The sequence below is a fragment of the Mixophyes fleayi genome, chromosome 5 (assembly GCF_038048845.1).
Source record: "Mixophyes fleayi isolate aMixFle1 chromosome 5, aMixFle1.hap1, whole genome shotgun sequence".
Classification (NCBI taxonomy): domain Eukaryota; kingdom Metazoa; phylum Chordata; class Amphibia; order Anura; family Limnodynastidae; genus Mixophyes; species Mixophyes fleayi.
This window is the reverse complement of record NC_134406.1, coordinates 220,803,897-220,875,985: the sequence shown is the minus strand read 5'-3', so window position 1 is coordinate 220,875,985 and position 72,089 is coordinate 220,803,897. Positions and strand designations below refer to the sequence as shown.

The 72,089-nt window shown below is 39.7% G+C and overlaps 1 protein-coding gene and 1 long non-coding RNA gene across 2 annotated transcripts; one reads left to right on the top strand and one right to left on the bottom strand.

Moving 5' to 3' along the window:
* Nucleotides 1–29,765: 29,765 nt before the first annotated feature.
* Nucleotides 29,766–31,636, bottom strand: LOC142157825 (uncharacterized). Its single transcript, XR_012692650.1, has 3 exons — nt 31,610–31,636; nt 31,403–31,480; nt 29,766–29,954 (listed from the first exon to the last, which is right to left on the bottom strand). It is a non-coding gene; the product is annotated as an uncharacterized LOC142157825 (long non-coding RNA).
* A 404-nt stretch (nt 31,637–32,040) lies between these two features.
* Nucleotides 32,041–36,573, top strand: PPDPFL (pancreatic progenitor cell differentiation and proliferation factor like). Its single transcript, XM_075213501.1, has 5 exons — nt 32,041–32,196; nt 32,488–32,600; nt 32,730–32,810; nt 33,846–33,945; nt 35,105–36,573. The coding sequence occupies exons 2-5, from the start codon at nt 32,546–32,548 to the stop codon at nt 35,115–35,117; spliced, it is 249 nt and encodes an 82-aa protein (XP_075069602.1). The 5' UTR covers nt 32,041–32,196; nt 32,488–32,545; the 3' UTR covers nt 35,118–36,573.
* Nucleotides 36,574–72,089: the final 35,516 nt, after the last annotated feature.

The following is a 72,089-nucleotide window of genomic DNA, read 5'->3' as shown; positions in this document are numbered from 1 at the left end:
CTTCTAGAATGTATCATTTAACCATGTAACAGTATTCAGTTGTGCACAGAAGATGTAATACATCTCAATTGTCACCAAGAAATACTATCTGACCACAAGTCACAGCCAAACCCCAGCTTTGTCTCTTAATAGTACTTTTTCCATGACAAATTGGTACTTTGCATCAGTATATTTGGTTCTTTGGTTAACTCACTCTATTTGAGCGAGTATAAGTTGTTCTCTACAGTCTGTGTTGGTTATGTTTTGCGTTGACCCAAATTTGACCCAAGTTTTCCAATTGGAAAAAATGGAGGTGAAGTAACTGGCTGTATTCAAATAATAATAAAAAAAAAGATTGTGATTATGAGCTAATGGAACTGCTACATATTTGTGTAAAGAGGAGATGGAAATGATATGGTACAATAGAATGGTGAAAGTAAAATTAAGGAATAATATAAGTGAATACTGAGTGTCTGAAAGGTGGTGAATGATGAATGGGATGTGTAAAGGTTATAATGTAAGAAAAGGACAATTGGTGAAAATAGGAAGAAGTTTAAAGTAGAATCTTGATTATAAATAACAGTGTGTCACGGGCAACTATGATTCACGGACTCTGAACCTGCCAACCGGCAGTTACTCATCAGCGGTGTGGAGTCTAACACAGCAGCTGGTCTTCTCCAAGCACCCCCGCAAGAGGGTATGAGTTTAACGGCTTCCGCTACGCAGGTCGCAGCTCTCAGGAGAGTGTGGCAGGTTCAGCGGAATTCAGCAACACAGATGTGGTGGAGTGATGCCCTGCGGATGATGGAGGAGACACAAGGAAGGAGGTGCAATGGTCCGAGAACTGCAGCGTATTACCTCTGGAATGGTGGAGGATAGCAGCAGACAGCAGGATAGGACGCCAGGAGGTGGTAGCGATGATCTGCAGACTGCAGAATGTTACCACTGGAATGGTGGAGGATAGTAGCAGACAGTAGGACAGGACGCCAGGAGGCGATAGTGATGATCTGCGGACTGCAGAATGTTACCACTGGAATGTTGGAGGATAGCAGCAGGACAGGACGCCAGGAGGTCTATCCACAGGGAGATCCAAGGAGAAATAAGTACCAAGAACAGGCACTGGGATTAAGGGGAGGGAGCCTTAAATAGGGGCTGGTAGTCAGGGAACCAATAGGGAAGAAGATGAGGTGATAAGGCATAGGTCCGATCTGCGCATGCTAAGATGGCAACCGGCCACGGCAGAGTGAGGGCGCCGTCGGGGAGGTAAATGAGCCGGGTCTTGGTTTAGCCGAACCGAAGACCCGGTGAGTGACACAGTGTAGTGAAAAATAAATTAATAATTAAACAAATGAATGCATAAATGAATATATAAATATAATTAAATTAAAAAATACAATAAAAAAATTAAAATGGAAGGAAACTCATATAGAAAGAAATAATATGTGTTAAAACAGTAAATAACAATGAGAAATCAATTAATGAGATGAAATCAGTGAATAATATAAAACAAACTGGGTAGAACTTCTTCAGTTTGGCTCTATAGCTCTGTGTAAGTTATTGTCTTCAAATAAAGCAAGATTCTTTTTATTGAATGCCACTTTTCAACCATTATTTTTACCCAAATACCCGAGAGTGACGTTTGAACCTTTACTCTTCTATTCTGTGGGAAAATTCCCACAGAATTGTTATAGACTACTGTAGAATAATAATTGTTATAGACTACTGTAGAATAATGTAATTAGAACATTTCTCTTTCTTTCTTTCTTTCTTTCTTTCTTTCTTTCTTTCTTTCTTTCTTTTTTTCTTTCTTTCTTTCTTTCTTTCTTTCTTTCTGTGCACTTGCTCTGCTGTCTTTACTTATACTTTGGTTGCAGTGTCACGCTGTGTGGAGTGCCTTGATGTGCCTTAGATTTATGTCCAGAGTGGTGTTCCAGGGAGCAGAATGGGATCATGGAGGGGGTGGTATTGGATCAATACATTCACTAAAAATAAGCGTATAAGTAGTCACCTCCAATTTCTCTGACCTGTGACCTGTATAAAAGTATTCATCTTACAGACTTAAGCATTTATATGTTATGGACTCTTCAGTGACTTCTAATATCTATATAATTTACAAAATGATATCAGTATACAAGTATAAAAGTATATGAGTCCCTATATAAATAATTGCTATTTATTAGAGTGAGGCATGAGGTAGTTACTAAAACTTCAAAAATGGAAAGTAGTTAACCATAGCAACCAATAATATGCTAGATTTAGCAACCAATAATATTCTAGTTATTATCTAGAGTGTACTAGATAAATGATAGCTAAAATATGATTAAAAGAAATTTAAAACACTGCTTTCCTACCATGTGTTGTGTATAAAACTGTTTGATAACTGGGATTTATGTAATTGTTCTTATTATAAATAGGAAGAATATGAAAATAATATTGTGCAGAAAAAGCCACATATCTTAATTTCTTTTCATTGAGTGTCCTTGTGTGAATGCCTATAGTGTATATCAGTAAAACAGATATTTCTAAAGCATACTTACTGTGGATGCTTTCAAAGAGAAAATAAGTCAAGGCTACTCACAGAGATAAAGAATTACCAACTTGGTAACATAAATCTTCTATACGATATTACTCAGCATGGGCACCAGCCATGCCCTATTGTTAACCATGGGATGTGAAACGAATACTCTCATTACATAAAAGAAACTCAGACAGAAATAGTGCTGATATCCACTTAAAATCTGTTTATAAAAACAGCAAACAATTAATTATCGTCTTCATTTTCACACTATGTTTGTTCCATATTTTATTACAATATTAAATTACCTCTAAAACCATTTAAAATTATTCCAACTCAATATATATTTTACTGTTATGGATAAAATCAACATACAGAAATAGAATAAAATTGAAAGGTACTTAAAACAGCTGATTTCTAGAATTGTTTTTTAATTCATATTTTTATTTTGTTTGCTTTACTAAATGTTTAATTTAATTTAAAGTTGACTTGACTTAGGGGGATTTAGAGTTGGAAGCATAAATGTGCTTCTTGCATAATATTTGTCACACTACGCAAAACTTGCACCACTATTTTAAGCTTTATGTAGCTGACACTTGTGGTCCCATGTGCCTTGGGAAGCAGATCAGGAGTGTTCACATACAAGTGCTGGTATAGTAAAGGTATGCAGAGGCAAGCTAAGCATGGTCCTTAGAAATGCATCTTATTTTGAGCTAAAAGTAACTTTGAAGTACGGTCCTTACAAAGGGTAATGTCTGTGCCTACACAAAACAGGTGTAGCTTGAAATTGTTAGTGATTGACTACACAAATGGATACCTTTTACATTCAGCGCTAAATCACCCTCTGAATGGTCAGTTTTATAAGGTATACCTGTATTTCCAATGCCAACAGCTCATTCAATAAGTATCAAGCAGATCTGTAACTAGAAATGTTATCACCTGAATGAAATCTGACATCCACAAGATCTCAACTGTTTTTTCTCTGGCTCTGGATCCCTGGATAATCCATGGACTTGTTACTACCTAAAGCTGGGTACACACTACAGGGTTTTTGTCCAATATTCGGCTCAACCAGCCGACATACGACCGCTCGTTCGAAAGTCGGTTCAGTGTGTGTAGTGACACGATGGTCGAAAGTCTGCCCAAATGGACGATTGTCGTTTCATTTGGTTGGTTGTACTGGTCAATATTTTCGTTCCAGTCTCCTTTCCGCTGTGTAGTGTGTATAAATTTCCAGCCGATCCACGACAATCCTCCGATACTTCCTCGACCTTGGGGGCGTGTGTATGTAAATCTGTGATGCCTGTACCAGTCCCACATGGTGCGTTATTCACACATTACTGACTTGTGATTTTTATACATGTGAATTGCACCTGTCTGGTTGCAGACCATTACACTTGTGTAAAGCACATGTTTTTATTACCCTTTGCATATATTTTGAGAACCTATTCATATTTACCCTTTATATACTTATACCTTTATAAACTATTAAACTTGTAAAGTCATATTAACCTTAATTAATTAATATTTGTAAAATACCCAGAATAAACCACTGTGTTAATGCGACAGTTTTTTATTGCAGAATATGACAAGTGAAAAAAATATCATTACACTTTAAAAGTGCTAGTGGTTCCAAACAGCATACACATTTCAACAAAAATTTTCTCAAGGTTTTTAATTTTTTTCTTTATGTTGCTTGGATTTATATTCCCTTTGATTTCTTTACCTACGAAACAAGGAATTAAAAAATGTTTACCATTAAACTTCTATATCTGTAATCTACAGTACATCCAACACCAGAAATACTCTCATTTGCTCACCTTGCACACTGCTCGAGATCAGTTTATATTGTGGTCCGTTTGGCACAATCGCAATAATAGCGGTCTTAACCTTCATATATTCTGGAAAACAGGTGCCATTTTGGTTATTATAACAGTACATGTATGTGCCCAAAGCATTTATTTCTACACATGTTCACTGAAATACCTTTGTGTATAATTTCTTTGAAATCTTGGCATTCAACATAATTTTTTTCTTGTTTGATAACAGGTGTTACATTAGTGGTATCAGTTTTATCCAAACAGGCCTTCTCACCGTTAATTCTTTGTTCTGACAAAATAATATCTATGTTACAAATCAGGAGTTTGCATTGCTTCTTGTGAAACTAGAATGAAATAAATTCCTTTAAACAGGTACACTACATGTGCTACTCACTTTTGTTAATGTCGTAGTCGTACTGGTAAAGTACTTTTACCATCATCTCCATCTCTCTTGGGATCATTGGCTTTGCTTTTTGCTCTTCTGGAGCATCTCCATTCCCTTAACTTTTTCAACATTTTTTTGGCCGTTCCAGCACCATCTATGACTCTGTCTCCATAGCTGCAACCCCCACTGACACCTTCTCCTCACCTGCCATCTTCTCACGTTCCTGGGCGCCAGACAGGCTTCTGTCATTTTTTACACTCAGACATGGGCGTTTGTTTCTGCAGTGGACCAATCAGCGATGATGCCCGCAGAGAATGGAACATTGTGGGTGATACATATTCGTGTATAATAACCTCGTGCATGGAGATTTTGGGCTATTATTTTAACCCGTACAGGACCATTACATACGAAGGGATTTTATTATTTGGGAATAATTATTGCATTGCACTTTACAAGTTAAATGTTTTTTCTAAATTTTATGTATGGTAATAAACTTCTATTTTATAGGAATGAATGAAGAGACAGTGTTGTCTTCTCTTTTTATGCAGTTTTGGGTGTTAACTATAATAAAAGCTCTGCCCCTTTATGGTAATGTCTTGGTATATTGTTACATGCCCCGCAAATGTTGTTTCAGTGTGTGTACGTAATTAAAATCATTGCTCACGATAACATGGCTGTAAAAAGTCGCTAATGGGACGGCCGATCTTCCCTTTATCGTCTAAAACAAGGCTAGTGTGTATGCAGTCCATGGACTGAGCGATTGGACCATCGATCGGATGTAAAATTGATCAGCATAAAAAGTTGGTGGAAAATTCTGTAGTGTGTACCCAGCTTAAGTCCTTTACTGTGCTTAAAGTTACTGAACATCTTTTCACTAAAGACTATTCCTATATTTTCCTGCTTTTGGAATACAACTTTATATTTACAGACATAAATCCTTGAGACCTTACAGATAGCATCCATATGCAGACTGCATTGCTCACAGTATATAAGCAGATAATCCAGGTAAAAAAGAGTCCATATATCCAAGGACAAGCAGGTAGAGCACAGCTAAGAACAAGCCGGGTGTAAAGAGCAAAATAAGCAGCCTAGTCACAGAGCAAACTGGATTGATAATTATGAAAATAGCAAATTGCTGAGAGCTGAAATCACAGAGACACAGAGTCAAGGAGGGTTTTCTGAGCATGCTCAGGAAATTCTGAAGATATATCACCACTTGGTATGCTGAGAAGAAGGGGAGAGCCAGCCAGGATCCTGACACAGATAATGTGCCATTTAAGCTGTACCAATGGATTATGAATGACTTGAAGAATAAGTAAGGCAGAAGATTTAAGTGATCTTAAATACAGCAATATGTCATCAGCCAGATAACAACCTGCTTAATGGTCCTGTAATCAGAACCAAGCTGTTGAATGAACAACAACAGCTAACAACAGCTTTCATTAAGAGACAGTTTAGTCAATTAACAGATGTGTACAATAATGGTGTAGAACAGGCCTGGCCAACCTGTGGCTCTCCAGGTATTGTGAAACTACACATCCCAGCATACCTAGCCAGCTATCGGTGGCCTATCTACTGACAGTACAATATGGGACTTGTAGTTTCACAACACCTGGAGAGCCACAGATTGGTTAGGCCTGGTGTAGAAAGAGATATATCAAAGTAGATCACTTGTTATTTGTCATAGATAGAGTTTTACAGTCAAGCACTTTTACCAGCCAAACCAAGGAGCGATTGAAATGAACACAAATATTGGACACTTTATTTATACTCCTCCTCCTCCAGCACGATAATCATAATAATTGCATCAATAAATAAATATATATACCACTCCTTACTCTCTCCAGCACAGTTCTTAATAAGCAATACGAATATGGTTGCAAATATATCTCCTTTCTCCTCCTGCACAGTTGTTAATGTTATCTAGATGTAATATAACATAGTTCACATGTCTCTTGCACTCCAGTACTCCATACTTCACTGTAGTTCACCCCATCTCTGCAGGGGCAATCACATGGATGCAGTTCTGACACACGCTGTGAAACTCTCAACTGCAGCTCACCCCACCTCTGAGGGGATGATTTTGCCTTTGGGCTCTGACACTTCTCTCTGCGTACTCCCAGCCTCAGGCTCTGACAATGCAGCTACCATGCCTCTTGCAGCAACCCTCACTCCGGGGTCTCTCCCATGCAAAATGTCCCCCTCTTCTTGGGGTTCTCTTTAGTGACACTTGGATTAGGGACTCTTCCCATCTGTATATGCAACCACACTGCGGGTTTTATCACAGTACATACAAGGTTCTCCTGGTCACAGTAGTTCCACAGATGCTCCCAGTTCAGCCAGAATTACAGTGTAGCTTATCTCCAACACATATGCCGCTCCTACATGCAGCCACTTGCAGCAATTCCCCCCTTTTCTTCAGGGGTCTCTGCTCTGGGTACTCTCCCCCTATTCAGTACTTGCCCTAGCGCAGTCACCTTGCTCACACTCCCAGGCAATGCCGGGGGAGCCTGGGAGGAAGCTCCTAAGTCCCCAGCTATATCTCTTCTCTGTCTCTGTGTCTATCTCTCTTTTCCACCATTCTGACATCCCCTACTTCCTCTCACCTTTCTCACAGGCTGGGCTGGGTTATCACCATAGCAACCAGTTTGTCACTTTTCACAACACCTAGCTTGCCCTCTTAGGTGACCCCTCCTGTATTCACTGGGGTGCAGGGTTTACTAAAACACCACTAGGAGGCGTTACACTTATCAGGTGCATCCCTTCATAGTGTACAATTGGTGAATGCGTCATAATGCTCCACTCCACAGGGTTGGAAATGTCGTTGAAAAGTTCCAGGAATTTGACAGTGAATGCAGCTTAAAGCTGTGGCATCTTCCGTCACCAGATCCATCACCAGCTAACGTGTAGCACATAGGTGTCAACATTTACCAAGTTCTGGAAATCTAAAGAATTCTTCTTGATTCAACCACATATTATGAGAAAATTCAGACAAAAACTTCATAAAGTCTTGTTAACACTGCAGCTTTTTAGGCTTTCTTAAAATAAATGGTGCACAGATATAAATGCAATCTGTTCAGTCTCCAAAACCCTCTAATCACATTCCATGATAATCCCATTTTTATCATAACCAACCAAAATCATTATAGATTCAATCCCTACTCCAGGCTTGTGTTGTCATCACTCACCAAATCTATAAATTACTAAATCACAATTCTATGCTTTCCCTCACTTGCCATCACATTCTCATTCTTATCCTAAAACTTATTTAAAGGGGAAAATTGTGGCCCCACAGCACACATGCCATATTGTAGTTTTATACAGCTTTTTATGTGAATGTGCCCCTTTAAATAAGAAAATCATGGATTATCATGTCAAGATGTCTGCATATGAGCAGCATTCCTTGTTAAATGCAGGCAAGATACACTGATGAGCCATATTCTGCACCAATATGCAAAATCATGATTTTTAGTTGTGGGACCAGACAGTTAAAAGAGCTTCAGAGGTCAAAGAGTAAGGACTTAAGGGGGTATTTCTAAGTTAGAGAATGCCACAGTATTTCCCCCTTAAAAAAATTGACTACATCTTTGGACCTGGTAGAGATTAAATGTTAGGCAATACTTTCAGTGAAGCACCTTTTGCACATTTGAGGCACATGCTATGCAGGAAAATTCAAATATATGAATGTAAATGTAAAATGCAAACAATGAAATTAATTTACAGGGTGATCCTAAATTGATAGTAAGTACTTCCTACCTTTCGAACCACTTGTTTCTACCTCTGGCACATGCTCCCCTACACTCCCACTATCGGTTGGGGTCCCACAAGCCCTTTACTTTTTTTCATTGTACACCTCTTCTCTTGGGACACTAATTTGCTTATTCAGCCTCCATTACCACCTCTAAGCTGATGACACCCAAATCTATATCTCTTCCGCTGACCTCTCCTCTTTTGTACTATCTCGTGTAAGCAACTGTCTTTCAGCTATCTCCATATGGATGTCCCAACACTACCTAAAACTCAACATGTCAGGCCTGAGGATCTGCCTTTACTCAGACTGAGTTTTATCTCTGGAGCACAACTGGTGACTACATGCAAAAAGGTGGGTTTCTTGATTAGGTTCCTTTGCATGGAAGAGAAAGAACTGGTACAGATGGTGGTTGCTGTTAGTTCAGGAGACTAGAGAATATGAATGGCACTGGAGACTGGCAAGTAGTGAAGAATAGCAAGACGGTGGTCACATTTAGCAAAGGAGACCATGATGGAACCAGTTTGCTGGACCGGACTGGTACCAGAATGGAACTGGAATGCTAGAGCCGAATGGAATCATAATGCTGGATCTGATTGCTGGTCCAGATTGGAACTGGAATACTGGACTAGACTGGGATCGGATAGCAGACTACACTGTCTAAGCAGGAATATTCTGGGAAGACTGCAGACTGCTGGGAACTAGGTTGGCATCTGAAGAATCAAATTTGCACTGACATGAGGATAAGGTTCCAGGAAGTCCTTTTATAATAAGTGATATCCCCTGATTAGAATCTGCGATCAGCTGAGCTGGAGCAGTACTCTGAAATGTTGTAAGGGAGTACGTGACTGAATAAAAGATGGCAGCACCCATGTACTGGTTTTGGTGGGATCTCTGGAGTGGAGATAGAATGGGCAGCATCCTGCAGAGAGATCTGAGACCAATAGGGCCTGCGAACCACAGTGATAGCTTAGAAAGACAGCAAAGGGGTAAGTACCAGGACCTGAAAGCCTGGTGCATGACACAAAATATCAGAGCTTATTATCTATCCTCCTGCCAGAATCACCACTCGCCCTCAAATCTCCCTCACTGTTAATAACACCACCACTTCCTCAGTCTCCTCAGCCCATTGCCTTGGTATCACACTTGACTCCACCCTTTGCTTTATTCCTCGCATCCAGACCCTCTCCCAGTGCTGTTGATTCCACGTTAAAAGTATTGCCAGAATACACATTTTTCTTACTCAACATGCTACCAAAACTCTTATCCATTCTTTCATCATCTCCCATCTTGACTACTGCAACCTCCTGCTACACCATTTTGCAAATCCCTACACTGGCTCCCTATGTCCTCCAGAATCCAATTCAAATTACTCACTCTTGCTACAAAGCCCAAAATAAAACCACCCCTTGATACATCTCAAATCCCAAATCAAAATACTCTGCCCCCCGCCCTCTCAAATCTACATCCTGCGCCTTGTCTCTTCTCTGGTAACCATCCCTCACTCACGCCTACAGGTCTTCTCCCGTGCTGCTCCCTACTTATGGAATTCCCACGATGCCCAATGAGACTTTCCCACAGCCTTCAAATCTTTAGACGTTCTTTAAAAACCCATCTCTTTTTCTTTTACAAAGTATACCTTATCCTTGATGAAAGTATTCACACTAATACACCCTAACAGCTGTCCCATTCTCCACTCTAAGCCACACTCATTTCTTTTGTTTTAACAGTGCTCTCTTCCACTTAGAATGTAAGCTCTCTAATGAGCCGGGTCCTCTACCGTTTGTTTTTATGTTTTGCATTTATTTTGTCTGCCTTGTATGTCCTTGTTTTATGTATGTTCTTGTTTTTATGTATGTCCCTGTTTTATATATGTCCTGTTTTCCCTAATGTAGGGTGTTGTGGAGCACTGTGGTGCCTTGCAAACCGACAATAATAATAAAAATAGGAAGGACACTGAAGTGACATATTTATTTTTCCACAATGTACATTTCTATCTTGGTCCACACATGACCTCATTTGCATTGATGCATTCAGAAACTATTCAGTACCTTGTTGTCTGCAAGATGGGCAAATAGGCCTATTTGCGCAAAATGCAAAGCGCTGGATTCCCACATGCAGAGGCGGGCTGGCGAATCTCAGCCCGGGGGGCGCACAGGCGGCCGCATCACATGACAGGCGATGCGGCTGCGCCATCAATGACGCGGCCGCATCGCCTGTCATGTGATGCGGTCGCCTGTGCGCTGACGAGGCTGCATCGCGTGTTTTGCGATGCGGCCGCAGGGAAATTAAAAAAAAAGTGCATTCACATGGGGGGGGGAGTCCCGAACAGGGGTCAGACGGAGCGGCGAAGCCCTTCTTCCCCCCCGCCCCAGCCCGCCCCTGCCCATATGTTTATCATTTTAGAAATGAGCCTTACTGGGATTAAATGAAGGTTTGTGTTTGTAATGTCTCTTTAGCAGAGGGAACTCTGAGCATAGATTGAGCAGCTTCACTGTTTACATATTAGCAAGCTTGACAAATTTCTGCCTTTCCTCATTCCAAGTAACTTAAGGTACTCTGATGATCTCTTAGGAACATGTTAATGTTCCACTGCAGTCCTGCTATAAGTACAAGTATCTTTTTATCTTAAGTGTCATTGGGAATTGTTCAATTAACAACTACCATAGATGGTGGTATCAGTGATAGCATCTGCTGCTGTCACCAGTGTGACAAAATAAAATTATCCAGACAAACTATAACTCATTTCTCACAGTAATTGGGGGTGAGTTACTATTCTTTTTATCTCTGATCCCCTCATCACAGACTTCATTATAGTAGAACTATATGTTATAGCTAATGTCCCAGTCAAAAGGTACAAAAGTATTTCATATATTCAGTTATGTTCCAAATGTGCCTGCATTATATACAGCAATCTCTATATGTAATTATTGTGCAAAGTAAATTTATATTATGCAGTTTATCACAACCCAATGTTATACTATTTAGTGAAAGTAGTGCTGCATACACATATTTTTAAATAACACTTTCAGAGAGATCTTGTGGCACTGTAATACCCAGCTAACATTGTGCAGCTGAGCATTTAAATAGAATATCCACACAGTCGTTGTTGACAGAACCACACTTTTTATTAAGAGACCATTGTGTTCAAGATAGTTATTTAACATGTAGCAACATTTTTAATAACTAAATTAGCTGTGTGTATAATGCAGATATTTGTGTCTTTTACAATAATTATAAACCTGCTATCTCCAGAGCTGCTGTTATCCTGATCACACCCCATTGTGTGCTGGGAATTAGACATTTCATCCTCAGCCCTCTGCAGACTCTATGACACCCTCCATTTGGTCAAACTCTGAACAGGATTTGTGGATCCGCCAGTAAGGAAAGTCCTTGGCACAGGGCACTGTGTTAGCTGGTATCCCAGGCCGGGAGACACAGGACTGTTGTCACCGTTAACTTGCAATAGGACCACGTACCTTTGCAGCACATTATCGGTGCAAGCTACTGTAGTGGAGATGCTCAGGCTGGTGACTAAACCCCACGCAAAGTACCTACCAACCAGGGCTTAGCTAGCAGGTAATAGTGTGGCTGTAATTTGCTAATATTATTGTACTGCTCCTACTTTTATGCTGTTTCATGCATAGTTAAGCAAATAAACTGCACTTTTATATTTGTACCTAATTCTTTGCCTGAGAGTTTTGTATCCACGTGAGGACCACTTATGTCTCTATGCCAATATTTGTTAATGGTGTGCAAAACATAAAACATCCAGTTAGTGAAAGTTCTTTGTGTGAAAACACCTTATGAGAGAGGTTTGAGTCAGTAACTCAAATAACCATATGTTACAACAGAGGTATGCAGAACAGCATCTCTGAACACACAGCACATTGAACCTTGAAGTGGATGGGCTACAGCAGCAGAACACCACATTGGATTCCAATCCTGTCAGCAAAGAACAGGGAACTAAGACTACAATGGACACAGGCTCACCAAACCTCGACAGCTGAAGATCGGAAAAACGTCAGTTCTCCTGAGGAATTTGTGCTGCTGATGGGACGGTCATAATTTGGAATAAACAAAATGAATCCATGAATCCTGTCTGCTTTGTGTGCAGGCTAGTGGTCTTGTTATGTGGACCATGTGCATCCCTATATGGCCACAATCTACCAATGTTCTAGGGGCTACTTCCAGCAGGATATCGTGCCATGGGACAAAGAACAAACATGGTTTGTTCCGCAAACATGACAATGTGTGGAGTGTACTCCAATGGCCTCCAGAGTCAACAGATCTGAAACCAAAAGAGCATCTTTGGGATGTGGTGGAATGGGATATTCACAGCAAGAATGTTCAGTCAACAAATCTGCAGCAACTGAGTGATGTTATCATGTTAACATGGAACAGAATAGCTAAGTAATGTTTCCAGCACCTTTTCAAGACTTGACCAGTTCTCCCGAAATATGATACTGTAAGAAGATAATCACATTTCAATTAGGTCGACAAGATAGCTCTAGGAGGAGAAGCAGAGATTCTGGGGAGAAAAATGAAATCAATGAACTCTAATGTGATATCTGTATGCAGAATGCAGATGTATTGGCACCATCATAGAAAAAAGGTGAATTCCTATAACATGAAAATTCTTATACATTCATCCCTTAATATTTACAGGTAACACATATCCATGGCAGGTCATGTTTTGATCGCTTACCTCTGCAAAAGCAGAAGACTCAAATACTGATGCTGTCAGTCAAATAGGTTAACTGTGCACTCGTATATGACTAAACAGGAAGTTTTTATATTATTTTTATTATCAAAAATGCATTCACATAAGATTCTAATCATGTGTCTGACATATTGCATCCTGCATGAGCATTGCAATAAATATACCATATACATGGAATGACAGCTGCATCTCAACAGCATATTTTGCATCAGCTGCAGATTTTCCAACTAATAGTTAACCCTTAACTTGATTTTCCCTTGAAATGAAATTTTGGATAGATCTAGTAGTTGGAAAACCTAAGGTGGAAAGACATATAAACCTAAAAATTCCTACAAATGTGATATACCAACATTCTTCATATTGCTGCAATGGGGATCCAACCCATTTGGAATTTTGTGCCATTGAACAGACCACCATACTTTAGTGTTTGCCAAAGCCATTCCTCAGGAAACCCTAACAGTGCATGTTTTCCAGGTCACAAGTGTAATAATTAGTACCACATGTGCAGGGGAGGGCTGGCAAATTTTAGCACGGGTGGCAATACTCGCCTCAACAGCCTGTTAGGAACATAAATAAATGCAGGAGGCCCAGTGACCCAGCCCAAGGTAGCCCACTATGGGGCATATTCAATTAGCTTTCCGGTCCGCGGGATCGCGCCGGAACAGCCGCGAAACTTAATCCACGTTACCGCAATAACGTGGATTTTTGTTCGCAGCCCATAGGGTTGCGAACGAAAATCTGCGTTATTGCGGTACCGTAATACCAGCAATAACGCGCACTTTCTGCGGTAACGCGCATTACCGCGGACCGGAACCCTAATTGAATATGCCCCTATGAGTCAGGAAGAAATGAATGCTCCACCAAAATAGATTGTAAAACATACACTGATTGGGAATAGAGGAGGAGACTGTCCTGTCTCACTCAGAAAGAAAGAGTCTTAATAGATATATAAAGATAATTATCTGGTTCCTCGTGGTTTTAATGGTGTATTTTATTCTGTGTGTATGACTTTTATATTGCATATATAACTTTAAATCACGTGGATTAACATGGAGCTTTCCTATGTTAATTATATGTGATTTCCCTATTAGTATACCCTGAAGCATTGAATGTTCCCTCAGTGGGCTAAGGACTAAGTAAACCATAACATGTAGCAAGGGAATGTCAAGGGTTAACCCACTACATGCTCTAATGCTTGTAATTTTTGCAAGTACATTTCTTTATCCTGCTACCTTGCTAATACATTGTTGAATATACCTTATCTATGGAAGTTCTCCTGGGAGTAAATGTATCAAGCTCCGACTTTGAAAATCCAGCGATTTTCTCGCAGGTGTTTCATCTCGCAGATGTATTAAAGTGAGATTTTAGGTAAAATTGCCAGAGATGTGTTTCTATCAAAATCGCTATTTCCAAAATCGCTAGAGATCAGTCCCGACTGTTTGCCACTCTAGCTATACAAGTCTCAAATGTATGAAGCTGCAAATAAGCAAACTCTCCCGAGTTTTCTTTAAAATCTCCAGATGCAACACGCTGCATCCTAGCTGCAAGATTAGTAAACACATCACTGTTACACTGCCTGTCTATACAGCCGGAGGTCCAGCAGCTGTCAAAAGTTTAAAAATAGAGAAAGTCTAAAAAAAAGTGTGGGGTACCTCCGTGTGACCACTATTAATCCTAGTGTTGCCACTGCTGGTTGCGTGAAAATCCGGGAAAAATTTGCATGTGGTCCCCCCAAATTTTCACTCAACCAGCACTTGGCAAGCCAGCTGGGGTGGGTGGCACTATAGCAGGGGTACACGCGACAGGGGTTCCCATGCCATAATGACACACCAACCCCAGGCTGTTCTGTTCTGGGCTGGATTCCCTAGGGAGTGGGGTCCGCTGACAAAAAAGATCAGGCCCCCCTTTAGGAATAACCAGCCCGCTGGTTAAACACTAGGGCTCTTTCTACACCCCTGGGTAGTGGATGCAGGGTAATATCGGTGAAAATAATGTTTTACAAAACAGACGCCATTTTGTTTTGTGGAACTACAAGTCCCAGCCAGCCCGGGCACCATAAACAGTGTGGGAATGTTGTTGCTTGTATAATTACAAGCACCAGCATACCCATGGCAACCAGGGCATGCTGGTACTTGGAGATCCACAAGTGACAACATTCCCTGACACCCATGGCTGGCTTAGTACCACAAAATAAAATGTTAAATAAGACACAACTCCCTGTTTAAAACCACAACATTTTAATAAAAATAATAAAACCCCAATAAATATGCTAAACACCCTCATTCAGACCACATATATTTATTAAAAATAAGAAAACCCCAATATACTTACCAATCAGATTTCCTCTTCTTTTGTCGGCAGTTTTTAATCCAAAAATGATTGTAAACCATGTCCAAAATAAATTTGTAATTCCAAATGTCCCTGCTTGCAAATATCTTTTGTTCTTTTTGGCCAGGAGGGCCCCCTTGTTGCTTGCAATCTTCTGTTCTTCTTGGCCAGGAGGGCCCCCTTGTTGCTTGCAGTCTTCTGTTCTTTAGGCCAAGAGGGCCCCCTTGTTGCTTGCAGTCTTCTGTTCTTTTTGGCCAGGAGGGCCCCCTTGTTGCTTGCAGTCTTCTGTTCTTTAGGCCAGGAGGGCCCCCTTGCTGCTTGCAGTCTTCTGTTCTTCAGGCCAGGAGGGCACCCATATTTGTAATCCAAACCGGAAGATGCTTGGTTAAAATAAAATAAAAAAAATGACAAACGACACAGAAACAGCTTGTACACTGTACAAGCTGTGGTACGCAATGACTATAACAGAGCCACAAGCTCTATTTATAGTCTGTCATGGAGTTTTTAAAACATGTATGTCAGAAACCTGAAACATACCTGTCCAAAAATACTATTCCAGTGTTTTTGTCTATAGATAGATAGATAGATAGATAGAGATATGATGGTTTCAGTGTGGCAGCGAAAGGGTGGAAGCCCAGAGGCAGTAACCACAATAAGAAGCGTCATATTGTGGATTTATACAAGCATTTGAGGAACGCTCTGTTTATTTCCTATGTTGTACAGTGAAATATCAAAAAACTATACCTAGCAAAAGTTTAAGATTACATTTTCAAAATACAGGTTAGAAATTATAATCACAATAATAGAGAAACTTAAAGCAAAACCAAGGGGAGATTTATTATCTTTTTATATAGTATCTACTATTTAGCTATCTTTTATCTAGTACATTCTAGAAGATCATAGCTAGAATCTGGTTGGTTGCTATGAACAAAACTTCCACTTTCCCAAGCCACTACAGGAAGACAAGATACAGTATAATATCAATCACCATGTCCATGTTAAATTGTCCAGTGAGCCATCAGTCATGCTCAATGTAGTTGAAATTCTGTCTAAACCACAAAAGAATGACCTTGACTTCCAAGGGAATTACTGCACTCAAACCATGCAGGAACAGTGTGCCCCACTACCTTATGTAACCACCAGGTCGCACCACAAGCACACTCGTCAATTTGTCAAGAACATGGTGTAGGTGTGAAGAAGAATTCAACTGACCATATCAACTCCCTACATTGATTGGTAGTCCATAACATGAGCTCTTCACACCACTTGCAAATGTGCATTACAAGTTGTGATGAGCAGATTTATTCATTGCAAACCTACTATAACATCCTGTTCTGTGGAGTTCTCATCAGAGTGTTTTTGATTAAACTGGCTCCTTTTGCATAGGTTGAAATTTGCAGTCAATTCATCTGCAATTGTTCACCGGTTTGCCTCGTACTTCTAATTAATGCAAGAATATCACAATCTTGAAATACAGGCTTCTACACACTATTTCCTTTTCCTGATTATATTTTCCCTCATTTTTCCCTTGTTGCTAGTGAAACATTAGCAGGTTGTCACTCACAGAGGCGCCTTCTAAATATGCCCCAAGAAGCACTCCTTTTTCAAAGTCACTGTGGTCTCCAATTGCATCCACGCTGGTCAAGATTATAGGCAACCAGGGCATTATGTTAAAATCTGACCCTGTTTTATACAAGACCCTGACCATTATTATTATTTATATATTTTATACATACAGGAATGCAATTTACTTAACACATGCTCAGACATTTTTTATATTTACTATTTTCTTTTAGGTCTTTTCATATGTTATGTATTACACATTTGTTAGTTTTGAATTTGTGAATGTTTAGTGTAATAAATATAAGACGTATAATATTTGAAAAGACAATAAATTCCCCAGTTACCAGTTCAATAGATCATTTTAATGTGCAGAAAGTTTTATTACTCAGCTTTTTTCTACTATATAAAATTTTGTTCCTCAGCTATTCAACATTAAAAGATTTTATTACTGTGCTACATTGTCCTCCCCAGATCCCGAGCGTAATCATTTGACTTCCTGATCTCATGTAAATTAGTAAAATGCATTTGTAGGAAAAAGTGCTTGTGCATTCACATTACAGTCATAAATGTTGGATAAAAGAACCATTTTAGTTACTCTTTAAGATAATTGTGAATTCTGATCCCAGAATCAAATAGAAAACTTAGGTACTTTGTCAAAGGTTGATGTATCGACAAAAATAATGTTTTGACACATGTTTTTACAATTGTTTACAAATTGTTTAAGTGCATGTTGCGCTAACCTTAGCTGAAAGCTAAATAAATGTGCTCAGTTGTTTAAGATATGTGTTCTTAAAAGGGTTTACACTTTATGTCTACCGAATAGTAAACCATCCCAAATTTTATTTTAACTTCAACGTGTCCTTGCTTTTATTCTGAATTAACTGATAATACAATTATCATACACCCACCTGATATCTCTTAATGACTGAAATAAGAAGCAAAGCGGGGGTTTTCAAGGACATCACCTAGCTTTAGTGTACACAAATGCTCAAAAGGCTACTTAATGCAAAATATATAGGTAATTACTTATTTCTTAAATTTCACATCAGAAATTCACCCTTCAAAAGGGGTATTGCAGTTGTCAGATGGTATGAACCTGTTGCAAAAAATTAAGGTATGTCTGTTCTTTTTACAGTATGTACTTGGAATTCCAATTTCCAATATTGGCTTTATCCCTGTTTCTGCATCAGAGCATTCATTCAGTATAACAGAACACACATGGAAGAATTCTAACTCCCCTATGACTATTGACAGTTTCTAATGTGATCATTCAGAAATCCCTACTAACATTTAAAGGGAAAATATAGGGATAAAATTGGCCACACCCTTGGTCTGGCCAGGCTACACACTTATTCAGCTGACACAACCCTATATTTCAGAAGTCATGGATCAAACTGATTGTGACTTCTGAAAATCAGGACAATAAGAACAGTTGGGGTTTTTATGCATTAGGTCTAAATAAATATTAAATATTAAATGTAAGATAAATGATACGTCTTGTTGTATATTTGTTGTATATGTAGCCCCTTCATCGCTGGGTACCTTAATGCACCTGGGGTAGTAAATCGCACAGATAGGGTATTTCAATTTCAATTTCTTAAATGCAGTGCTTACACCCGAGTCATAATCTCTTTACGGGTATGTAAATCTTGGCATGGTCCAACAAGCACTGTAGTAACAGCAGATTCATAATGGCAGTACCTATAAATAACCATCTGTTATAAGCACAAACAGCTTCTAGACTTATCAATACCATGTAAAAAGTTACACTCTTTGCTAAGATCATGAGCTAACGTGGGTTTAAAGGAGGCATCACTCTTAATTATTAATTACCTGTCACATTCACTATGGTAATCAGATCCTTGTAGCCTGTCTGACTAGGTGCTACTAAGTCCAGAGGTGCAAAGTCTAACAAGGTAGATGGCTTTCGCCAGGGACCCCCAGGTATGGACTATGCGGCCTCTGCCCCACATGTCTTGGTCCTCTGAGTGCCAGACAAGACCAGTAGAGAGAACCCGGAGGCTGGGAAAAAGTGATGATCCAATAGAGACTGGGAAGGCCTGTTGGTATGCAGAGTTGCTGGAGACAAGGAGCGATAGTGTCACTCACCAGACTGTGAGTGCTTCTTCCCGTGTGTTTAGGAACCGTGGCCGTCCACCATCCTGAGGGTCTGCGCATGCGCAGCCCTTTCAAAACCTTCAGTACCTGTTCCTTTAACTTAATTGGCTGATCAGGCAACACTCCCTATTTAAAGCACCTGCTGTCCATACCTCGTTGCCTGATCTTGGAGTCTCATTCCCCATGAGCCTCTGAAGGTGTTCCTGTGTTTCCTCGTGTATTCAGCGCTGCTGATTCCTGTGGTTTCCAGACCACTTCTACTCCTGTGGTTTCCAGACCACTTCAACTCTCCTGTGTTTCATCGTGACTGTTAGCTGATTCCTATCCGCTGCCTCCGTGCACTACAGTCTCCAGACCACTTCAACTCTCCTGTGTTTCATCGTGACTGTTAGCTAATTCCTATCTGCTGCCTCCGTGCGCTACAGTCTTCAGCTCATCTCAACTCTCCCGTGTTTCCTCGAGACTGCTACAACTGATTCCTATCCGCTGCTCTCCGTGCTCAACAGTTCCAGCTCAGCTCTACTCTCCCGTGTTTCATCGTGGCTGCACCTGCTGGTTGCTATCCGCTACCTCCGTGTACCTGCAGAGTCCTGCTGGCTGCTACTCCTCAGTTCTACTCGTGTCTGCAGCAGCTGATCCGCTCTCCGTGCTTCTCAGTGTTCCTGCTGGTCTCTACTCGCCAGTCTGCATCGGATCTGCGCCTCACTGCTTTCATCTCGTCTAGACCATCGCTACTCTTCAGGGTTCTCCAGGAGTCCAGTTCTACATACTACTGCTTCCTGAGTATTTGTTCCTCTGCTGGTCTACCTACCTGTGCGCTGTACCTACTTGATTACCGCTTCACCCTCCAGGGACTTCGCATCCTGCCGGCCTCCAGCCGTTCAGGTATCTCTGCACTCCTGTCTGACAGCCTGCTCCTGAACCACGGTATGCATACTTCTCATTGACTGTGCTGGTGTATTGCATATCTTGCTGGACTGAGTTATTCTCCTCTGGAGCTTACTATCCGCTGAGACTTTTGCCATCATTGACTGTGTTATCTTTTGCCCGGATAGTTTCTATGACTTTGTATTATTGCAGTGCTGTTCAGTCATTACTATATTGTGCATGTCATTGTGGATCAAGTTTAAGGTGCCCGTGTATCCTCTGTATTGCAGTCTCTCCCCGTGCTCCTCCTCACATATATATTCAGTGGTACAACTTGCTAGAGGCAGACCACTGATTCCTGTTTCCAGTGTCACCTGTTCCAGTGTCCTCTCACATAGCAGTGGTACAACTTGCTAACGCAGACCACTGACTTCCCGGATACCTTCACCTGGATCCCATTCCTTCACCCAGACAGTGGTACAACTTGCTAAACGCAGACCGCTGACTCTCATCACCTCCTCGTTTCTGTTGGACATTCCTCCTCACTATAGCAGTGGTACAACTTGCTACCGCAGACCACTGACTACCCTCACGTGTCCTTTGTCCATTCAGTTCCTCGTGTATTACTACATATATATTACCAGTGCTGCTAGTCAAAGACTTTCCCGAGCATCTCTATCATCTGCTGTCTCCTGTTCCGTGATCACCCCGCTACCAGAGTACCATATTACCACCTATACTGCTCTGGTAAGCTTATCACCTGGTGATCCCTGGGTAAAGACTCCTAGTGCCCGTGACAGTAAGATCAGGCCATGACAGACCCAGATACGGAACCTACAGCCAAAGAGATGCTGCAGGATCTGGTCACCCGTGTGGAGCAACAGGATGCTCGCCAACAGCTGTTACTTCAATGCTACCAGTCGTTAGCCTCCCAAGGAACATCTGGACAGACCGTTACAGCTAATGTTGAAGCTCCTGTGCTTTCCTCCGTTTCCCCAGTGCCATCCCAGGTGTCTACAGCTCCCACGCTACACCTGCCTACTCCGTCAAAGTGCGATGGAGACCCCAAAACTTGTAGGGGTTTTCTCAACCAATGCTCAGTTCATTTTGAGCTCCAACCTCAAAATTTTTCTACCCATCGTTCCAGAGTGGCCTATCTTATCTCATTGTTTTCTGGACAAGCTCTGGCTTGGGCCTCACCTCTGTGGGAGAGAAACGATCCTGTATTACAAGATAGTGCCAAATTAATTTCTATGTTCCGAAGTGTGTTCGATGAACCAGGTCGTGTGACCTCCGCTGCTTCCAGCATTCTTCGTTTACGTCAGGGTTCTCATACAGTAGGCCAGTACGTCATTCAATTTAGGATATTAGCCTCTGAACTTCAGTGGAACACTGAAGCATTAATTGCCGCCTTCTGGCAGGGGCTCTCCGATAAAATTAAAGATGCACTGACTACCCAAGAGCTTCCTACATCATTAGAAGATTTGATCTCTCTTTGCCATCGTGTAGACATGAGGTTTCGTGAAAGAGAATCTGAGAAAACAACTTCAGTTAAAGCACCTCTTCGCTCAACCCCTCAATTTCGTCCAGCTTCACCTTCTGTGATTCCCATGGAGATAGGACGTTCCAAATTAACTTTAGAGGAGAGGAACCGAAGAGTAAAGAATAGACTTTGTATCTATTGTGCTGATTCCACACATATGCTCAGTTCTTGCCCTAAGAAATCGGGAAATGCCAGGCCCTAACTAGTTCTGGAGAGGTGAAGTTAGGGTCCCTGGAGTCCTCTCCATCTTCTACGAAATTAAAAGTCTGCGCTTTTGATGTTACGATTTCCTTTGCTACCAAATCCTTTGAGTCTCAAGCACTGATTGATTCTGGAGCAGCAGGAAATTTCATCTCTAAATCCCTAGTGAATCAATGGTCCCTACCAGTGATTACTTTGAAAACACCGATTACTGTGACTGCTATAGATGGATCACGTCTCATCAATGGTCTCATCACCCAGAGTACGTCTCCAGTAACGCTTCAGATTGGTGTGCTACACCATGAAGAGATTTCGTTTTTAATTCTTCCTGTTACGACAAGTCCGATTGTCTTAGGCCTTCCATGGCTTCAATGTCATTCTCCCCAGATTGACTGGCGCACTCCTCAAGTTACGTCTTGGGGAGCTGAATGTCATCATCATTGTCTTTCTCAAGTCATTCCTCTTAAAATACAGCAATCTTCCATCTCATCTTTCTCACCGGGACTCCCTCCTCAGTATGCTTCATTTGCCGATGTTTTTGATAAAGCTCAGTCTGAACGTCTTCCTCCTTATCGTTCATGGGATTGTCCGATCGATCTTCTACCTGGCAAGACTCCTCCTAGGGGTCGGGTCTATCCACTTTCGTTACCTGAAACTCAAGCTACATCTGATTACATCCAGGAGAATCTCCAGCGAGGGTTTATTCGACCTTCCACCTCTCCTGCTGGAGCCGGGTTCTTCTTCGTAAAAAAGAAGGATGGATCACTACGCCCCTGCATAGATTTTCGTGGACTCAATGCCATTACTATTAAAAATCGGTATCCCATTCCGTTGATCACTGAGTTATTTGATCGCATCAAGGGAGCTCGGATCTTAACCAAGTTGGATCTTCGTGGTGCCTATAATTTAATTAGAATCCGGCCCGGTGACGAATGGAAGACAGCGTTCAACACCAGAGATGGGCATTATGAATATCTAGTAATGCCTTTCGGGTTGTGTAATGCCCCCGCTGTTTTTCAGGGCTTCGTTAATGAGATCTTTCGGGACTTGTTATATGTATGTGTCGTTGTCTACCTGGACGACATATTGATCTTTTCACAGGACCTGCCTTCTCATCACCAACATGTGGCAGAGGTCCTTTCCAGACTCCGGAAAAATTCATTATTCTGCAAACTAGAAAAATGTTCATTCGAGTTGCCCCAGATTCCATTTTTGGGGTATATTGTTTCCGGAGTTGGACTGAAAATGGATCCAGAAAAGGTGAATGCTGTATTACATTGGCCCCAGCCAACTACTCTTCGTGCTATCCAGCGTTTTTTAGGTTTTGCCAATTACTATAGACGCTTCATTCAAGACTTCTCGTCCATTGCATCTCCTATTGTGGCCCTGACTCGTAAAGGGGCCAATACTAAGCAATGGTCATCCGAGGCCCTCCAAGCCTTTCAATTTCTTAAAGAGTCCTTCTCCTCTGCTCCCATTCTTCGACAGCCTGATGTGACACTTCCCTTCTTCCTAGAAGTAGATGCCTCTAATGTGGGCTTAGGAGCCATTCTCTCCTAACGCTCGGAGCAACAAAAATTCCATCCTTGTGCCTTTTACTCTCGGGGTCTCCTGCCTGCGGAGAAAAATTACACTATCGGGGACAAGGAGTTGCTGGCTATCAAAGTTGCATTAGAGGAGTGGAGATACTTATTGGAAGGAGCTCGTCACCCTGTGACGATTTTCACGGATCATAAGAACTTGTCATACCTACAGTCTGCCCAATGCTTGAATCCTCGTCAAGCAAGATGGTCTCTTTTCTTTTCCCGTTTCGAATTAATCATAACCTTCAAACCAGCTGCCAAGAACAAGAAAGCTGACGCTCTATCTCGAGCTTTTGTGACGTCCTCTGACGTTGAAGAGGTTTCCAACCATTCTATACTAGACCCCAAATGTATCTCGCTGGCTGCTTCTTCCACTAAAGTGCTACCATTTGGGAAGACCCTCGTGCCTCCTACTCTTAGGAGGAAAATCCTTTCGTGGTTCCATTCTTCTCGTTTTTCTGGACATGCTGGTGAACGCAAGACCTTTGAGATTCTCTCTCGAAGTTACTGGTGGCCCTCGATGAGGAGAGACGTCAAAGAGTTTGTTGCTTCTTGTGAATTGTGTTCTCAGTTTAAATCCTCCCGCAGAACTCCAGCGGGGTTGCTGCAACCACTACCCATTCCGTTCAAGCCCTGGACCCATATTAGTATGGACTTTGTTACTGATCTTCCATCTAGTAAAAATTGTAATACTATTTGGGTAGTGGTAGACAGATTTTCGAAGATGGCTCATTTTGTCCCTTTGTCTGGTTTGCCTTCCTCGTCTACTCTGGCTGAACATTTCGTTAAGGAAATCTTTCGTATTCATGGATGTCCGTCTGAGATTGTGTCAGATAGAGGAGTACAATTCGTTTCCAGATTCTGGCGGGCCCTTTGTAAAACCTTGGGCATACGATTAGCACTCTCATCTTCCTACCATCCGCAATCAAACGGACAAACTGAACGGGTCAATCAAGATCTCGAGACCTTTATAAGGATGTTCTCATCAGCCAATTAAGACAACTGGGTAGAATTGCTTCCTTGGGCTGAATTCGCTCATAACAACATGTACCATGAGTCATCGTCCAAAACTCCATTCTTTGTGGTTTACGGTCACCATCCGTCTTTTCCGGAATTTCCTGCCCTCCCTCCCACCCAAGTTCCTGCTGTAGAGACTGTTTGTCAGACCTTCAAAAATATTTGGTCTCAGGTCAAAACCTGTTTAAAGAAGACATCTGCCAAATATAAGTCTTTCGCAGATAAGAAGAGGCGGGCTATTCCACCACTGAAAATTGGAGATCGTGTCTGGTTATCTACCAAAAATATTCGTTTGAAGGTCCCATCTATGAAATTCGCTCCCCGTTTTATTGGTCCATATAGGATCATTCAAGTGATAAATCCAGTTTGTTTCAAACTTCTACTTCCTAAGAACCTTCGTATTTCCAATGCCTTCCATGTGTCCTTGCTCAAACCTCTCATCATCAACCGTTTCTCGGCTCCTCCTTCAGCACCTCAGCCAGTTCAAGTTCATCAGGAGGAAGATTTCGAGATTACTCATGTAATGGACGCAAAAATTTCGCGAGGAGTTCTCCGTTTCCTCGTTCATTGGAAGGGCTTTGGTCCTGAGGAGCGTTCATGGATCAAAGCTGAAGATCTCAACGCCCCAGCTCTTCTTAAGAAGTTTTATTCCAAAAATCCGGACAAGCCCGGTTCCAGGCGTTCTGTGCCCACCTTTAAAAGGGGGGGTACTGTCACTCACCAGACTGTGAGTGCTTCTTCCCGTGTGTTTAGGAACCATGGCCGTCCACCATCCTGAGGGTCTGCGCATGCGCAGCCCTTTCAAAACCTTCAGTACCTGTTCCTTTAACTTAATTGGCTGATCAGGCAACACTCCCTATTTAAAGCACCTGCTGTCCATACCTCGTTGCCTGATCTTGGAGTCTCATTCCCCATGAGCCTCTGAAGGTGTTCCTGTGTTTCCTCGTGTATTCAGCGCTGCTGATTCCTGTGGTTTCCAGACCACTTCTACTCCTGTGGTTTCCAGACCACTTCAACTCTCCTGTGTTTCATCGTGACTGTTAGCTGATTCCTATCCGCTGCCTCCGTGCACTACAGTCTCCAGACCACTTCAACTCTCCTGTGTTTCATCGTGACTGTTAGCTGATTCCTATCTGCTGCCTCCGTGCGCTACAGTCTTCAGCTCATCTCAACTCTCCCGTGTTTCCTCGAGACTGCTACAACTGATTCCTATCCGCTGCTCTCCGTGCTCAACAGTTCCAGCTCAGCTCTACGCTCCCGTGTTTCATCGTGGCTGCACCTGCTGGTTGCTATCCGCTACCTCCGTGTACCTGCAGAGTCCTGCTGGCTGCTACTCCTCAGTTCTACTCGTGTCTGCAGCAGCTGATCTCTGTGCTTCTCAGTGTTCCTGCTGGTCTCTACTCGCCAGTCTGCATCGGATCTGCGCCTCACTGCTTTCATCTCGTCTAGACCATCGCTACTCTTCAGGGTTCTCCAGGAGTCCAGTTCTACATACTACTGCTTCCTGAGTATTTGTTCCCCTGCTGGTCTACCTACCTGTGCGCTGCACCTACTTGATTACCGCTTCACCCTCCAGGGACTTCGCATCCTGCCGGCCTCCAGCCGTTCAGGTATCTCTGCACTCCTGTCTGACAGCCTGCTCCTGAACCACGGTATGCATACTTCTCATTGACTGTGCTGGTGTATTGCATATCTTGCTGGACTGAGTTGTTCTCCTCTGGAGCTTACTATCCGCTGAGACTTTTGCCATCATTGACTGTGTTATCTTTTGCCCGGATAGTTTCTATGACTTTGTATTATTGCAGTGCTGTTCAGTCATTACTATATTGTGCATGTCATTGTGGATCAAGTTCAAGGTGCCCGTGTATCCTCTGTATTGCAGTCTCTCCCCGTGCTCCTCCTCACATATATATTCAGTGGTACAACTTGCTAGAGGCAGACCACTGATTCCTGTTTTCAGTGTCACCTGTTCCAGTGTCCTCTCACATAGCAGTGGTACAACTTGCTAACGCAGACCACTGACTTCCCGGATACCTTCACCTGGATCCCATTCCTTCACCCAGACAGCGGTACAACTTGCTAAACGCAGACCGCTGACTCTCATCACCTCCTCGTTTCTGTTGGACATTCCTCCTCACTATAGCAGTGGTACAACTTGATAAAAGAACCATTTTAGTTACTCTTTAAGATAATTGTGAATTCTGATCCCAGAATCAAATAGAAAACTTAGGTACTTTGTCAAAGGTTGATGTATCGACAAAAATAATGTTTTGACACATGTTTTTACAATTGTTTACAAATTGTTTAAGTGCATGTTGCGCTAACCTTAGCTGAAAGCTAAATAAATGTGCTCAGTTGTTTAAGATATGTGTTCTTAAAAGGGTTTACACTTTATGTCTACCGAATAGTAAACCATCCCAAATTTTATTTTAACTTCAACGTGTCCTTGCTTTTATTCTGAATTAACTGATAATACAATTATCATACACCCACCTGATATCTCTTAATGACTGAAATAAGAAGCAAAGCGGGGGTTTTCAAGGACATCACCTAGCTTTAGTGTACACAAATGCTCAAAAGGCTACTTAATGCAAAATATATAGGTAATTACTTATTGCTTAAATTTCACATCAGAAATTCACCCTTCAAAAGGGGTATTGCAGTTGTCAGATGGTATGAACCTGTTGCAAAAAATTAAGGTATGTCTGTTCTTTTTACAGTATGTACTTGGAATTCCAATTTCCAATATTGGCTTTATCCCTGTTTCTGCATCAGAGCATTCATTCAGTATAACAGAACACACATGGAAGAATTCTAACTCCCCTATGACTATTGACAGTTTCTAATGTGATCATTCAGAAATCCCTACTAACATTTAAAGGGAAAATATAGGGATAAAATTGGCCACACCCTTGGTCTGGCCAGGCTACACACTTATTCAGCTGACACAACCCTATATTTCAGAAGTCATGGATCAAACTGATTGTGACTTCTGAAAATCAGGACAATAAGAACAGTTGGGGTTTTTATGCATTAGGTCTAAATAAATATTAAATATTAAATGTAAGATAAATGATACGTCTTGTTGTATATTTGTTGTATATGTAGCCCCTGCATCGCTGGGTACCTTAATGCACCTGGGGTAGTAAATCGCACAGATAGGGTATTTCAATTTCAATTTCTTAAATGCAGTGCTTACACCCGAGTCATAATCTCTTTACGGGTATGTAAATCTTGGCATGGTCCAACAAGCACTGTAGTAACAGCAGATTCATAATGGCAGTACCTATAAATAACCATCTGTTATAAGCACAAACAGCTTCTAGACTTATCAATACCATGTAAAAAGTTACACTCTTTGCTAAGATCATGAGCTAACGTGGGTTTAAAGGAGGCATCACTCTTAATTATTAATTACCTGTCACATTCACTATGGTAATCAGATCCTTGTAGCCTGTCTGACTAGGTGCTACTAAGTCCAGAGGTGCAAAGTCTAACAAGGTAGATGGCTTTCGCCAGGGACCCCCAGGTATGGACTATGCGGCCTCTGCCCCACATGTCTTGGTCCTCTGAATGCCAGACAAGACCAGTAGAGAGAACCCGGAGGCTGGGAAAAAGTGATGATCCAATAGAGACTGGGAAGGCCTGTTGGTATGCAGAGTTGCTGGAGACAAGGAGCGATAGTGTCACTCACCAGACTGTGAGTGCTTCTTCCCGTGTGTTTAGGAACCGTGGCCGTCCACCATCCTGAGGGTCTGCGCATGCGCAGCCCTTTCAAAACCTTCAGTACCTGTTCCTTTAACTTAATTGGCTGATCAGGCAACACTCCCTATTTAAAGCACCTGCTGTCCATACCTCGTTGCCTGATCTTGGAGTCTCATTCCCCATGAGCCTCTGAAGGTGTTCCTGTGTTTCCTCGTGTATTCAGCGCTGCTGATTCCTGTGGTTTCCAGACCACTTCTACTCCTGTGGTTTCCAGACCACTTCAACTCTCCTGTGTTTCATCGTGACTGTTAGCTGATTCCTATCCGCTGCCTCCGTGCACTACAGTCTCCAGACCACTTCAACTCTCCTGTGTTTCATCGTGACTGTTAGCTAATTCCTATCTGCTGCCTCCGTGCGCTACAGTCTTCAGCTCATCTCAACTCTCCCGTGTTTCCTCGAGACTGCTACAACTGATTCCTATCCGCTGCTCTCCGTGCTCAACAGTTCCAGCTCAGCTCTACTCTCCCGTGTTTCATCGTGGCTGCACCTGCTGGTTGCTATCCGCTACCTCCGTGTACCTGCAGAGTCCTGCTGGCTGCTACTCCTCAGTTCTACTCGTGTCTGCAGCAGCTGATCCGCTCTCCGTGCTTCTCAGTGTTCCTGCTGGTCTCTACTCGCCAGTCTGCATCGGATCTGCGCCTCACTGCTTTCATCTCGTCTAGACCATCGCTACTCTTCAGGGTTCTCCAGGAGTCCAGTTCTACATACTACTGCTTCCTGAGTATTTGTTCCCCTGCTGGTCTACCTACCTGTGCGCTGCACCTACTTGATTACCGCTTCACCCTCCAGGGACTTCGCATCCTGCCGGCCTCCAGCCGTTCAGGTATCTCTGCACTCCTGTCTGACAGCCTGCTCCTGAACCACGGTATGCATACTTCTCATTGACTGTGCTGGTGTATTGCATATCTTGCTGGACTGAGTTGTTCTCCTCTGGAGCTTACTATCCGCTGAGACTTTTGCCATCATTGACTGTGTTATCTTTTGCCCGGATAGTTTCTATGACTTTGTATTATTGCAGTGCTGTTCAGTCATTACTATATTGTGCATGTCATTGTGGATCAAGTTCAAGGTGCCCGTGTATCCTCTGTATTGCAGTCTCTCCCCGTGCTCCTCCTCACATATATATTCAGTGGTACAACTTGCTAGAGGCAGACCACTGATTCCTGTTTTCAGTGTCACCTGTTCCAGTGTCCTCTCACATAGCAGTGGTACAACTTGCTAACGCAGACCACTGACTTCCCGGATACCTTCACCTGGATCCCATTCCTTCACCCAGACAGCGGTACAACTTGCTAAACGCAGACCGCTGACTCTCATCACCTCCTCGTTTCTGTTGGACATTCCTCCTCACTATAGCAGTGGTACAACTTGCTACCGCAGACCACTGACTACCCTCACGTGTCCTTTGTCCATTCACTTCCTCGTGTATTACTACATATATATTACCAGTGCTGCTAGTCATAGACTTTCCCGAGCATCTCTATCATCTGCTGTCTCCTGTTCCGTGATCACCCCGCTACCAGAGTACCATATTACCACCTATACTGCTCTGGTAAGCTTATCACCTGGTGATCCCTGGGTAAAGACTCCTAGTGCCCGTGACAGATAGTCTGCGGCAGAAATTTAGACCACTGTGATTAGCTGCAGAGTTGCTGGAGACAAGGAGCGATAGTCTGTGGCAAGTATGGAGACCACTGTGGTTAGGTGCAGAGTTGCTGTGACCAAGAAGCAATAGTCTGCGGCAGGTATGGAGACCACTGTGGTTAGCTGCAGCGTTGCTGGAGACAAGGAGCAATAGTCTGAGGAAGGTATGGAGCACACTGTGGTTAGCTGGAGAGTTGCTGGAGACAATGAGCGATAGTCTGTGGAAGGTGTGGAGCTGGAAAGCAAATGCAGCCATGTCTAAGTACTAGAAAGATCTGAATCAAATTACAGGCACCTTACCTGTGGAACAGGTGCATAAAAATATCCAGAGGGATAATTAGTCTCCCAATGAGTGGGAGGAGAAGGAGATAAAAGCTGGGTTTGCACATGCGCAGTACAGGAAAGCAGACTGGTGGTGTCAGGGGAAGCTGCCATGCCACGGAGCTAGCAGGATACTCAGGGAACGTGGGCAGGAGAGTGAGCCAAACCTCAGGCATTATGTCCACGGGTGACAATACCTATGAGTGTATGGCACAGTATTCTGGACCATAACAAACAATGAATTTTAATAAGATAAGGTAGCAACATAGATTGTTGAACCTTTACACAATTATGTTGAAGATGATAATTACAATGAAGAGTAATGACAGTTTCCTATTATTAAAGAAAAACTCTCACGGTGAAGAAAATGATGATACCGAGCACATGTGGTTATTGGTAATGCACTAACACCAAGGAATACTGTCCATTGAACAAGAATAAATATAGATAAATGCAATGGAGTAGGAGCAGAGTACTGCCTTGGACAATAAGCAATGATTAATACTAAGGATGAGGGAAGGAGTATTGTAAAGCAGTTCAATGCCAGCCCCTTAAATGGACCGCAGAACTAGCTATTAGCCCAATGTATAGTGCTGTACAGTATAGGCAGTTACTCAAGTTTGCTGCAGACATTGAATGTTTCTGGAAACCTGGAGGGCTCTTTAATCATTACGCAACAGCAGGAACCTGGAACAATGGAAAGACATTAGGATACCCAGGAGCTGGGGGGCAGGGGGGCATCTGCCCCCTGGGCCAGTCCCTTAGTGTGCTACTTTGAGCTGGGTCACTGGGCTATCTGCATTTTTACATATTCCTAATGGCTGCTGAGTGGAGTCTCACAGTAGCGGTAACTGGTCAATAATCGTAGTAACAATCCATTACTACTCACTGCTTGCTTTCATGAGCTTCAAGTAGTTCGGCTTTGCGATGCATGTGATTCTAAGAATTATTATCTCCTGGTGCTGAAAAAGGGGTTCTGAACAAAAAAAGGGATTTTGACTTACACTTTAATTTGGAAATACCACGAACATTGTACTTTTTTGGCGCCTTATAAATAAACTTTAATAAAAATTAATAATAGTTACTGAACTGTCTAATTCACAGGCTTAAAAATTACTGAAAATAGAAAATATGTTCAAAGTATTAATTTATCAAAGAATTAAGTTTATACATTTATAAATTATAAAGTCAAACTATGATTTTAAAATCTCATTAAACTGCATTGACTTTTTACATTAATTAAATGTTAACATTTCCCCCCCTCATTTTCCTTTCCTCTTACCTATACCTGACAGTCTGCTGTGCATAATTATATCAATCATACCAGTCCCCGGAAAAGCCATGGAATTTTTAAGCAGATCTGTTGAATAAAATGCATAAAATAATTGTGTACAAATGTGCATCCTACAAACTGTTAGGGATCGTTCACAACTATCTGCTGTTAACACATTTTTTAAAAAACAATTTTATAATTTTTCACACATGCTACCAGTATAATAGATTGTATTGGTAAAAGGGACATACATAAAAAGCCCATTGGAAACATATCTGAAGAATGCATTAGTTTTGGTGTTTTATGCTCAGCTACGCATAGAATTTGTGTGACCGAGGCATTAATCTTGATCTGAAACTTGGAAATGACTAACTGATTTCTCAATTTTTTCCATTTTAAATAACATATTTGTTTTTAGGCATTATACATATGTCACTAAGCTGTTTATTTGTGTCCATTATCTTGTTCTAGCCCAGCAAATGTTCCTCTTGTACTGTTCTCTTTCTTTAGATTATAGCAGATGTCAGTATGAGCTATCATTCGGACACTGTGTTCTGAAAACCCACCCACAAATTGGCAATGTTTATTGAGCTCACATTTCATTGCTACTGCTGCAAGCACTCTATATAAACAGTCCCCAAGAAACCAGAGAGCAAAAAGCTTTGAGTCTCACCTGAGAGCAAGTATATTTAATAGACAGAAACATTTAGCATATAATGTGCAGATTGCTGTATGCTAAACAGACTTTTCTCCTATGGAATATAAATCGAATTTAAAACTCATCAGAGAACACGATACAGAAGGTAAAGTATAGAGTCATAAATAAATGTATATGGTGTTTAAAAGTTTCCTGCATTTTTATATGTTTCAAATGACTTTTGTTTCTTAAATATGTGTGTGTTCATTAAGTTAATTTGCAAGACTTTTTTGTTTTTATGCTTTCATATGTCTTAAACGGCTCAAAACCATCTGTGCTCTGTACGACTCACACAGGCTCAGCAATGTCACTATTCTTTCGGAAAAAGTGCAGTCTGTTCTGACTTTGCTATTTTGTAATTAAATATAATTGTTTCTGTTCTTTTTTTGTCTCTCAGGTACAGTTTAACTGAATTTTGTACTGCTATTGATACTACTGTTGTCGGAATTGGGACCATGGCATCTGTTCCATCAGCTGGTTGCCTTATAGCAAAAAATCAGTTCTACAGAGGTAAGCATCTAAAAGATAAATGTGTTTTTAATAGTTTCTCAAAATAAATCTACAACTTGAGTTCAAATCTGCACAAATTACGTGCTTACCTTTTCTTATCCTTCAATAACTAATATATTTTACTTGCAGTAAGGCTAAATTCAGAGTCTAGTGTCTGCTCCAGCAGTTCAGATTCAGGAATCCTAGTGGATCTGGAGAAATCTAATCAAGGTAAGTTGTATTTTATTGTTTATTGTACTATAGTTCTATATCTCACCTACTTAATATATGCATCCAGATTTATGCAAATAGATTTCACTTTAGATCATGCTGAGATGCCAATCTGCAATTTTTAGTAAATGCATTGTTTTATATTCATGGATACTATCTGTGTTTTTCAGCCGGATTTCTTTATAATAATATAATAAGCCAGAGGTGTTTTCTTGCTCTTAGATACAACACAACGTTTCTCTCTAGATAGAATTGATTTTCATCGCAGAGAGCACTGTGTCAAATCCAAGGGCCCAGAAATAGACTTCTCAGACTGATGATATAAAGCAGTGATGGGCACAGCCTTTCCCTGTGACCTCCAGCTCTATTTAGATTACCATGTTATAGCATGTAACACTTGTTTAAAATTCCTAGATATATTTATATAGATAGGGGTCTCTTTCTTTGATTTGAATTAATTTATTACTGAGATTTAAGCTATTGTGAAGATTAGAGCCCCTGTAGTGTATCAAGTTGCCTATCACTTACAGTATATAAAGAAATGAAGAAAACAAACAAGCTAAAGCAATTAGTTTAGTAAACGTTACAAGAAGGCATGTACTAGCCAATAAAGTCAAAGGTGGACACCCCTTAAACTAAATTGTTAGGTAAAATATTAAATTGATGTGGAAATATCATTATCACTATTGTGCATTACTGTGTAAATAAAATGATCCTCATTTACAAAATAAATATTAACAATCAGGCACTTCAACCATGCATTCATTTTATGAGAGAAGATAAAGCTACTTATCCTATTTATCATAGGAGCCAACTTGTAACAATGATTGCTGTGCTATCATTATCCCCCCAGCCTTAAAATGCCATGCACAAACATGGTTAGTGGAAGCAGCAGCATAACAATTGGGAGTGCTCAAGTCCCCATAGAACTGGCTTCAATGCTCTTCCTCAAAATAACCAGGTCAAGCTGAAAATGTATGAATGTATCCATGAAGAAAATGTATTACGCTGATCTGGCTTGATATCATTTAATAGGTTTGCCTGATATGATTGAAAAATGCTGGTGGCTAAAAAACTTTTTCCACTGTGAGCAAGTTCCTGTATCTTCTGTGGGAAGAAGCATGGCTACTGCCAGGTAAGTCTGGAGTAGGAGAGTTATTTTTGTAAATTTTACACTGACATTTAAAGTTGACCTAGGACATGCTCTAGCCCAATTATAAATCTGTCCTCACATTTTAAATTTACCTCTCCCTCAAATACAACATGGTTTTGCCAAGGTGCAAAGTTACTCGTTTTTCTTGCTCTACTTTCCTTAATGAATCAGGCCCTATATATTTGGAGATATGTATATATATCTTTATTCTTGCTCATTTTGTTTGTCAGATATGTAGGCGGAGCCACTAGTTCTTCAGCCAATAGAAATCAGCTATGGTACCATGTATCCTGTTGTCATGCTATTCATTTATTCTGCTAGTTTACCACTTTTTCGTTTAAGAGGAATCAATATGTATTTCCTGCTGCAGCCTTAGGTAAATATCATTATATATCTAAAATATAACTAAAGGTACTGCATGTAATTGTAGCTTTAGTTAAATATAATTGTAATTTGTGTTCAAATATGCACTGTTTCTGCCACTTTTTGTCTATTTTGGTCATAAATCCAGGGGTGTAACTATAGAGGGTCCAGGGGGTGCAGTGGCTACATTATGTGGGGGGGCAATACTGGATCACCCCCACTTCTGAGACCCTGACTCCCTGTTCACACCATTGCTCCTTACTGGTGCCCTTGCTCTGTTCAAAAGAGCAAACCGGAGGCCTCTTCTGATGATGCCCCAGTCCATTGCATGCAGACTGAGCACATACACTCGCTCTCTGTGCTGAATAGAACCATTCACGGCATCACCAGGCCCCGCAACAAAATTAGGTAGGGGTCCAGCTATACCGTTATTGCCCCTTAAGCCCCCTACTCTGTGCTCAATAGAGCCCCCTTTCCGCCCCTGTAATAAAGCTATTGCTCTTTATGTATTTTTTAGTCTGCAAATAGTACTCTTGCAATTCCTGCATATATAGAGATTTTTTTATTGACAGCAAGTCCTCTTCTTTCACAGTGGTGCAAATGATATGCAAATAGCTACACACTCTCATAAACTTATTTTTTTGCCTTCTCTGTGTGACATATCTTCCAGCAAAGCTAGTGCCCTAAAATGAATTGAACTAAGCATGTGTTATAATGAGAATATAATATCACAGTACACTAACTGAAGTGCTTAAAATACTTTTCTTGTCTTTAATAGGAACCCCAGCTGATTGTCTACAAATTGCAGAAATAATCTTGCTTGCTTCGATGATGAAATGAATCAACTCTACAAATGAAGAAGACAATTAATTATATTCTTCTTTATTCAAACATGTCAACTTGATTATTTTATTTCAACCACTGTGTCTAATCAGACTACAAATATTGTATTTTTTCTGCTTAATCACATTGAGCATCATATCAGATATGCATTTGAAGTACATGCAGATTACTTAATCAACATTTTTTTCTGCATCTGCAAACAGCATTAAATAGTAACAATGGTATTATTGAAACGTAAATGGTATTGGCAAACACTACACCTTTTATTCAATAGAGTGATTAATTATTTCCTATTTAAAATGTAACATTCTGATCTGGCACACTGCTTATATGCCTTGTATAAATATTAAATGAGAGGAGCGTGTGCAAAAGGCAAAATAAGCACATTTTAGAGCAGATTATATTGTTTTGTTTGCACATATTGCTTTCTGTTATGTGGATACATACTGGTCATCGATCATTTGGATACAATTTCAAGAAATATCTTCAAACATAGCATAATATTTCTTCCATGAACATTACTATATAACCATAAATTTGCTAAGATTTAAAGTTGACACTAAGTTTTGCCATAGTATTTACAACATTTGTAATCAGATGGAATTAACACTTGAAAAATATGCAGATAGGTGGATTCAGGGGCGCCGAGGGGAGGGGGGTGGATACACAGTATTGGGGGCCTAAGCTTGGGGGCCCAGGCCTGCCTATGTAGTGGGAGAAGCCAAGAACCTGGTGTGACCACACCGCCTTAAGCAGCTATGTAAGGGGCCCAAAGAAGTTGCTGTAGTGGGGCCTGAAAATTCTCCTGGCAGCCCTGGTTGGATTATCAGTTATTAAACATTCCACCTAATTTTGGAGATAAACTTTTGGATATAAGTGTCCATTGCAGATGAGCAAAGTGAGATTTCAAATAAATTTAACAACACCATTTTGCACTCTATTTGTAAATATGCAGTTTTCTGAATTTATAGTGTAGGAATAAATGCTAGGACACCAGAATTGGATTCATTCTGATGTGTGGTATGTTTGGGGTAGAATACTTATAGCTAAATTTCACTGGCAAAAAGTGCAAAATTTTGTGGCCAAATGCAGAAAGAGGCAAATATTTTGCAGAAAAGCTTTTATTGTTAGCCTGAACATCCTGAGGATAATTGGATCAAGACCATTCAAAACATGAACCTCAACATATTCTAACAATCATAACCTGAGACACAACTGTGGACACATCTGTAACATAACATATACTTCTTGCAGAGTTTCCACTTAGATTTAAAAGTCTGTTATTGCTTTATTATATCCATATTCTTCATGGATACATTGTTTAATGCTACTCATTTTTATATGGTGATTATATTTTGTACAGAAATATTTTAAAATATAAAAATAAAAATATTGATATGATAATTGTCTGATTTATTTGGCATAATATTTCGGTATTTCATTATTTTCTTTGGAAATGACTAGTATAAATCTGCTTTTGTACTACCAAACTACTGGATATCCATCCTCACATGGTAACTGTGTAGATATGACCAGGTAAGCAGGAAATTACCCTGTTAGTTTTATGCCAGACAGGAAAATAATTGTGATTGTGGCCTGAGAAAAATGTATTCAATATGCAAATCAAATTAGCCTAACTGGACAAAAAGCAATTGCCTCTTTTAAAGGTTCCTATATCTGGTCCTACTAACCTAGACACAGCAACACAAAATCTAAATACAAAATATTTAAGTTGACACAAACATACCATGAATAAAAGAGTGCCACCAATTTTTTTCTAACAAAAACAACCTTTTTAAATGAGATAAGGGAGCCATCCTGTTTTTTTTTGTTTTATTTCCAAAACCATCCTTGCATTTTGATGTTTATTTTTGGAGTACAAGGCTAGTATCTGCATTTTAGTTTTGGATTTTGGCAAAAAATGTAAATGTGATTTAAAAAATGGTAAAAACTCATAAATTATGTAATTTTGACTTGTATTTTTCACAAATGTTCTACATTTATATCAATTGCACTTATTTACACTAAGGTACAGTCTATTAATAGTCTATTAATATATAATGTCTTATTATTTGATGGACTTCCTGTTTGTTCCAAAGCAATGTACCTTATTATACTCTGCTTTGTTGATGTAGTCAGTCATCTACTGTTTTATAGTCTCACAGCTTTTGTCTGTGTATAACCTTTTCTCATTATCAGAAATATCCCAAAAATCAGTATCCCAGAAGCACATGAATTACAAAGCATATAGGAGTAATGACCTAATGGGCAAATATTAAATTAATGCATCAATAAGTAAAGAAGCACTCCTAAAATCCTCAGGACTTTATAACACAACAGCTCCATGACCAACCCTACACACAGTACCAATACAATAATTATTGCAATAAAGGCATAGGGCTTGATTCATTAAGGAGAGCAAACAAAAAAAACAGGATTAAATTTGCTCTTGGGCAATACCATGTTGCATTGGAGGGGAGGTACTTTTAAAATGTGGGGACAAATTTATAATTGGGGAAGATCATGTCCTAGATCAACTTTAAATTTCAGTGTAAAAATAAAGCTATCAAGTATTTGTGTTCTACGTGAAAAGCAGCCAGTATTTTCCTTATGTGCAAAATAATTAACTAATTTTCACCCCTTGCATTGTAACATGGTTTGTCCGGGAGCAAATTTTCTACTTTTTTGCTTTGCTCTCTTTAATGAATCGAGCCCATAGAGAGTAAAATCCCCACTTACCTGACTTACTTAAACACCCCTATATAATTGAAACACTGGGCCTACAACAGAGCTATGCTACAGGTCAGGTTCCCCCCATATCTCTGAGCAGCAGTGGCAACCTTTGTTTCTTGTTAATGAGGCTCATTGCTTGGTCCAATAATATCGTGCAACTTGTGCATGGGCATCTCATAGCTGTAATTCTGCTTCTGGGATATCATTATGCACAGAGACATAAGAACTACTACAACATCAGAAAGTAAGAAGACTGGGTGAGCTGCAACCAAATCCCCCAAGATCTGGTCAAGTGAAAATATATTTTGCATTGTCTTCAGATGTAAGAAGTACGGGCAATTTCAAGTCAGTCCGAAGCTTGACTAGGATTAATAAATATGTGTCAGATTAAACCAAACCCAAACCCCTCATCTCAAATATTAACCATCCAGCATTTCATAGTTCCTCTTTTGCAGTGATCCTTTTACTTTGTGTGCTAAAAATGCAGTGTTTGCTTATCTCCTCTAGAGCAGGTTCTGGCTATGGTTTGACAGCTATATCAAGATATATTTTCTATATCAAATAATTCCTAACAACAAGGAATGTCTCAATACTGGATTTAAATTGTCTCTTTATTTCCTACAATTCTGCAGATATGATGAGAGAACTGTTGTTGCACATCATTCCTCACAGGTTCTAAGATGTGCATTAGAGTTAATCCTGCATTTGTGACATGTTTGGGATAAATTAAGTTTAATCTGTAGGGTTCAATGATTTTCTTCTTATGAAAAAATGTTCCAACAGCACACAAAAGCATTGACTGTGAACTCTGGATGGAGTGAAGTAAGTGTAAGAAGAGAAGAAGATAAGGAGTGAGCCAAAGACAGGTGTGAGTAAAAAGGAAAGTACTGAAAACAAATAAGCAGTATAGAGATCTGTGATATCACACTAAACAGACTAAGCTATGTACTGAGAACAGTGTGAGAGGAGAGAAAATAAAGAGACTGTGTAATACAAAAGATTATCAGTTTATTTGGCGTGAAAAAGTAATTTATGGGCCCCAACCACGTGCACCACTTCTATAAAATTCCTGTGCACAGTTCAACCCAGGACTGAGTGTAAAATATAGTAACGTTACCAGGAATAATATTGGTGCACCAAATGTTTTAGATGATGTTAATGTTATGTGATTTACCTGAAAATGTATTTATTGTTATTATATGTTAAATGCTATTGTGCTCTATGTTGATCAAATTAATATTTTGTCATTACCATTGAGTTGAAGGGGTCAGTGGTGCGGTTGCTTACCAAAATTATCTTTACCGCATTATTAATAAACCAAAGTTATTTGACCAATCCTTGTCCCTTTCATTGAAGTATTTATCTCCTGACCACCGGATGTCCTAATAAAAAAGAATCTGAATCGTGTCTGGAGGACAAGGTAGGGGAAGGAAATCCCATCATACTCGGCCACCACATGTGTTCTGCTAGCACTTCTTTTCATAGGGTCCATTGAGCCCTATTTGGGGTGTCTGTTAAGCCAAATATTTAACACTGCTGAAATTGAATATACCACTCTTCTGGGAGAGTGCCCATGTAACTGAACTCTTACATGCACTTCTGCAAGTAAACCTATTATCATGCCAAATATTTGTAATAAAAATTATACTCCAAGTGCCTATCATGAAGTTGTTAATTAATTTAAAGATGTATTCAATGTACTACTATACACTAATTTGTGCATGAATCATTGTTAGTTACAGAAGAACACATTAGGGAAAAAGAGCATGTTCTGATAACATTATGACTTAAAACATTGTAAATTAGACTGGCTATATGAAAATTTAATTTGTACATGAAACCAAACTAAATACTCTTTACTTGGATCATAAATAAGAGCCTACTGTAACAACATAAACATTAGAGAATCTCACACTATTCAAGCCAGTTCAACCATTTCAACAACCTCAAACTTTTAATCAAACTAATCGAAAATAATAAAACTCGCTGTTTTAGTTCAACTGCCATGGTGTAATGATTGTCTCAGGAAAAAAACCCTTGGGTGACGGATGCACATGTTAGTCTGTTTTAGCACTGGCCAAACAGGGGAGTGGGGTCTAACAGGTCCCCTGGTCTACACCAAGAACCGCTGCAAGGCAGGCTGGACTTTTGTGACTGGGAGCACGCAGGTCACGGCCCTCTGATCAGCCACTAGGCGTAGCACATTGGAGAGAAAGGGAAATCTGAAAGCAGGTCAATTAGCTGAGAACTGGTACACTGGCGGTAGCGAGATACAAAATCAGTATGTAGAAGGAAAGTCCGATAACAGGCTGGCATCTGGTACACTGGCAACAGGATCAGAGAGAGGATGGTCAAAACAAGCAAGGACTGGTACAACCGTGCATTATGTGATCCACCTTTCCTTGGACAGTTGTCCCGCTCTAACAGAATGGTCATCTTATTTCCTTCTCCTTCCTCTATTATTCCCCTTTGGGGAAACCCAGCTTTCCCACTAGGCCTTTTGTGCCACATTTCCTCTGTGTGGTTTAGGACGGTAGTATTACTTGTAAACAACATTGTTAGGACAGGCATTTTCACCAATTCTGTGATTTGGGAAACTTACAGGACTTCGAAAAAGGTGAGATCCACCAGTACCTGCAGGTTAGACACTTTCTCCACTTTGTTAAAACCCGTTTACCTGGCAAACAGACTTCCACAGTCGAAAACCTCTGCCTCTCAGGCCACTCCTCCAAAAGCCTCATTTTCTCAATATATAATGCTCTCATACCTATCTCAAATGGTGAAAAGAACCTTTGCCAATTGAAGTGGGAGGTTGATTTTGGTGAATCCCTGTATCGAGAGGAGTGGACTGACACATATGAGGGGGTTGCAAAGTCTTTTATTAACATCCTCGTCAAAGGGAATGCCTATAAACTACTGTATAGGTGGTATCATGTTACAACTAGGCTTTATGTCATATTGCAGAGTGTCTCAGATACCTGCTGGAGGAATTGAGGTCAGCCGGGTTCATTCCTGCACATCTGGTCACTTTTTGTTGAATGATCACCTTGAGAAAGATTCTTTAGGGGTTGAAACCCGTTGGTGTGAGACTGGGAGAGCTTACTAATGAATGAACTGTAAAATTTGGATGAGAAGCCGGTCACTTTAGCAGGGAAACAGCTTGATCCCAGGTATAAGCAGTTTGCTAATTGTGGACGCTCTTTAGCTTTTCAATTTGGTATGAAACCTGTATATCCACTCCATCGTGGTTTTTATGATATGCATGTTTTTTAACAATGGTTTATAGATGTCTTTTTCAAGCAGTATTCCTTTTTTTAATATGGAAAATGAAATAATTGATGTTTGTTCTGGTGGTGAGATTCTTCAACCATTTATATGGCTTTTGAAGGTATTTGGAAGACCTAAAGAACATTTACAACTGAGGTTTCATCTTGAAATCATCGAGACTGGAGTCTATATTCTGTGATCTTTCATTTACTGTCTTGTAAGTACAACTACATGTGACCAGGATTGGAAAGAACTATCCTTTGGTTGGCATATTAATTGGACATTTTTCAGAATATTTGTCTAACTATTTTTATTTGTGTGATTATTCTTTCAACGGTATTTCCCTATTGCTAAAGAGGCGCTTGTAGCCATCCTTCTTTTGTATTTATATCTAATTTATAGCAATTCTAGGTGTATTGCTTTAGGGTGGTAACGGGCTGCGTCGTTTTGAGCGCCTGTTAAGTCTGTTCTTTTTTTCTAGCTACTTTGCTCAATCTCCCCCCATTTGTAGCATTCATAATTATGTTTGAACTTGTCTGTGACAGACGAGTTCAAACATGATGCACAAATATGTTTTGATCATTATGCCACTGAGTGCTTTGATCCACGGATAATCCACAGCAATTCTGAACATCTGTAGAAGACACCATCTTATACATAAACATACTGCATGAGTTGTATCAATAAAGTTCTTTCATAGACTACAAGTTGTTTATAGATAAACATTGCAACAAATACAGCTATTCACAGATATTGCTGGCAAAAAGGGCATTTTTAGGTCCTAATGTCTGTGTCATTTACATTCTGTTGTTTTAGTATGTAAAATCTGTGTATCCCTTGTATAGTACTATGTAATTTTTAGGTGCTTTATAAATATTGGATAATAATAATAGTAATAATAATAATAATAATAATAATAATAATAATTATAATAACAATAATAATAATGTACACAGATATTTGAATATTCTATATCAGCAGTAATTATTTCCTGATTTTATTTTACCAAGTACACTCTGTTACTTCTTGTAGTGTTACTTTAGTCTTTGGAAGGTAAATTTATAGAACATCCAAAAAATGTTTTTTTAAAAAAAACTAAAATGAACAAGGCATAATTGCTGAAGCTTTGACATTATTCTGTGACAATTTATGCAAAAAGAATAAAAATCTGTTGTTAGTTTTGCTATATATATATATATATATATATTCATCTCTACATATGCATATATATAAGCCACAGGTCGTCTCATTCCACCATTGTTTATACCTTAGTGCAAATAACAGCTACAACAAGTAATAATGTAAAATAATAAATAAAGCGTATCAGCATATCATTAGAGATGGACTCTAGTGCCAAGTTAATTACCAAGGCATTACATCACAATTTACACTTGTTGACATTTACTTGATCTCTCGCTTGATAACACAGCAGATCCCTCTCTTGTTTACATTGCTCTAGTTTATAGCATAAATGAGAATAGATTACCTATATGTAATTGAATAAAAGTTATACAGTGTCAGTTATAATTATTACTCGTGCCCTAACAAATATACTTTACATGCCATATTTGAAAACTAACCAGATAAGGGACATTCAAATCCAACCTGCAGCCCAAATGTTGTCTAGAGAATTTTAAAAGGTAATGGATGTGTGACACCCATCAGGTGTAAAACTCCTAGACGACATCAATTACCCTTTAACAGTTCTTGATCCTAAATGGAGCTAAAATACTTATTCATTCCTTAATTCCTCAAACACTGGGAGAGTCAGCACTGTCATCCAAAATGTTTGAGTGTTTTTTTTTTGTTTTCTGGACAAAAACGTATATTGTATGTTTTTTGAAGAGAAATAGCGAAACAGCAAATTCATTTTACAGAAAGTAGAGTGGAACACATACCTTCTGCTATAACATCATACAGAATAATATAATCTATTACACCCTACAAAATAGTGTATTGCCTTTGTCTTAGAATGGGTGTACCTGAATGACACACCTTAGAAATATGAATGGAACCACCACTGGTGCATGCTAGTAAAGTAATAGTGGAATGTCCACTCTGTTGCCCTAGGAAAAACTTGTGCAAAGGCAGAGCTAGAACTTCAGGGAAATCTCTAACTTGGGTTTCAGACCTTTATTCGGTTTTAGTCTAAACCCTTACCTTCAAACTTAAACTCTCCATCTGGTGAGAGGGGCCTTCAGCATCTCCTCTATCCCAATGTCCTCAAACAGACATTGTGTCTGGAGATATAAAGAGGCATCCCAAAATGAGCATGTGTAAAGACTGTCCACCTATAAATACTGAGTGACGCAGGAGTAGACAGGATGCATAAGCTAAAGAGGAAGAGATAGTGAGGTGAGACCAGGGCAAGTAGAGAGATCTACTCACTGTGCATGGCAGGACTGAGTTACGCCTGGAATCTCCACAAGTAGGCATCTAAGTGTGTACACCTACACCAGCAAACAGATGGGCAGGGGTCTGCATAAGCATTAAGTTTATGGACATGAAGAAATTACAGTTGTAATTCAAAAATAAATAGAAGATTTTGGTCGGGTGGTCGGGAATTGTTTGCTATGGTTTACTGTAAATTTTGCACTGACTCACTTATTAAGTTATGACTAATCCATATGCTTCTCTATGATGTCTACATTAAGGCCTATGAGGCTAATATCAATTGTGAACCTGTACAAATAATTGACTTTGCCACAAACCTGACAAAGAAGGAGGAAGTGATAAGTGATTTTTTTACAATTGTTCCTTACACATTTACTGTGAGATTTCGTACATTTCACAGTATTTGGCCGCAGCCCTAATATAAGCAACACTGACTAGTAAATCAGGTGCAGAGGGTCAGAATTACAAAGACATAAGTGAAAATTCTAGATAAACTAGTCAGGGTCTGATCAAAAGTAGGGTAAGGCTGAAGTAAGAAGAAGAGGTTGCCTCGACCCCTCCAAATATAGAAACCACAAAAACAAAAGATACATGAAGGTGCTCTACAACTCTTGCAAAAATAAATGAATCATGCACAAATGACAGAGTAAAGCTGCAATGTGTAATAAAAATCCAAATTTAAATACACATCAAATAAAATCTGATTCAAACATAATAGATAGAGAATAGTAATATATTGTCAATACATGACTGGAGCTATTTGTCGATGAGACCTCTTACATCCTTGTTCAGAATCAGCCCTCCATAACAGATTATAGTGTCCTTCCTATAGGTGAATAAACAATTCAAAAAGCGAATTGGCTTAAAGTCACATATTTTCAAGACAAGGGGAGTCTTTCACAATGTTAGCACACGGTATAAAGGAGAAATCTTCTACTTTACCCAAATCCTGAGATGTTTGTTGATATGAACATAGAAAAATTGCACTTCCTTCTCCGATGCGTTCACATAACACAGTACACACCTGATTAGATTTGTCTCCCTTCATTCCATGAGTCTCACTTCCTTTCGCCCAGCATAGATAGAACATCAAATACAGGGCTATTGAACATCCACCCTCCAAAATCAGAATATTGACATTACAGCCAAAGGGATAGCAGATGAGTCACTCCTGATTTAATTAGGGACAGGTATTGTTCTGTGGCTATACAGCAGAGTTTGTTAAAACAGGAGAGATCACAATCCAGACACATTTACATTTAAATACACAATGCAGAGACTGGTGTGCTGTACATTCATACAGGACTGGTGGACAATAACCCTTTTGCCTAGACTGAAACAATGGACTAGTCTGCATGATAACGAGACATGCTTGCAGACCTTTTACTACTTTCAAAATAGAATATACACAAGTCTAAATATGACTGAGAAATATGGGAACCAGAGGGCTAGAAAAAGTATATGTTTCTATAGTCCGCATTTGACAGGTTAAGGTGATATTAATACCTCGTTTTCCCCACAGCATGTTTCCTTCAACTGAACTTTATCAAGGAATACATGAGACATAGAGCACAACTCCTTACATCCAGCTCCTCTGCCAATCTCGATCTCTCTCCAAATTAGCTCATCAGGTGATCTCTATTCATTCTCCGTTGCAAACTAATAGTTTAAAAAATATATGACTTGCAGCATTTATCAATACATCTTCAATTAACCATATACATATCGAAAATAATAAATGTCTAAATATTTCTATATATATATACTTTATGAATTGCAGCATCATTCTTTGCATCTTCAATTAACCATACACATATTAAAAATCATAAACATATAAATATATGTACGCATACTCATATAAAATATAAAAAATATAAATAAAAATGTCACAAAATATATAAACATTTGCAGTTTGTTCCAAATAACATCTTCTCATCTATCAATATAGTTAGGCTAATAGGGATTAAGATCCTCCCCGGAATCCAAGAATATATGAAAATCAAGAGTTCAAAAGTACACATCTAAAATGGACCCGAAATCAAAAGCTCAACAATAGTTTTTCCATGTGTAGCACTTGAAAACATTATCAAGTTTACAACCTCTAATTAGAATAAGGCACAATAAATAACCAGGCATCATTTTTCATCAGTTTCAATCTTCATTAAACTCCAACTTTTTGTTTAAACCCTCCAAAAACAAAGTTTGGAGTTTGAAAATCCATAAAGTCTCCTTTTGGGACAATTTAAAAAAGCGATCCCCTCCTCTACTCGTTGTTCTAACCTGTTCTATGCCTGTTATTTTTAATCCCTTTGGATCCCCATTATGGACCGCTAAAAAGTGTTTAGCAACTATGGTTATGTATCTGTCTAATAATATTCCTTCTATGATCCCAAAACCTCTCCTTAAGGTTTCTCGTAGTTCTACCCACATATTGTAATAAACAGGGACATTCCAAAACATATATTATATAAGTAGTCTCACAGTTAATAAAATCTCTTATCTGAAATTCCTTCCCATTAAGATGGGATGTAATTGAATTAACCTTATTAGCAATATGATTACAAGTTAGGCACACTGATTTACCACACTTAAGGGCATATTCAGTTGTTGGCGAAAACGCCGAAAATCCAGCGGTACGTGCACGATTACCGTAATAACGGTAATCGTGTGTGGAAAAACAGTTAATACGGTAATTTACTCGCTGGATTTTAGCTCGCAGCTCCCTGAGCCGCGAGCTGAAATTCAGCTAGATTTTACCGTATTAACTGTAATAGTTTTAACGCTGCAGGACTTTTTGACAATTGAATATGCCCCTAATAGCTTCCCAAATATGATTTCTCTAGGATTGGTGTAATGAGTGTGTGAATAGAAGCGAATCATGGCAATAATAATGTTGTGATGACACTCCTCAGCTAAAGTGTGTTGCTTACCGATAGTTCCCACAAACTTTCAATGCTTTATATTTGCGACAATAAGATAAAGTGGGAGATAGGGCATAGAGCTAAGTTAATGCTAACTGCTGTCTGCATGCATGCCTAGACTTTTCAAATTGATTTAAGAGTTAGTTTATTTACTTTTGTAAATTTAGTTGCAAGTTCTATCAATCAAAATCCCTAACTACATAGTAAGAACTGATGCTTTGAGATATGTTACCAGTCTAGCTTCAAATTACCTGTCAAATGGTTTATTCAGCTCTAGTTTTCATTCCAGGTAAGGTTAATTATAAATACCTCTATCAAACTTAGGTGGGATGACACTAGAGGGGATTTTGATTCAGTAATGTATGCTAACCTAAGATAATAAATGTATGTTATGACTGTTTGTGATAGCTACTTGCATACTGAATAATATCAAATAGCAAAACAAAATATAAAAAGATCAATCAGTCATCTAGTAAGGAAGCATTAAATTCCTTTGGTATGTCTGTACATTTACAGGCTGTTAAATCCAGTACCAACTTCAACTCTTACAGTGCATAATGTTCTTTTCACCTATGTTCAGCAAAGATCCTCTCTTTATCTTTTGTCTACAGCATTACAATCTGGTGAAAGCAGATAACAACGATTGTTAGACATGTAATGAAGAACACAAAGTTTCCCAATCTCCTTAAAGTAATTTGTCAATAATTCATGCATACATTGTGTATGTGAATAACCGAACATTAATTCCATCTAAATTATATATGTATAAATGAAGTAGAGATCATAGTATCTATCAAGCAGAGTTTTATTGATTAGTAAACTCAATCTTAAAAAGCATTAAAAGCTTTATAATATAATTGTAAACTGGGCATCTATAATTGGTGTTACTGATTTACATTTGGGGTAAATGTATCAATATGCGGGTTCTTCAACACCCGCGTGTTCAGCCTCTTCCGCGATTAAATTTCAAGCGGCGCTGCATTGTAAAGGGAAGTTAACCCTTTACAATGCAGCGCCGCTTGAAATTTAATCGCGGAAGAGGCTGAACACGCGGGTGTTGAAGAACCCGCATATTGATACATTTACCCTTTACAATGCAGCGCCGCTTGAAATTTAATCGCGGAAGAGGCTGAACACGCGGGTGTTGAAGAACCCGCATATTGATACATTTACCCCTTGGTGTGATACAATGTTATCATAATGCCGTTCACAGCACATTGCAGAAATAAGTTAATACTTACTCACATGATGTACGATTCAAACAACAAACTGGCCACTGTCGTCCTAGCCCTATATATAGACTATAAATTCTGCAGAATAGGAATTTACAAAAACGGTGCAGATTGGCCATTTCATGCAATAGGAAAGCAGACGCAGAACTTGAAGATTGTACCAACAGTATTTTTCACCACTGTAGAATTACCCGTTCTAATGTGAAATTCAATTTGTATAAGATTTTGCTTCAATTACATAATGCATCTATGTATGTATATATAATGGTCTGGTCCTGCATTTTGATGTCTCTGGTATAATGTATGTGTGTAATACTTGACAAAACATTTAGGATTGCACTTTACTGTTTTCTATAATCCTCAAGTAGAGGCTACAAGTGGCTTCCTACTGTACTTTTTAAAAAGCTTGCACACAAAGAAGCCTGTGGAAGAAAACGTCCTATCTACAAATCAGGTACCAATCTGAAATATCTTTAGCTTTCTCAAGTTCCTTGTAAAACATGTATATAAGTAATTGTGAATGTCGCTAGCATTTTCTGATGGTCATTTAAAGGACACCTCTTGGCTTCAGTTTAGAACATACAGCACTGCCATACACCCTGTAGCATAATCCTGTTTATCATGGCTGCTCTGGATAATAGACACTGTTGTGCAGCCTTGTGATTGTCTGACCCACTTCCTATAACTTCTGTCTCTATTACCTTGTCTATAATTGTTAGCTATGGACAGCAGGATTCAACCTTGTTGCAAGTGAGGATGGAAGGAGAGAAGACGGGTTCTGCTTAGTACTTAAGTTATGCATGTAATCATAGATTATGTAATACTCAAATTATGTAAAATATAATTGTATAGGACAACTATATTACGCAGCGCTTTCCAAAGAATCTTGAAATATTCACGTTAGTCCATGCCCTATTGGAGTCTGAATTTATTAATACACAAATGCACTCAAGCAAATATTAGCTTATGTTATAGACATTTAAAGATTAAAACTAATCCCATGCAAAAAATGTAAATGATTACAGTGTTATTTGTAACTGTCCTTGTGTCTATGAACTGTGTTGCACAGCTTAATGATAAAATATCTAAATATATCAATACCCTGCATGAAACTTTTTTTTGGCAGCCATATATATAAAACTGAATGTGTCAGTTATTGCACTTTTACTAATCATATTCCTGCCATCAACTGGCATAGTAAACTATTTACTTTAATAAATGCATGACCCTTTTGCTTTCACGAGCGAATCCACCATTAAAATGGATTGATTTTTGAATGTTGTTCCTAATGTTATTTACTTCACTCCACTTTAGCAGTGAATTGACTTTAGTCCAGAGTGACCTGTTTTGTACCAAAACTTAAATGTAATATAGTGATATAATTTGAAACACAACCAGCTGGATCTGTTCCTGGAATGATGACAGCAGCTGAAGCTGTCTCAACAGGAACCCTCCAGCCGTGTATACTGAGAACTAAATATGAGCAATCAAACAGCCACTTGGTATTATGCCTAAATGAAATACTTTCCTTAGGAGCATTCTATGACCTACTTAAAAAATGTTTCCCATCTGAAACCAGTTTTTAAAATTAACTTGGTCATATATCCTTGGAGCCATGATCACCTGTGCATTAACCTTCAGATGAAAAAAAAATATGTTCTTTTTCTATTTCATTAGACATTTTTTATGCAATCATCTAATGTAAATTGAAGTATTTTGTTCGCAGAAAAATATGTTTCCTAAATTATGTCAACAGAAGGCATGTGATATATTTTCATATACCTCCAGAGGAGAGCATCTCAATTTTAAGAACTAGGGCATTGTATTTTGTGGGTGACAGGTAATTATTTTCCATGATGTCTGTTGTATACCTTTCCAGAACAATAACTGACACTCACTTAATTGGTTTCATACACGACGAAGTTAACGGGGGAAATACATTAAATTTCAATTTCTTTTTCATGCAATATACATATATATATATATATATATATATATATATATATATATATATATATATATATAAATATATGTATATACATATATATATATATATATATATATATATATATATATATATATATATATGTATTTTAAAATTAGGACTCAGGAATGTCCAATGGTGCAGAGTAAGAGGTCGGTGCTAAGCCGGAAGAGGCAGATGTATCCTTTTCAGCTCTTCTTTCCTTGATCCTACGATCAATCTTGATTATCAACTGCATCATATTCTCCAAAGTAGTTGATATCAGATATTGCACCAAGGAGTCTCTGATTTGTTCAGAGAGCCCGAGACGGAATTGACTCCAGAGCGCTGGGTCATTCCAATCGCTATCCGTGGACCATCACCTAAACTCTGCACAATATTCTTCAGCGGTGCGTAGGTAATTACTCGCTCAATTTCAGCTCGCATGAGCAGTGAGCTGAAATTGAGCGAGTAAATTACCGTATGAACGGTAATTACGCGCAATATTACCGTATAAACGGTAATAGTTTTCGAGCGCTCATTTTTCGGCGGTCACGGCAAACAATTGAATACGCCCCATAATGTATCCTTATTTTGTACCTTTGCTTCTAAGTGTAGTGGCACATTTTAGGATAATTGACCTGCATTCCTTTGAGCGTGAGCGAGGTAAAGTTATTTTATTTTTTAAATCTTTTGATTTATCTGACTGAGCATATGCATATAAATCCTTTTTTCTGTGTGCCTGTTTTAAGCATAATTTTTGCCACATGCGTGTCCAGCTCAGCAGTGAACACAATTTATGTCTGGGGAGGGATTAGGAACACATTAATATATTATTTTTCTAACTCCTGATTATGCCAAAATCATGACAACTTGTTTTAAATACAATCAAGTATTTATCAGGTTATCATGCAGATTACACTTGGCACGCACTAAAATGCACAGTATGTATATTAATCATGTGGGGCAAGCTTAATTAAGTACTTGCAGCAAATTAATTACCTTACTTTTGGCTTTCATGTTAGATTTGCAAGTCAAGTAATGTAGTTTAGCTCAGCTAACAAATCTGTTTAAATGGCGTTTTAGATTGGTGAAAAAACGAAAATACTGAAAATGACAGATCGGCCAACACCCACCGGACAATGATGAATAGCTATTAAAGTCCCATAGCTGCAAAATGATGGCATTAATTCTAAAACAAAAACATGTATTTTCAATGTGTGCAAACATTTTATTTAACAAGTTTGTTCTGTAACCTGTTTTGTCAGTTGAAAAGCTTTAACATATCAGAAGTACTGACATACTCCCACACCAATCATTACTTACTTTAATAACTTAAAAATATTACATCAAAGCAAAAGAGTTATCATTTACATTAATCAACCTGCAATACATCCTTGTTACCAATAGAAGTTATAATAAAGTGCAAAAGTAAGAATATACACTCATGGAGCACTCTGATTGGTTTTCTGTAGTTTAAATGGAAGGGAGTCCTTCCATTTGCCGGTGAATGCTGGTGATAGCATTTTTGCTGTGTGTGTTTTGGTGTAGTTCTGCTGATCCTGCCTTCAGTTAACATTGCCCTTCTATTCCCTGACCTGTTGCCTAGTTTCTGAAATTCTCTGTCTACTGCCTGTCTTGATCTTGACTACGTTACCAGATCTCCTTGCTCTCTGCCCGTCCTGACCTTTGGCTTGTCTTATTGGATCTCCTTGCTGGCTGCCTGCCCAGACTATTGGCATGCTCCTGTTTATTCTCTCATGTCCTTCAGTTTGTTCTGTTCCATCTGTACCACAGTCTGTGTGTGTATTCTTAAAGTCTGCACATCCCTTTGCTAGCTGGCACTCAGATAAGTCCCTTCTACTCTGAGCTTAAGTCCTGGGGGCATCTGAGTATTATTATTATTATCATTTATTTGTTAGGCGCCACAAGGTTTCCGCAGTGCCGCACATAGTACATGTTCTTTACAATTAAGGTCGCTTGCTGTAGGTGAAGATTGTACCCTACCATTGTTTCTAGGGATTCATTTGTGAGCAAACAAAAAGGGCAGACCCTCTGACCACCTCACATGCACCTCTGATGCCCACATTCCCATCAGACCTCTCTTCATGCCGATCAGACCTCCTCACCGTCTCCACAAACCTTCCCATATGTTACTCAAGTCATCCCACATTTCAGTCAGACCTCATCATCATCATCATTTATTTATATAGCGCCACTAATTTTGCAGCGCTGTACAGAGACCTCCCCCATTTCCCCATATGCCCTTCAGATCTATGTCACATGCCTCTCACACCTATAACACAAGTCTCTCACACCTTCACCACTTGCCTCTCACAACATCCCCACATGCCCACACTCACTGGTTAATAAAATGAAATTACTTAATTTTAAAGTTGGAGCCGGCAGAGGAAGGAGGTGCAGAAGGTACTGCAATGCCTCTTCCTCCAACACTGGCATTTTGCGTGATCTCCCTGTGTTGTGCAGAGTAGATCACGTAATGTCGAAGTCAGCTTTTACCATTCAGGCTTTTTTTTGCTTTACAACAAAAAAGAGAATAAGTCCAATTAGAATCAATCCAATCAGAATCAGGCGGCTTAGAGCCACAGATGACCTCACCCCTTGCTGCCCACTACTGCTGTACTGAATTCAAAAACCCCTTTTTCAATGCCACCTGCCTGTCTGGATATCTCCTATGCCAGGGATGGGGCAGAGAGCCCTATCACTGCTGGGCTCTTTTTGGATGCCGACAACTACACGTTGCATGTGCCATGGCTGATGACTCCTGGGCTGCCTACCTGCCAGAGCCGTGCTGGTGCTCTTGAAAGCTTCCCACATAAGTATGCAATATAACCAGTGCTCTTGAAGGGTCCCCACATGAATGTGAAATGTGATCATCTAGTGCATTGAGGGACCCAGCTTGGCCCCTGATTGGTGCATGCGCAGTAACAGATTCCATGCCAGTAACAGCCGCCGCGTCTTTAGATTGGTGCATGCGCAGTACATAATATGAACTAGCTTCCTGCCGGTTCATATCTAAGAGCTGCACAATGCAGCTCTGCAGGGGACTAGGAAAGTGTGGGCTTTGGGGGCTTCTAAAAATCCCCCATGCCTGTGCACCTACACACACTTTACTACACCTACACTGCACTACAGAAAACTTACCTGGCTCCTGATTCGTGGTCACGCCTCCCTATGCACTCTGCATCTTCAGCAATCTATACTACACTATTCTCCTTATATTAACCTACAATTAGTATCTATACTATACTATAGCCTACAATCTATATTATATATCTATACTATACTCTAGACTATAATCTATATTCTACTATTTACACTATACTATACACTGCTGCAATCTGTGTTTATATTAGCCTACATCTAAACCCTGCAATCTACTATATTTCATGTTAACATAACAACTGAAAGACAAACTGGAAACTCGCTTCCGATAATGACTTCATAGTATGGTATGATCCTTTTATCTTCTGAATTACATCATATTATGTGAATTGTGTACAATGATTTATATGTACTATTTATAACTCTGTCATCTTTAAAGTAAAATTTCATACTATAGATATTTTTTTTGTCTCTAGTTATGGATAAGGCTGGTGTCTAATCGATGTTACACATGTAAGAGGGTTTCCTTGACGGGTTTGTCAATCATGTGATACTGATTGCTTAAGTAGCTCTTATGGACTTTTGGTTGTGCTGCATTACTGCATCACAACCGGGACTAATCTGCCTATGGTTGATCGTGGTACAAGCCGATAGTTTCAGGAAGGTTGTATAGAGATGCCATTGGAAATGTCATGGGTAGTATATAGGTAGATATTGGCAAATGATCATGAGAGGCCATGGGTAACAAAATGTTAGATATTGGCGAAAAAAACAATGTCATGGGTAATAATTTATTAGATATTGACAAATGTCATGAGATATCATGTGTAACAAATTATTAGATATTGATGGAGAGAACTGAGTCATGGGTAATCATTGTTAGATATTGACGGAAATGCCTGAGAGGTCATGAGTAATGAATTATTAGATATTGACAAATAGCTAGGTCATGGGTAACATAGTGTTAGATATTGACTAATGAGCTAGATAAGATTGCTAAATATATAATCCATAATTAATGAGATTGGTTATTAACATATTTACTACACCATTGCACCCTCAGTGCTAACAGAGAAATAGTTACCCTTTTACAAGGTCTTAGCAGCTTGATTCCTACTATGACACTTATTCAGAGGCTGGAGCATCAGAAAACTGCTCTGATTAGTTTTTTGCATATTGAACCCTCAATCTCAAATAAATTCATTCACAACAAAGGTCAATACGCAAACAGCCAATAGGTGCGTTTATCCCACGCTTTGATTGGCTAGTCATAAGGAATTTAGGTAATTAATTCAGTGGAAAACAAAGGACTGCGATGAGCATTTATTTCAAATTAAAGAATAAAATATAATGCGTCTGTATTATAGCTACATATGTGGAACTACATGTTCCAGCAGGCCCTGTTCCACAAGCTCCAAGATGGTATGGTAGCTACTGTTGGTGATGAAGGTGCTGGCAATTGAAATTATATTACATTTTAGGCTTTAGAAAGGTACCACAAAAGCAGGGATATTAACAATATCAAGTAGAAATTAGCAAATTTCTCACAGTCTGTAAGAAGAATGATTTGCAAAAGTAGGCTGATAGGTCTATTTTGCGTGAATGGATTCACATATCTTGTATAATGAATTAAAAAAGTAATTTAAAAATACATTTTAAGGTTATATAAAGCTGTTATAACTTGCAGGTTTTTTTTTAATAGAATATTGCGGTCAAACTTCATGAGATGATTTGCTGGCTAGATAATACTGAAAATCAAATAAACTCAAATTTGCCAGATGTTTTAGCAATCCCTATAATGTGCACAGTTCAAAAAAAAGTATACTCTTTAAAAATAGTTTCCTTTTTTTATTATTTTAGCACAGTAAACTCTATAGCCCTATAGGTCCATAGGGGTATTTCTGCAGACTTTTGCCTCAACACACCATAGCATTTTTATTTGCCTATTTATAAAGTATGTGAATCCCAGTAGCCAAGTTTGGCAACATGTTTTTTCTGGAATATTACTAACCAATAAATTATTGTTAACTTTTATACCACTATATGCTAAGAATTTCTCTCTGTTTCATATTATAATTTTAATTTATAAATAATGATGAATATAAAAGTCACATAGGTTTTTAGAAGTGAGTGAGAAGTGAAAGATCCAGTAGAATTAAACAAGTCTTTTCAGGGACCACAGATCATAGTAATATTTAACCTTTTAATAACAAAAAAAGTTTAATGATTAAACTAAGCAAAGAATTGGAATGTAATCGCATAGGAACAAGTTAGAGTCATATATGGGAGTAAAGAAGGTTTTAGAGCACTGGTTTCAGCAAAATACAGACACATAACATGATTAATATAAAGATTATGAATGAATAGAACTCTATATTAGACCAATTGCCACTTAACTTGATGAGTTTGTTGCTTCAAAAAAAGGAAAAAAAAAACAATTAATAGAATTAGACGTTGAAATCTTGGCTCTTAAAGAAAATTTGACTAATAGACCAGATGTAGACACTTTTGTTAATACAACTATGCAGGCAGATTAACATTAGAACAATTTGGAAACAAAACCATGGGCATTAAAAGTAAAAAAAAAAAATCATAGTGGTAAGAATAATTACGCATAATTAAATCTAAGAGAGATAAATTATCAGGCTAGAAATATGAGAAACAAAATTGTTTCTGACCAAAAAGATTTATTCTCTTGTTAAACTAGTAGTTAGATATACAAACAACCAACATAACAAAGTGATAAAATCTGCAATTCAAAATAGAGAAACAAGATAGCTGTGTTTCTGACTGGCAGCAAATACCACATAAAAAGGGTAAGAAAGAGCCATATAAGTGTTCTAAATCCTCACAATAAATTGCTACTTCAGTGGGATTTTTAAGGTGCCAACTATTAATTTAACAGCAGTCCAAATTCAGGTAATAGCAAAAGAATAATATTTTGCTCCATCAAACCCTCAGAATCCTTACAACACCTACGGAGATTTGCAAAAAATTTTCAGGTATATGACTTTAAAGAGATATTTCCAAATCATCTTTTCCATCATACAAATTATCATTAAAGTAGATGGTCCAAAATGAAAAGAAATGCAATGAGAGTGATATAAACATAACTAAGTTAAAACTGCCGCTTACTTTTTCCCCCACCACCATAAAGGGTAGTAGCGAACATTTTGGTAAAATGATGCAGAAAAATCTCAGTAATAAATTGGAGAAGAAAAATAAAAAAATCTTATAGTAATTTGGATAAACAATCTAGGTCAACAATGAAAGAATTAGGAACAAATTCCAAAATAGTAATAAAACAGGTGGATAAAGGTAGTCGAGTACAGGACATGGAATAATTTTACCAGAAAGTTGATTTACTTCCGGTTGTAGGAAAGTACAACAAATTATTAGAATCAAATACTACTGACTCCTTCTTAAAAATGTTACTTGATCAAGCAAAAATAAATCATTTAATTACTAATACCCAATACGAGTATATTTTGCATGAAGTTCTGGGTGTCCCTGTTCTGTACCACATACCAAAGTTCCATAATCAATGGTTGAGTCCCCCAGCCTGTTATGAGGCTTGCAGGAAATATTCCCTCACTTCATATTTATCACAATTTGTAGATTTATTTTTACAACCTTAATAGTTTTGTTTAAAGGATACAACCTGCAATACAAGTACATTCATGTATCAGTTGGTCACATTTTTATTCTCAGTCTATAGTCTCAGTAGACTGTAAAAACGTTAGACACTGTTATTCCACATTATTTAAGTATTAAACCTGTATCTTACTTTTTAGCTAACCCTATTTATGGCACTCTTTAGTTAAAAGGGTTTATGTGAAATCGTGCCGAACCCGTTCATTTTGCGTGCCATAATGAATGAGGTCCAGTATGTATAAACACATCATACTGACTCATTTGTATTGAATAATATAATTTAAATAATGAGAAAAAACTTTACACTGCACCCATGGCTGCACTGTCCCTGTTTAGGTAGGGGATTAATGGGGATCTAGTTAATAAACTAAGTAGGGAGTGAGCCTATATGAAGGGTGTTGTGCACTCATGGACAACTCATTTAATTATGCATTCATCACTTGATTTTTATCTATAATCTACTGCAGATATAATAGAAATATATCAATAAATTGGACAAAAAGAGAAATGCAACAGATTTCTTATTCAAATACTGTTTAAGTTTTACACTTGAACATTATAATTTCAATTACCTTTTCCCATGAACAAATGTCAGCAGAGTTTAGTTTTTACATTTCAAATGGAGGTTTGCAGAAATAAACCAGAGATCCAGAATTAATTCTTTTTAAAAAGGTCACTCTTTAGCTATTTAGTTAAAGGTCTACAAACTTCACGATATTGAGATAACCTTTGGCGCATGATCGTTTTGATTGTCAATATGTTTTAAGATTTAATTTCATATTGCAGAATTTTCATAAAGGTTGTGCATGTCTGAGTACTGTGCAGACAATTTTTGAGATTTGTATAAATACATTTATCCCTATTGAATGCGGATCATGTACATGTAGGTTTCAGTTCCCCTGATACGTTCCAAATCCTGTATCTCCCGTTACTCTTAAGGGCTCGTTCACACATACTGGGACAATGGGTAAAGATGCACGAAACCTAACAGGTGCATTAGATGCATTTTAGTGATGCATTTTCCATGCACTTTTGCTATTACATAAACAATGTACTGGTAGTGTGCATTAGCACATGAGAAATAGGTGATGCGTACCTCCCAACTTGCAAGTCCCTGGCAGCGGAACACAGGCCGTGGTCATTATGGGTGCTTGGCCACGTTATAATGGGGTCATGGCCACGTCCCCAGAGGGCTGCCTAGCGATGTCTATGTCTATGTTTCTTTGAAATATAGAACCCAATTAACAAAGATGAATTTATATATATATATATATATATATATATATATATATATATATATATATGCCACTCCACCTTTACACCTTTCATTTATTATTACTCTATTTTCAAATTTGTATTGCTAATAAATAAAGAATGTATATATAAAAAAACATAGACCCCCATAGAACCTAGAAAAGCATAATTTATTAATAAATAAAAACATACCTCAATTGAAGCCCTTTATGTGTAATTGAAATGCATTAACTATGTTGACAAAACAATCCAATTAGAAAAAAGAAGAGAAAAGCACAAAGGAACCCTTTTGTCCCCCAACCAACAGTATCCCAACACTAGCATCTACCAAATTAAAAGATCAAACATTGGCCCACAATTCATGCATCTGGTTGTTGGTCAATAGGTTGGTTAGCATGATTAGGGAAGGCCAGTGAAACCAGCATACCAAAGTGTTCACCACATATCACTTGTGGTATTTTCTTAGCAATGTTATACATTGTAGTGTTTAAAGAAATTATGGATTACTAAATATATTGGGGCTCATGTAGAGTTGGATGTATTTCAGATTTATGAATAAAACATATACTTCCGTATTGAGTATGTGCACTGAAAATGCTTACTCATATGTCTGTAGGCAGATGTTGTCAAATCTATAAATCCTTATGCTTGGAGAGGGGAGGGAAGGGGCAGGAAAGCATAAGCTGAGTTCAGTAACTGTGTGTTCATGAATATCTTATTAGGTAAATCTAAATGCAGGTACATATACAGATGTCAGGAAGCATATCTCTTGCAGGTGCTGAAGAGTTGGTCCAACTAGATTTAATGATGATGAAGGTGATGAGCAGCATTAACTTGCAATTGTGTTTGTACTTTATTTTAGTTTATAGGGTAAATATGACGTTTATCAATAAATGGCAAGAAACTATTTGTATCTTATGATGGAGAGAGGAGAGGTGGAGGTGGAGGTGAATGGGAGGAAGGTGGATTAACGCATGCATGATAACGGTAGTATAAGAGGGAAGAGAGTAGAGGGATTGGATCAGAGTGGCTGGATTAGCCAGTAAAGGACAGTAGTAGGAGGCAGTTGTAACAAAGGAGATAGTAGAACAATATTGACAGAGGAAGTAAATGGTTATACAGAATACTCCCTTTACGGGTGCATATGTGTTATGAATAAAATCACACACATAAGAGTTATATTCAGATGTAACGATGTAGAGCTGGTATTATTTTTATTTTTTAATTTCTCTTTCAACATGCGGTAGCAAAACATGACATTTATTCTACTTTTTACATGGGCTAAATTTAGTTAGCAATCCAGACATAGTTCCTTCTTGATCACACTGTTAAGAATACAAAGGCGACCACTGAGTTTTTCTGGAGCTAAAGTGGTGGAAGGGCATGCAGTGATAAAAACATGTCAAAGGCAGTTTAATGTAATATAGCTCAAATTGTCTTATACTTTAATATATGCATCAATACAGATGTTACGAGTTGATAAAGTGCGATTCTCTAGCTTTTGATGATTTACAACTCTCAGTATACATTCAATTTCTCTGCCTTTGGAGTCAGGGCTGGCTCCTCGTCCAGTGTCAGTTCCTGCCTTGTCCCACTGCCTGTTCTGTCAATCATAAAACATGAACCTTTTATTTTGTTTCATAGATGTTTTCATTTCTTAACTAATGCTACATCCTATATGTGAGACAAGAAGGCTAAGCTCTCTTTAGATGCTAAACAGATACTAATAACAATAAAACACATTTATGTTTTAGACTCTGTATCATTGATAGTTAATCATGTAATAAAACATGTGGTTATTAGTGTCCATTCGAAAAAATTGTAAATGTGCATCTACCACGACATCTGTTGGAGAAGTTACTCCCTCTGTTCCTTGCAACGGACTGTGGACTATCCTAACAAGTTAAACAACTACCAAAACAGTGATTGGCTGAGATGCGTCATGTGCGGGTTGTGACTGATAACATCATTATGCACATTAGCCACAGACTAGCTGCTGCGGAACCATTCAGTGCCTCTCAGCCAACATGGCCAACCTGCATTTGAGATATAGCAACATTTGTGTGCTAACAGTTCCCACAGGAAAAAACACTCAATCGGGACAGTTGGGAAGTATGCTTTAGGGAAGGGCAAAGAAAACTAAAGATAGAAAAATCAACAGATGTGTATTAACCTTTGGTAAAATATAAATTAATTCAGTAAGTTGTGCAGTCACTCAATTACTATGTATGAAATATGTATCAATTCAACTTCTTCAACATTCTATGCATTGGTTCTATTATAAATAGTTTTTACTTACTATTAATATTTTTGTTAATAAGTTGCTACTAGAGATCTATAAATCCCCCAAAATGTGGTAGCTGTGATTTACCCAAATTTAGTTTTTATATAGAGAAGTCTATTTATTTTTCTGTGTGTCATTTTAGTAAGTTTAGTAATGCAGGTACTTGATAGTTTCCTTTTGGTAGCTTTTCTTCAGATAAGTAGTAATTTGGAATAAACATAGTAGTTTTAAACACCATCTGCTTCTGCTGTTGCACTACCTACTGTTGCTGTGAGTGTTCACTCTCATAGACTCCGGTTCTGACTAACAATGTTGACTTTCAAAATGAGAGAATTCCTAATTTTGAGGACAGCAGTTTCCTTAGGGAGTGCTAACAATGTCTTGTGATTCTTGGAGTGAACCTTTCTTGTTAGGGATGGCAAAATAATTCATGGCATGTTACAAGCATTGTCTGTAACATAATTAGATGCATCAGTGTATGCAGATCATACTATTGCCATTTGTAAGACAACTCTGTCAGTGCTAGCCTAACTTTTGCTGCAGTTTGTACTACATTACTAGAGGATCCCCTCACTATGCTCTTTCCACTGGTACAGCTTCAATGGACAAATGCGGTAGTGACAAGATACAGACAGATGCCTCTGCAGTAGATTACTACACGCGGTTGTTTCTGGCTTGGCAGTATTTCACACTGCCAAGAGTAGACTCTGTGAAGCACTCAAAGACAATTATCTGCAATTTTTGCAGTGTTGTTAAGTGGAGGGGCTGGACATTGGGGTATTGGGCACCTTTGGACCTTGGCAAGGTTGGCAGTCGCTTGGTGGTAAAAGTTGAGATTCCTGCCTGCACTAGAATCACTACATTGGTAACAGTAGCAGTGAAGCCTCCAGCATAACCGATACAGTTTGTACTGCAATTGTCAAGCCCAAATGCAGGCGCATGTAACCTGCTGCAAGAGTTTCTGCTCCACTACAGCCCCAAATATGCAGCAAGATACAAGTGTGGGACAGAGCACATTAGCAGCCAGTGTAGATCCCTATCCATTTGTTGCAAGATGGCCGTCTCAGGTCCTTGTACATGAATATTTGGTGTATTTTCCATGAAAGAAGACTTCTTGTGGGCAGGATCCAAAGACACTGTTGCACATTTAGGCAGAGCACCCGTGCATGGCTCACCCTGAATGAATCAAGTCAGTGAGTTGTGATGTGTTCAACCATCATCATCATCATCATCAACATTTATTTATATAGCGCCAGCAAATTCCGTAGCACTTTACAATTGGGAACAAACATTTATAAGACAATACTGGGTAATACAGACAAACAGAGGGGTAAGAGGGACATATGTGTCTTCAGGTTTGGTTCTTCCATCCCTAATATCTGGTTTACCGATCTATAATCGAATATTTTTAGATATGTCAGGTGTGATAAATGCAGAAAAACATATTTTGCATGCACACAGTTCTTTCCCTCTATAGTTAATGTTCAGGTTCTGCCAACATATGTCACATAGCTCATTATAAAGTGTAGTATGATAAAATGTATAACAGAAAGCAAAATATATCTAGAACTGAGGATCATCTTATATTAGTTATCTATTAGAATATACCTTAAAATTCTTATTAAAATTAGTTATATACTTTCTCTTTTAACAGACACGACCTTTATCCTACTTGTTACTAGTGCTAAATTTAGCATACTGTCCAGACAACACTCAGCAGCACAGAGACAGCCAATAATCATTTGTAGAGCAAAGGTGGTTAACTGAATACTGCAGTTTAAAAATGAATCACGGAGCAATTTATAACCTGCAGCTAAGAACACCTGACAGTGATACTTTAATGTGTTCATCAACACAGTTCACATGCAGGCAAAGTCTGATTTTACAGATTATGTTGAACAACATCTCCTAATATTTTGCACGTTTAGCAACAGTTGGAGAACATGGTTTAGCTGAATATGATACTTGAAATATTTGCACACATTGCACTATGAGATGATACTATAATTCGCATACAGAGGTTCATGTTTGTTTTCACAATGTGCTACTGTAAAAGGGAATTCATAGTGTACCAATCTCAATGACAAGACAGAATTATATGGCTGCTGGTGTACATTTAGTTCAGAAAGTCAATCCTTACTGTTGTGTTTACTTGTAACTGAATTATTGCCTATGTTCCTAGTTGCCTGCTGTTGGGAAAGCTTCTTGAAGTCGCTTTGTGATAAACAATAGGTGGATAAACAATGTGTATCATCATCATCATCATTTATTTATACAGCGCCACTAATTCCGCAGCGCTGTACAAAGAACTCATTCACATCAGTCCCTGCCCGAATGGAGCTTACAGTCTAAATTCCTCAACACACACACACAGACAGAAACACAGAGTAGGGTCAATTTTTTTTATAACAGCCAATTAACCCACCAGTATGTTTTTGGAGTGTGGGTGGAAACCGGAGCACCCAGAGGAAACGCAAGCACAGGGAGAACATATAAACTCCACACAGATAAGGCCATGGTTGGGAATCGAACTCATGATCTCAGTGCTGAGCGGCAGAAGTGCTAACCATTAAGCCACCATGCTGCCCATGGTATTTACAGTACCGGTCAGTGAACAAATCCAGAACAATAAAACTTTGCTATAATGGTTTCAATAGTTGTATTAACTATTATTCATTTGACATTTTAGAATTACAGCTCTGAAAAGTGAGAACATTTATAAAGAGAAAGCACATGCACATTTCCAGACCCCCACTGAGCATAGACAAGACCTACATGTGAATATGATAAATGCAATTTGACAACATGCTTATGACAAAATTGCAATTTTGAAGGTAGGATTAAACAGAGTGTGTCTTGCACAAGAGAAATATCACTACTAAGCAAAGCTTACTATCAATTCTTCACCCATCATGAACTTAAATGTTTCTGTTTATTAAATGTTTAAAGTGTTTGTCTATTAGGGCCTGGTGGTGAGTTGAACATATGTCCCCCTGTGCAGCAAAAATGAAGAATTTTTGCATAGCCCATGGCCACAGAGCGAATGTATATGTGCACATGCAGTGTTGTGCGGATCTGACATTTGTGCCTCTTTACAACTGAAGGCGAGGTATGGGGGAAGTGGGGAGGTCAAACCTAGGCCAAGTACATTAAGGACATATTTACGAAAATGGGACTGAGACAAACCATGACTAGCTTGCCACTTCTGACTGGAAATGAAAGGCAAGCAAATGTTGGAGAGGTGGGATAGTCTTTCACAATGTATTGCACATTAAATATTTTCAAGCATATCTGCATTTATTTTTTCTGTGACTTTTGCATGAGTGAATTTAAGGGTTTTCCATACTTGTTAATTTTTTTTTAATAAAATTAAGCAATTCCACATTTTGGGAAGTGATTGTACTTTTATGTGTCTGCGCCACCAGGAACACAACGCCAAAGACACACTCAGCTAGCGTAACAGAACATGAGAAGGATACTACAGTCATGGCCAAACGTTGCTGTTTCAGTGCTTTTAGACCTTTTGTCGGATGTTGCTATGGTATACTGAAGTAAAATTACAAGCATTTCATACGTGTCAAAGGCTTCTATTAACACTTAAATTAAGTACCGTATATACTCGAGTATAAGTCGACCCGAATATAAGCCGAGGCACCTAATTTTACTACATAAAACTGGGAAAACTTATTGACTCGAGTATAAGCCTAGGGTGGAAAAGAGCGCTAATTTAAAAACCTAAATAAAAATGATAGGTTCAATCTATGAAATCATTTTTAGCTAAACCATAAATAACAGTAGATGACAAGGAACATTCATAAATGATTATAAAATCATTGGCATTGGGTACAACCTAACCTAAATAAAGGGGTATATAAGGGGTAGGGATCTAAATGTATGAACATGGTGGCTGTATTGTTTGTTCATTATGTAATTGCACTGTAAATTTAAAAAAAAAAAAAAAAAAGGAGAGAGAGAGAGAGAGAGGGAGAGAGAGGGAGAGAGGGAGAGAGGGAGAGAGAGAGAGAGAGAGATTTTTCGCCGAACTTCCTGTTGTTGGAACGCATATGCAGAAGTTGAAGCCGAGGGACCGGACACCAGGTAAGTTCACCCGTGTATAAGCCGAGTGCCCTTTTTCAGCATACAAAAGTATGCTGAAAAACTCGGCTTATACGCGAGTATATACGGTATATGCAAAGAGTCAATATTTGAGGTGTTGACCCTTCTTTTTGAAAACCTCTGCAATTCACCCTGGCATGCTGGCAATCAACTTCTGGGCCACATACTGACTGATGGCCACCCATTCTTGCCTAATCAATGCTTGGAGTTTGTTAGAATTTTTGTTTGTCTACCCGCCTCTTGAGGATTGACCACAAGTTCTCATTGAGATTAAGGTCTGGGAAGTTTCCTGGCCTTTACCCAAAATTTCGATTGTTTTCATCCCCGAGCCACTTAGTTATCACTTTTGCCTTATGGCAAGGTGCTCCATCATGCTGGTAAAGGCATTGCTCGTCACCAAACTGTTCTTGGATGGTTGATAGAATTTGCTCTTAGAGGAAGTTTTGGTACCATTCTTTATTCATGGCTGTGTTCTTAGGCAAAATTGTGAGTGAGTGCACTCCCTTGGATGAGATGCAACACCACATATGAATGGTCTCAGGATGCTTTACTGTTGACATGACACAGGACTAATGGTAGTGTTTTCCAGATGCCACAAACAATCTGATTCATCAGAGAAAATTACTTTACCCCAGTCCTCAGCAGTCCAATCCCTGTACCTTTTGCAGAATATCAGTCTTTCCCTGATGTTTTTCTTGGAGATAAGTGGCTTCTTTGCTGGCCTTCTTGATATCAGGCCATCCTCCAAAACTCTTCTCCTTACTGTGAGTGCAGTGCACTCACACCTGCCTGCTGCCATTCCTGAGCAAGCCCTGCACTGGTGGTGCCACGATCCCACAGCTGAATAAACTTTAAGATACGGTCCTGGGCACCCTGAATCCTTTTTCACAAGTATTGAACCTCTCTTCTTGAAGTTCTTGATAATCCAATAAATGGTTGATTTAGGTGCAATCTTACTAGCAGCAATATCCTTGACTGTGAAGCCCTTTGTGCAAAGCAATGATGACTGCACATGTTTCCTTGCAGATAACCATGGAAGAACAATGATTTCATGCACCACCCTCCTTTTAAAGCATCCATTCTGTTATTCTAACTCAATCAGCATGACAAAGTGATAACTTGTCCACGTCAACACTCTCAGCTGTGTTAACGAGATAATCACTGACCTAATGTCAGCTGCTCCTTTTGTGGCAGGGCTAAAATGCAGTGGAAATGTTGTTTTTGGGATAAAGTTCATTGTCATGGCAAAGAGTTAGGACTTTGAAATTAATTGCAATTCATCTGATCACTCTTTATGATATTCTGGAGTATATGCAAATTGCCATCATAAAACTGAGGCAGCAGACTTTGTGAAAAACAATATTTGTGTCATTCTCAAAACTTTTGGCCATGACTGTATAGGACAACTTTAGCATGCTTCCACCGTTGTTTGTCCTTAAGTTGTAGAATTGACTGACTCTTGATTTTGTTTTTTTTAAATGTCTGCATCACTCCCATCAATATTAGGGGTGTGCACCGGCCAGTTTTCGTGTTTTGGGTTCTGATTAGTTTGAGGTTTTGGGTTCTGATTGGTTTTGCCAAAACAGCCCACTAAAGGTATTGGTTCTGATTTTGGGTTTTGGGTTCTGATTTTTTTTTACTCCTACACCATTATTAACCTCAATAACATTCATTTCCACTAATTTCCAGTCTATTCTGAACACCTCACACCTCACAATATTGTTTTTAGTCCAAAAGGTTGCACCGAGGTAGCTGGATGTCTAAGCTAAGCGACACGAGTGGGCGGCACTAACACGTGGCCCATCTAGGAGTGACACTGCAGTGGCAGACAGCATGGCAGTTTGCAAGAGTTTGCTAGAGGTGCAAGATGGAATTGTCATTGGGCCCTCCCACCCACCCTGATGTTGTTGAAATAGGACATTCGCACTTTAACAAACCAATCAGGAACAGTAAACGTAGTTTAATCTCTGGTACTAATATTTCTGGACTGCAGGAACAGTGAACATAGTTAAATATTGCAGTAATAATATTTCTGGACTGCAGGAACAGTGAACGTATTTATATATTGCAATATTAATATTTCTGGACTGCAGGAACAGTGAACGTAGTTAAATATTGCAGTACTAATATTTCTGGACTGCAGGAACAGTGAACGTATTTATATATTGCAGTAATAATATTTCTGGACTGCAGGAACAGTGAACGTATTTATATATTGCAGTAATAATATTTCTGGACTGCAGGAACAGTGAATGTAGTTAAATATTGCAGTATAATTTTTTTTTGAGTTTTTTTTATAATTTTTTTAAATTATTTTATAAATTTTTAATAACAATGGACTTAGCAGGACAAAGCACAGGACACAGCACCACTGGACTCAGCAGGACAGAGCACAGGACAAAGCACCACTGGACTCAGCAGGACAGAGTGACAGGACACAGCAGCGCTAAAAAAACCAACCTCCCTCTTCCCTGATCTTAGCCCGACTGAAGATGGCGGCGGCAAGCGGGGAATTTATAGAATCCGAGTCTCGCGAGATCCGACGGCGGGATTTGGAGTCAGAGCCTCGCTTTCAGTGTTTCTCCCCGCCGGAAATACCCGAACAGAGCTCGGATCGCCGTCAGATCCGCACTGTTCGGGTGGGCTCGGATTTAGGGATGAGCGCGCTCGGATTTCTGAAATCCGAGCCCACCCGAACGTTGCGGATCCGAGTCGGATCCGAGACAGATCCGGGTATTGGCGCCAAATTCAAAAGTGAAACTGAGGCTCTGACTCATAATCCCGTTGTCGGATCTCGCGATACTCGGATCCTATAAATTCCCCGCTAGTCGCCGCCATCTTCACTCGGGCATTGATCAGGGTAGAGGGAGGGTGTGTTAGGTGGTCCTCTGTGCTGTTTAGTTCTGTGCTGTTTAGTTCTGTGCTGTTTAGTTCTGTGCTGTTTAGTGCTGTGCTGTGCTGTGCTGTTTAGTGCTGTGCTGTTTAGTGCTGTGCTGTGCTGTGCTGTGCTGTGCTGTGCTGTGTTCTGCAGTATCAGTCCAGTGGTGCTGTGTGCTGTGCTCTGTCCTTCTGAGGTCAGTGGTGCTGCTGGGTCCTGTGCTGTGTCCTGTTCAGTCCAGTGGTGCTGTGTCCTGTGCTCTGTGCTTCTAAGGGCATAGTTATTTCCCCAATATTCCCCTGTGTTTAAAAAAATAAAAAAAAGTTTTTTTTATAAAATACCAAAAACTACTTTAATATTTTTTAATTACCACAAAATTTTCACAACCAATCCTGCAGTATAAGCCCATTGGTACTGCAATATTACCAAGTTCACACATTCAGCAGTAAAAGTCCAGTGGTACTGCAATATTACAAAGTTTACACATTCTGCAGTATCAGTCCAGTGGTGCTGTGTCCTGTGCTCTGTCCTGCTGAGTTCCGTAGTGCTGCTGGGTCCTGTGCCGTGTCCTGTTCAGTCCAGTGGTGCTGTGTCCTGTGCTCTGTGCTTCTAAGGGCATAGTTATTTCCCCATTATTCCCAAGTTTGTAAAAAATAAAAAAAAAGTAAAAAAAAATAAAAATTTAAAAAAAAAAAAATATATATAATAATTATAACCAAATTTGCAAAACCAATCCAGCATTATAAGTCCATTGGTACTGCAATATTACCAAGTTCACACATTCAGCAGTAAAAGTCCAGTGGTACTGCAATATTACAAAGTTTACACATTCTGCAGTATCAGTCCAGTGGTGCTGTGTCCTGTGCTCTGTCCTGCTGAGTTCCGTAGTGCTGCTGGGTCCTGTGCCGTGTCCTGTTCAGTCCAGTGGTGCTGTGTCCTGTGCTCTGTGCTTCTAAGGGCATAGTTATTTCCCCATTATTCCCAAGTTTGTAAAAAATAAAAAAAAAGTAAAAAAAAATAAAAAATTAAAAAAAAAAAAAAAATATATAATAATTATAACCAAATTTGCAAAACCAATCCAGCATTATAAGTCCATTGGTACTGCAATATTACCAAGTTCACACATTCTGCAGTATCTTGTGCTACATATAATGGAGACCAAAAATTTGGAGGATAAAGTAGGGAAAGATCAAGACCCACTTCCTCCTAATGCTGAAGCTGCTGCCACTAGTCATGACATAGACGATGAAATGCCATCAACGTCGTCTTCCAAGCCCGATGCCCAATCTCGTAGTACCGGGCATGTAAAATCCAAAAAGCCCAAGTTAAGAAAAAGTAGCAAAAAGAGAAACTTAAAATCATCTGAGGAGAAACGTAAAGTTGCCAATATGCCATTTACGACACGGAGTGGCAAGGAACGGCTTAGGCCCTGGCCCGTGTTCATGACTAGTGGTTCAGCTTCACCCACGGATCTTAGCCCTCCTCCTCCTCCCCCCCCCTACAAAAAATTGAAGAGAGTTATGCTGTCAGCAACAAAACAGCAAACAACTCTGCCTTCTAAAGAGAAATTATCACAAATCCCCAAGGCGAGTCCAAGGGTGTTGGTGGTTGTCAAGCCTGACCTTCCCATCACTGTACGGGAAGAGGTGGCTCGGGAGGAGGCTATTGATGATGTAGCTGGCGCTGTGGAGGAACTTGATGATGAGGATGGTGATGTGGTTATTGTAAATGAGGCACCAGGGGGGGAAACAGCTGATGTCCATGGGATGAAAAAGCCCATCGTCATGCCTGGTCAGAAGACCAAAAAATGCACCTCTTCGGTCTGGAGTTATTTTTATCCAAATCCAGACAACCAATGTATGGCAATATGTAGCTTATGTAAAGCTCAAATAAGCAGGGGTAAGGATCTTGCCCACCTAGGAACATCCTCCCTTATACGTCACCTGAATAACCTTCATAGTTCAGTGGTTAGTTCAGGAACTGGGGCTAGGACCCTCATCGGTACAGGGACACCTAAATCCCGTGGTCCAGTTGGATACACACCAGCAACACCCTCCTCGTCAACTTCCTCCACAATCTCCATCAGATTCAGTCCTGCAGCCCAAGTCACCAGCCAGACTGAGTCCTCCTCAATACGGGATTCATCCGAGGAATCCTGCAGCGGTACGCCTACTACTGCCACTGCTGCTGTTGCTGCTGTTAGTCGGTCATCTTCCCAGAGGGGAAGTCGTAAGACCGCTAAGTCTTTCACCAAACAATTGACCGTCCAACAGTCGTTTGCCATGACCACCAAATACGATAGTAGTCACCCTATTGCAAAGCGTATAACTGCGGCTGTAACTGCAATGTTGGTGTTAGACGTGCGCCCGGTGTCCGCCATCAGTGGAGTGGGATTTAGAGGGTTGATGGAGGTATTGTGTCCCCGGTACCAAATCCCCTCGAGATTCCACTTCACTAGGCAGGCGATACCAAAAATGTACAGAGAAGTACGATCAAGTGTCCTCAGTGCTCTTAAAAATGCGGTTGTACCCACTGTCCACTTAACCACGGACATGTGGACAAGTGGTTCTGGGCAAACGAAGGACTATATGACTGTGACAGCCCACTGGGTAGATGCATCCCCTTCCGCAGCAACAGCAACAGCTGCATCAGTAGCAGCATCTACAAAATGGCTGCTCATGCAAAGGCAGGCAACATTGTGCATTACAGGCTTTAATAAGAGGCACAACGCTGCCAACATATTAGAGAAAATGAGGGAAATTATCTCCCAGTGGCTTACCCCACTTAGACTCTCATGGGGATTTGTGGTGTCAGACAATGCCAGTAACATTGTGCGGGCATTAAATATGGGCAATTTCCAGCACGTCCCATGTTTTGCCCACACCATTAATTTGGTGGTGCAGCATTACCTCAAGAGTGACAGGGGTGTGCAGGAGATGCTTGCGGTGGCCCGCAAAATTGCTGGACACTTTCGGCATTCAGCCAGTGCCTACCGCAGACTAGAGGCACATCAAAAAAGCTTGAACCTGCCCTGCCATCACCTCAAACAAGAGGTTGTGACGCGCTGGAACTCCACCCTCTATATGCTGCAGAGGATGGAGGAGCAGCAAAAGGCCATTCAGGCCTACACAGCCACCTACGACATAGGCAAAGGAGTGGGGATGCGCCTGAGTCAAGCGCAGTGGAGACTGATTTCCGTGTTGTGCAAGGTTCTGCAGCCATTTGAACTTGCCACACGAGAAGTCAGTTCCGACACTGCCAGCTTGAGTCAGGTCATTCCCCTGATCAGGCTGTTGCAGAAGCAGCTGGAGAAAGTGAGGGAGGAGCTGGTAAGCCATTGCGATTACAGCAAGCATGTAGCTCTTGTGGATGTAGCCCTTCGTACGCTTTGCCAGGATCCGAGGGTGGTCACTCTTTTAAAGTCAGAGGAATACATTCTGGCCACCGTGCTCGATCCTCGGTTTAAAGCGTATGTTGTGTCTCTGTTTCCGGCGGACACAAATCTACAGCGGTGCAAAGACCTGCTGGTCAGGAGATTGTCCTCTGAAGAGGACCGTGACATGCCAACAGCTCCACCCTCATTTTCTTCCACATCTATGGCTGCGAGGAAAAAGCTCAGTTTTCCCAAAAGAGGCACTGGCGGGGATGCTGATAACATCTGGTCCGGACTGAAGGACCTGCCAACCATTGCAGACATGTCTACTCTCGCTGCATTGGATGCTGTCACAATAGAAAAAATTGTGGATGATTACTTTGCTGACACCATCCAAGTAGACATGTCAGACAGTCCATATTGTTACTGGCAGGAAAAAAAGGCAGTTTGGAAGCCCCTGTACAAACTGGCTCTATTTTACCTGAGTTGTCCCCCCTCCAGTGTGTACTCGGAAAGAGTTTTTAGTGCAGCGGGGAACCTGGTCAGTGAGCGGCGAAGGAGGTTGCTTCCTCACAACGTTGAAAAAATGATGTTTATAAAAATGAATAATCAATTCCTCAATGAAGTACAGCACTGCCCTCCAGATACTACAGAGGGACCTGTGGTTGTGGAGTCCAGCGGGGACGAATTGATAATGTGTGATGAGGAGGAAGTACACACTGTAGGGGGAGAGGAATCAGAGGTTGAGGATGAGGACGACATCTTGCCTCAGTAGAGCCTGTTTAGTCTGTACAGGGAGAGATGAATAGCTTTTTTGGTGTGGGGGCCCAAACAAACCAATCATTTCAGTCAAAGTTGTTTGGTAGGCCCTGTCGCTGAAATGATTGGTTTGTTAAAGTGTGCATGTCCTATTTCAACAGCAGACCTCTCAACTGCAGCTCATCCCTCCTCTGCGGGGATAATGTCTCCTGTGCTCTGACACGTCACTCTGTGTACTCTCAGCCTCAGGATCTGACACTACAGCTACCATGCCTCTTGTAGCAGCCCTCACTCCAGGGCCTCTTCCATGTGCAGTGTCCCCCTCTCTCTTGGGTTCACTATAGTGGCATGGAGTTCTCCCCCTCATCCAGGGCACACATTCCTTGCCCTGGCTCAGTCACCACGCTCAGACTTCCAGGCAATGCTGGGGGAGCCTGGGAGCTTCCACCCCAGGTCCCCAGCTACAACTCTCCTCTCCTGTGTCTTCTCTCTCTTTCTGACACTTTAAAGATCGTGCCTTTAAATGAAAAAGTCAGTCTTGATTGCACGACTATGTGCAAGTGCAACAGGGACATTTTTTTGGGTTTACAAAGTCAAACAGTAACACTACGACCCTGTCTGTCTGGGGTCTGTCAATGACGAATTGTCTGGAGCATGTTTTGAGGAGGTATTGTGGCCCCGGTATCAAATTGGGTACCGGGGCCACCCCACTATGCAGTCCAGATACTTGTTTGGTGGAATTCCGACACGTGGAGGGTTTTTTAATTATATTGTGGCCTCGGTACCAAATTGTGTACCGGGGCCACCACACTACGCAGTCAAGATACTTGTTTGGTGGAATTCAGACCAGTTGAGGGTTTTATTATTATATTGTGTGGACCACTCTATCTATACCACACTACAACTCTATACCACTCTATTTCCTACTTTAATTCTATTTAATTCTATTTCCTACTTTAATTCTAT

What these genes read in the sequence shown, in the direction of transcription:
- PPDPFL (XM_075213501.1), top strand. Translation starts at nt 32,546, where the DNA reads ATGGCATCTGTTCCATCAGCTGGTTGCCTTATAGCAAAAAATCAGTTC. An exon ending in AAAAAATCAGTTCTACAGAG is followed by an intron (nt 32,601 to 32,729) that starts GTAAGCATCTAA and finishes TTTTACTTGCAG; the next exon opens with TAAGGCTAAATTCAGAGTCT. An exon ending in TCTGGAGAAATCTAATCAAG is followed by an intron (nt 32,811 to 33,845) that starts GTAAGTTGTATT and finishes ATCATTTAATAG; the next exon opens with GTTTGCCTGATATGATTGAA.